Source organism: Elaeis guineensis, chromosome 2 (assembly GCF_000442705.2).
Source record: "Elaeis guineensis isolate ETL-2024a chromosome 2, EG11, whole genome shotgun sequence".
In the NCBI taxonomy this organism is placed as follows: domain Eukaryota; kingdom Viridiplantae; phylum Streptophyta; class Magnoliopsida; order Arecales; family Arecaceae; genus Elaeis; species Elaeis guineensis.
Genome location: NC_025994.2, coordinates 124,199,950 through 124,272,038, shown reverse-complemented (window position 1 = coordinate 124,272,038; position 72,089 = coordinate 124,199,950). Strand labels below are relative to the sequence as shown.

At 38.0% G+C, this 72,089-nt stretch overlaps 5 protein-coding genes across 9 annotated transcripts; 2 read left to right on the top strand and 3 right to left on the bottom strand.

Annotated features, from left to right (window-relative positions):
- Positions 1 to 26,495: 26,495 nt before the first annotated feature.
- On the bottom strand, positions 26,496 to 27,844 carry LOC140855399 (uncharacterized). Its single transcript, XM_073251284.1, has 2 exons — positions 26,758 to 27,844; positions 26,496 to 26,674 (listed from the first exon to the last, which is right to left on the bottom strand). The coding sequence occupies exons 1-2, from the start codon at positions 27,842 to 27,844 to the stop codon at positions 26,496 to 26,498; spliced, it is 1,266 nt and encodes a 421-aa protein (XP_073107385.1).
- Positions 27,845 to 44,822: 16,978 nt separating this feature from the next.
- LOC105057553 (uncharacterized) lies at positions 44,823 to 48,824 on the top strand. The gene is made up of 2 exons (XM_010940231.4): positions 44,823 to 45,020; positions 45,122 to 48,824. The coding sequence occupies exon 2, from the start codon at positions 45,173 to 45,175 to the stop codon at positions 48,452 to 48,454; it is 3,282 nt and encodes a 1,093-aa protein (XP_010938533.1). The 5' UTR covers positions 44,823 to 45,020; positions 45,122 to 45,172; the 3' UTR covers positions 48,455 to 48,824.
- LOC140855178 (class I heat shock protein-like) lies at positions 48,529 to 57,615 on the top strand. 2 transcript variants are annotated; one of them, XR_012138200.1, is made up of 3 exons: positions 48,529 to 48,660; positions 54,878 to 56,042; positions 56,237 to 57,615. XR_012138200.1 is itself a non-coding variant. In XM_073250942.1 (2 exons), exon 2 carries the CDS (start codon positions 55,665 to 55,667, stop codon positions 55,944 to 55,946), a length of 282 nt encoding a protein of 93 aa, XP_073107043.1. In that variant the 5' UTR covers positions 48,529 to 48,660; positions 54,878 to 55,664; the 3' UTR covers positions 55,947 to 56,185. The 2 variants fall into 2 exon arrangements, 1 of the variants encoding a protein (XP_073107043.1); XM_073250942.1 differs by lacking the exon at positions 56,237 to 57,615 and having other exon boundaries at positions 54,878 to 56,185.
- A 336-nt stretch (positions 57,616 to 57,951) lies between these two features.
- Positions 57,952 to 71,848, bottom strand: LOC105057721 (lycopene epsilon cyclase, chloroplastic). 3 transcript variants are annotated; one of them, XM_010940441.4, is made up of 11 exons: positions 71,243 to 71,848; positions 69,216 to 69,387; positions 68,556 to 68,691; positions 68,369 to 68,479; positions 68,181 to 68,283; positions 67,199 to 67,342; positions 66,990 to 67,097; positions 66,303 to 66,399; positions 66,076 to 66,204; positions 58,732 to 58,864; positions 57,952 to 58,185 (listed from the first exon to the last, which is right to left on the bottom strand). In XM_010940441.4, exons 1-11 carry the CDS (start codon positions 71,831 to 71,833, stop codon positions 58,020 to 58,022), a joined length of 1,890 nt encoding a protein of 629 aa, XP_010938743.2. In that variant the 5' UTR covers positions 71,834 to 71,848; the 3' UTR covers positions 57,952 to 58,019. The 3 variants fall into 3 exon arrangements, 2 of the variants coding, with proteins under 2 accessions (XP_010938743.2, XP_010938814.2); XR_012138199.1 differs by lacking the exon at positions 57,952 to 58,185 and adding an exon at positions 59,114 to 59,286 and having other exon boundaries at positions 58,783 to 58,864; XM_010940512.4 differs by lacking the exon at positions 57,952 to 58,185 and adding an exon at positions 59,228 to 59,286 and having other exon boundaries at positions 58,783 to 58,864.
- LOC140855177 (uncharacterized) lies at positions 59,741 to 64,330 on the bottom strand. 2 transcript variants are annotated; one of them, XM_073250941.1, is made up of 3 exons: positions 62,491 to 64,330; positions 62,270 to 62,402; positions 59,741 to 62,187 (listed from the first exon to the last, which is right to left on the bottom strand). In XM_073250941.1, exon 1 carries the CDS (start codon positions 63,551 to 63,553, stop codon positions 62,708 to 62,710), a length of 846 nt encoding a protein of 281 aa, XP_073107042.1. In that variant the 5' UTR covers positions 63,554 to 64,330; the 3' UTR covers positions 59,741 to 62,187; positions 62,270 to 62,402; positions 62,491 to 62,707. The 2 variants fall into 2 exon arrangements, with proteins under 2 accessions (XP_073107042.1, XP_073107041.1); XM_073250940.1 differs by having other exon boundaries at positions 62,270 to 64,330.
- Positions 71,849 to 72,089: the final 241 nt, after the last annotated feature.

Sequence of the window (72,089 nt, the reverse complement as noted above, 5' to 3'; positions counted from 1 at the left end):
CCAAAAATCATAATCCAAATCCAATTAGGCATGGAGAAATTGTCATGGATCCAGATGTGGCGCAAAAGATAAGGATAGAATCCTAGTCTGACTTAGACTCTTTATTTCTAATTCAATTTTTAATTCAAATTAAATTTGGATTGAAACCACTGATAGAAATGAACTTAATCCAATTATGAATCCAAATATCTCAACAAATTCCTAACCTAATTAGAAATTAGCTGAGTCCAAATCCTGATTGAATCAGAATTAAATTTTTCTTATAATCAGATTTGATCATATCAATCCTAATCTGAGTCGAACTGAATCTAATTCAGTTAGACTTATTTCAAAGCTCTTTATTCAATCAAGTTGAGTCAATTAGTAATCTAATTACTAATTAATTCTTCATAAATAATGAAGTTTCAGTCCCAATGAGACTCTCCCACAAAGTCCTAGTCCAAGTAGGACTCTTCACCGGAGTCACAATCCAATTGGACTCTTCAGCCATCAGATCTGATCAAATCTTCTAATGCGTATGACTCCATATGTTCGAACCTAAATCGGTAGCATAGGAACAACTTCCTATACCAATCAATATAACCATCTAGCAATGATGATCCGATGACCAGATAAGTCGAAGTTTTGCAAAGTAACCTTTTAGAACCTACTGACGTATGGTTATTGTAAAATTCATCCCTTTGACTCAAATACTTAAGGTGACCTAGGATTTAACTGTCAATCTTAATTAAGTCGACCGCATTGTATTTCAACCTTTCAAATCTATCTCATGGACTATCCTGAATAAGATTTTGATAAATTAAAATACACTGATGCATATCTCCTACCAATTCAGAGAGATCAATTCTATCTTGACTCACACACCGACTTGATAAGTATTTGATTGCACCCAGTATCCTTCCGTCACTAGGTTAAAAATTCAGATGGTCTGATATTAAAGTACAGTAAGTTACCATGATGGTCTTAGATCTGAGAGACACTTATACACATATCCTTTACGAGCTACTCTTGACAGCAGAGTGCTCGACACATGGTCACATTTAATGTGAATGTATTCCTACATTCCATCTGCATACCATAACAGTGTCTCCATACTCCTTGGTTAAGAAGATAACCAACTCATATGACACACAATGATCTACACTTGATATTGCACTACAAGAAATTTGATTTTTTGCGATGAAATTTTAGCGACGAAATATTTTTCGTCGCAAAAAAGTAGGCTTTTGCAACGAAATTTAAATTTCATCCCCAAAAATTAGGTATTTGCGACGAAAAAAATTGCGTTGCAAAAAGTTATATCTTTTGCAACAAATTTTTTTTTTTGTTGCTAGAAGTTCATTTTTAGCGACGAAATTTTTTTTCGTTGTAAAAAATATTTTTTTTGGCAACGAAATATTTTTTTTCGTAGTTAAAAATTTATTTTTTGCGACAAAAAAAATTTGGTCGCCAAAAAATTATATTTTTTACGACGAAATTGATTTTTCGTTGCTAAAAAAAAAGACTTTTGCGATCAATTTTATTTATATTTAGCGACGAAACTATTGCGTCGCTAAATTTTATTTTATTAAAAAATTTTTGAATATTTTGCGACGAAAATTTAAATTTCGTTGCTAGAATTGATTTTTAGCGACGAAAGTTTTTTCATCGCAAAAAAATTTTTTTTTGGCGACGGAAAAATTTTTCGTTGCTAAATTTTTTTTTACGATGAAAATAGTTATGTCACCAAAAATTGAATTTTTAGCGACGAAATATTTGTTTCGTTGCGAGAAACTTGATTTCCCGATCATTTGCGACGAAATTTAATTTTCGTTGCCAAAAATTAATCATTTGCGACGAAAATATTTTTGTTGCAAAAAATAAATTTTTTCGTGACAGAATATTTATTTTTAGCAACGAATTTATTTCGTCGCTAAATATTTTTTAATTAAAAATAAAACCTTTGATATTCTGCCCTAATTGAAAAAACCAGCTTGATCTCCCTCCCGGCCCGATCTCCGTCGCGGTCATCCAAATATTCTCCCTCCCCGATCTCCGGCGACAGTCGTCGTTCCCCGGTCGCCGGTCGTCCTTCCCGATAAGTCCTCTCCCTCCCCGCCACCATCCTCTCTCTCTCTCTCCCTCCCCACCGCCGTCGAGCCCTCCCTCCCCGCCACCGTCGCCGCTCGAGCCCGCCCCCCGTTGCTGATCGAGCCCACCTCCCAGCTTGCCGGCCATCTCCCTCCCGCCTCGCCACCCTCTCCTCCGCGCACCGAATCCTCCCTCTTCTCTGCCTCCTTCCCTCCGGTTCCCTCCAATCCGTCGAAACCCTAACCCTCCAATCCATAAAACGAAGGTGGCGGCCACCTCTCCTCCCTCCCTTTCCTCCTCCTTCCATACTTTCCTCCTATTCTTCCTCGCCGGCCGCCGCCGAAATGACTACCTCCTCCTCCTATTCTTCCTCGCCGGCCAAGGATAAGGCCCTCGTCGCCTCCAAATCCCTCCTCCACATCACCACCCCCGACAAGCCTGACGCCGTCCTCGCCTTCCTCCGTCGCCACGCCGGCCTCTCCCCCCGCCAGCTCCACGCCTTCGTCCGCCGTCGCCACGCTGGCCTCTCCCTCCCTTTCTCAGTCTGTCTGGTTTTTTTGTTTTCGTAGGGCCGCCGCAGCCGCCGCCGCGTCGCCGCCGGGCCGCCACCGCCGCGTCGCCGTCGGGCCGCCACCGCCGCGCCACCGTTGGGCCGCCACCGCCGGTTGCCGCGGATTGTCACCATCACTGCTCACGATTGAAGGTGAAACCAATTTTTTTAATTTATATATTTTTTTAATTTTTTTAATTAATTTTAGTCATTAAAAATAATTATTTATTATTTTAGTAATTAGATATAATGTTAGATATAATTATTTGTTTGATATAATTAATTTTAATCATGATTTAAAAATATTTTTAAAATATTTTTTTTTAATAATAATATATTAATTGTAGCATAAAAAATTTATAAGCCTTAGAATTTTCGTTCGAGGATAGCGTGCAAAAACCAATATTTTTTTTTTTATGAAAAAAATATTGGTGCTTTACACACTATTCTCGAATTGTCCTCGTGGACAGTTTGGGCACGTGAATGAATTTAATATTGCAACACATGTGCTTCTATATCGCAGAGTTTTATCGATATTTTCGATCATGTTCTCTGGATACATAGCACAATTTTAATGCTTGTGTATCTGGAGAACTGCGTCGAAATGCTGCCGAAATTTTTTTGGTATACAAGACATGTATTGCAATATTAAATTCTTACGTTCCTGAATGGAAAAGGACCATCACCCTATAGGTAGGAGATATAAGGCGTTAGTCAACTATTATTACATAAAATTGATTGTATAGTTTGCATCATAAATATGTAGGTATGGATCGTGGTTGGATGTCTTTGCGTGATAAGTTCTGTCCCGAGTATATTACGGGTGTGACGACTTTTATGAATGTGGCGTCCAATCATACTAGAGAAGATGGGAAAGCTCGTTGTCCATGTCGTCGATGTAGGAATTTATTTTGGTGTACCTTATCGGACATTCAGAATCATTTATACGAACACGGTATAGATGTGACTTACAAGAGATGGACTTGTCATGGTGAAGATTTGCCGACTAGCTCGAACATGTTGTCCAGGAGTCCCATAAATCCGTCGTCAGTCGGTGGATCATGCAGTCGTGAAAGACAAACACTTGGTGAAGAAGGATCTTCATCCAGAATTATTTGAAGTAAATGTAGAAGCGAGAGCAGAACATCAGCATTCCATTCCGAGACAAGAAGCTGAAGAGGACATTAATATATCTATAAATGATAGATTCGAGCGTCTATTAAGAGATGCACAAAGTGATGTTTATCCTGGTTGTAAGAAGTACTCTCTGTTGTCCGCCGTAATAAAGTTATTACACATGAAGACACTTGGTAAGTGGTCAAACAACTCGTTTAATTGGTTACTCAAATTTTTGAAGGACTTACTGCCAGAGGGAGAGTTACTTCCGTCAAGTCATTATGAAGCAAAAAAATTATTGAAAGGACTCGGTTTGGGAGTCGATGACTTGGGCCTACGCTGTGAAAAGATACATGCATGTCCGAATGATTGTGTTCTATTTCGGAAGGATAAACAAGATCTACAAGCATGTCCAATTTTTCATTCAAGCAGATGGAAAGAAAGTCGTGGTAAGGATAAGAAGAAAAAGAAAATACCATGCAAGATTCTGCGGTACTTTCCGATTACACCACGATTGCATCGATTGTTCATGTCGAGGCATACTGCTTGTGACATGCGGTGGCATAAGGAGGTAAATAATATGGATGATGATGTCATGAGACATCCATCAGATGGAGATGCATGGAAATATTTTGATCGTGAACATCCATGGTTTGCAGCTGATTCACGAAATGTCAGGCTAGGGTTGGCAACAGACGGATTTAATCCATATGGTAATCTTAGTACTGCTTATAGTATGTGGCCTATTATGGTATTTTCTTATAATTTACCACCATAGAAGTGCATGAAATCACCTTTTAATCTATTGGCCTTGTTGATCCCGGGTCCCCGTGCCCCTGGAAGAGACATAGATATATTTTTAGAGCCATTGATCGAAGAGTTACAATATTTGTAGGAAGAAGGATGCGAAACATATGATCATGTTGTAGGAGGCATCTTTCGTATGCATGCAGCATTGCTTTGGACAGTTAACGATTTTCCTGCATATGGCGATATTTCTGGATGGTGTACAAAAGGGTATAAAGCATGCCCAACTTGTAACGATGATATTACATCGGACCGTATTCGCGGAAAGATTTGTTTTACCGGCCATCGACGTTTCTTGCCCGATGATCATAGATGGAGGAGAAGTCTTAAGTTCAATGGCAAGCATGAACGACGTGCGCAGCCAAGATTCTGGTCTACAGACAATATTTTAAATCAGTTACCAAACCCACAGGATGTCATATTTGGTAAGGGTCTGGCCAGCCAAGTAGGGGTGCGAACAAGTATCGGAAATTGGAGAAAAAAGAGCAAGTTGTTTGATCTTCCATATTGGAAAACGCTTCTTGTTTGACATAATCTTGACGTCATGCATATTGGAAAGAATATATTTGATAATGTATTTTATACCATTCTCAATATCGAAGGAAGAACAAAGGATACCGTGAAGGCTCGTCTTGACTTAGAGGATATGCGGATTAGAAAGGAATTACATTTGATTCGACGAGGGGATAGGCTGGTGAAGCCATTGGCATGTTATACACTGAATCGAAGAGAGAGAAATCAATTTCTTTCATATTTGATATCAGTGAGATTTTTTGATGGATACGTCTCAAACTTGAAACGGTGCATCAAGTCGAAAGATGGGAAGATCGTCGGGATGAAAAGTCATGATTGTCATGTACTTCTACAACATGTGCTTCCAGTTGGTTTGCGCGAATTGTTGCCGGATAATGTGTGTGATGCGTTACTTGATCTGGGAACTTATTTTCGAGACTTATGTGCGAAGACATTGAGACGAAGTCAGATCGACATATTGGAGAAGAAGATTATCATTACTCTCTGTAAGCTCGAGATGATATTCCCTCCCGCCTTCTTTGATATCATGGTGTATCTTTCTGTTCATCTTCCACATGAGGCTAGATTGGGTGGGCCAGTACATACAAGATGGATGTACCCAATTGAAAGGTAATTGCATGATATTGTAATATTTATTATTCATTATTGTATTCTTATTATATGTGATATCAATTGATAATTTATTGAATAGGGAGATGCGTGAATACAAGAGTGCCGTCACTAACAAAGCACGGCCTGAAGGTTCAATAGCAGAGGCACATGTTATGAATGAATGTCTGACGTTCTGCTCTATGTACCTTCGACGAGTGGAGACCAAATTTACAAGGCCACAGCGGAATATTGATGTTGACGAGATTCTGACCGATGGATTGTCCGTGTTCTCCAATGTTGCCCGACCATATGGTAAAAAAGATTTTCGAATGTTGACACCACAAGAAATGGATGACATGCATTGGTATGTGCTAAACAATTGCGAGGAGGTAGAAGCCTACATGATGTGAGTATATACATTTAATTTTTATTTGTTGATATATCAATGAATGCACGTGGACTCTAAATTAAAATATACATGGTATTACTGTATCACTTCAGAGAACACGAAAGTGAGCTCAGAAGAAGTAATCCTACATTAGTAGCGGCACGACATAGGAATCAATTCGCATCATGGTTTGACGAACGGGTAAGTTATGTTCATGTTCATCCATGATTAAAAGTTTGTTTATATAGTATTTATTTTGTCAAATTTAACCTGCTTATTGTTCTTTTAATTGTAGATAGCTCAGCTACGTATAGACAATCCTAACTGTATCAGTAATGACTTAGCTGCACTTGCACGAAAATCTGACAGACGTGTATCAGTATATTCAGCATGCATAGTCAATGGTGTACGATTCTTAACGGAAGATCGCGATCATGATCGAACCACACAGAATTGTGGAATAAGCGTGGAGGGCGAGCACAATTGTTATAGAGTTGAGATATAGTGGTCTTCGACGGATTGTGTTATTCAAGTGTCGATGGTATGACTTAGGACGACACAGGCCAATTGTTATAGATCCTCAACTCGTCAGTGTCCACACTGGTCATGTATGGTATGAAAGTGATCCTTATATTTTTGCAAAGCAAGCAAGACTAGTGTGGTATATTGATGATAACAAAATGAAAGAGCCTTGGTGAGTTGCAATAAGGGCTCAGCATAGGCATTTGTTTGATCCTGCACTTTTCACATGCCCGAACGATGAACATCTTGAGAATGAAGTCTGTGCAATTATTGAAAATGAAGCATATCAAATGCAAGCACCAGATAACATATTAGTGCCAGATGATACGATTGACATAGGACAATTACAAAGAGACGACTATGAACCTGAGGATGTTTCTGTTGTTGGATCGTCGATAAGGGCACGGACACGAGCACGATCCAATAATGACTTCGTTAACGACAATGATGATAGTACTTTAGGGTCGAAGTCTTCTATGACTCCCGTCGAAGATGACTATATGGACACGAGTTCAGAATCTGAGAACAATAATTAATATGAATAAGTAATTCAATTTATTTTTTTTTTATTATATCATGTAATACTTGAGTTTTTTTGATTACTTACTGATTTAAATTATTTTAATCATTGCAGCATCATGACTGGTCCTGGACGTAGACATTCACGGGGTAGGCAGCAGGCTCCGCTTGATGATACACATCCTCACTTTAGCATTTTGCATGATGAGTCAGAGGATTTAGATGAGACTCAGTTGCCCGAGTCCACAGAGCCGCCTAGTGCTCAGCCAGAGCTTGCCCAGCCGGAGGCCATGGTACCGCAGCATCATCCCCTTACAGGTACATCTCTATCAATTTATAAACCATATATATTTTTTTGTTATATGCATTTAGTGATACATGATATATGTTCATTTCATCAATTTTTACATGTAGGAACACAGCATCGACGTGCAGTGCGTGGTCCTAGTAGGGGTCTTGTTTTGGAAAAATATGTGCATACACACAATGAAAAACCGAAGGTACATATATTTTGGGATCATCCGGTTGGCACAGAGGCTAGTATCGTCGCAAATGAGATCAGTTTGTATATGTGGAATCATTTTCCGTGGGCTGCTGAAAGTTTCAAGCATGTAGCTCCTCGATACCGTGATGCTCTAGTCTCTCACATCAGGGTAAGAATTAAATTTGGATGTCTTACATATCATTACATGATTCATATTATTTTTGGTTATATAAATAAATTTTTTATTATATGAATAATTTCATGTATTTACTTTTTGGTATGATTACTGTGTAGGATAATATTGACTTCGAGGATTGCACTGACGAAGAAGTGACGGTATGTATTCTCAAAATGGCTGCAAATAGATACAGAGATCGGCGATGTAGGCTTCATAAATACTGCAATGAGCTGCAGGCGAAGGGGATTGATCCTGTGACCCAGCCATACAGAAATTGGGCTGGGTCTAGTGACGATTGGCGGTGGTTATGTGAGTATTTTGGAAGTGAGGAATTTCAGGTATGTCTAGTGTTCCAAGTTTTTTTAATTATGTTATGTCCTTTATTGGTTATAATTGTATGTATTTTGTAGCGACGATCGGAGGCGAATAAGGTGAATAGGAGCAAGATTGATTCTATTCACACGCAAGGAAGTGCCTCTTTTGCACAAGGAATGAAGAGGATGGTACGTAACTACATTTGCAATCATACTTTGTAACTTTTTATTAAATATTTACATTATTTTGATATCTTTTTTTTCTTTTTTTTTTGTTTGAACAGGGACTATCCGGAGTCGACGCCTATGCTAAATTCTATCAAAACAAGAGTGGCGAGTTCGTGATCAAGGAGGCGAGGCAGCGTCATGTAAGTATCATTACTCTACATTTTGAATACTTTTAAAGAGTTTGAAAAAAATTTATGATTTTATTTGGTTTATTGTGAAGGAAAAAATGTTAGAATTGAGAGAGCAGGCGACGAGGGAGGTGGGATCTGATGGTGATACTGGATCGCAGCAGGTTTGTTTGATGACAGATGATACGATTTTGGATACCGTCCTCGGACGGCAGCTAGGATCTGGTCATAGCATGCGGTCCAAAAAATCACGCAGTTCATCATCTGGCCGGTCTGATGATGCATCAGTGTCAGAGGCAGTTAGGACATCCATGAGCATGATGCAAGATCAGATTAGTTACTGGATGAATCGTAGTCAGACGCTCGAGAGGATCGTAGCTGCGATGGCGGGACGGCTCGGTATTGATGCCTCTGAGTTAGCACCTCTACAGTCACATGATGTCGCCTCTGCACCACCATCGCGACACGTATCGAGTCAGGGATCGACGCCTGGAGGAGGGAACGAGGCCAATGAGTCAGATCATACTTAGTTTGTACTTATTTTAAATTTAAAATGATGTATGGACTTATATTTTTGTATATGACAAAGATGGTTATGAAACTTTTTGTTATTTGAAATTGGTCTTTTGACTTAGAATATTTTTATTGTGTTAACATACTGTTTATTTAAAATATGTTTGATCAGCTAATTTGTATTTGAGCAGGTTTTTTTGGAAAATTAATAAAAATTTTATTTTTTATCCAAAATTTATTTTAGCGACAAAATATTAATTTCGTCGCAAAAAAATTTGTGAACCCAAAAAAGTAAAATATTTATTATTCATTGCGACGAAATTTTTTATTTCGTTGCTATTTTTGCGACGAAAGTCTTAGTTTCGTCGCTAAAAATTATAACTTTTTGCGACGAAATTTTTATTTCGTCGTAATTATGGCGACGAATATTTTTATTTCGTCGTCCTTATAGCGACGAAATTATTATTTCGTCGCCATTATAGCGACGAAATTTTTTTTTCGTCATAATTTTTGCGATGAAATTATTTCGTTGCTATTTTTGCGACGAAAAAAAAGTTTCGTCGCTAAAAATTTAAACTTTTTGCGACGAAATTTTTATTTCGTTGCAATTATAGCGACGAAATTATTATTTTATCGTCATTATAGCGACGAAATTTTTTATTTCGTCGCCCTTTTAGCGACGAAATTTTTATTTCGTTGCTATAATAGCGACGAAATTTTTTTTCGTCGCAATTATAGCGACGAACATTTTTTTTCGTCGTAATTTTTGCGACGATTATTTTGCGACGAAATCCGTCGCTAAATTTTGCGACGAAATTCATTTTCGTCGTAAAAAATAAGAAAAATTTTTTTTAAATCAAAATATTTAGCGACGAAATTTTTTTTCGTTGCAATTTTAGCGATGAAAATTTAAGCTCTTGCGACAAAATATTTTCGTCGCTAATACAGTACATAACTTCATCGTCTGGGTTTACTATTTTTTGCGACGAAATAAAATATTTTCGTCGCTAAGGTCTTTTGCTACGAGGCTTTCTCTACAAATTTTTAGCGACGATATATTTCGTCGCAAATACTTTTAGCGACGAAAATAAGATTTTTAGCGACGAAAAAATTTCGTCACAAAAAATTAAATTTCTTGTAGTGTTGTCATCGTCCTAGTAATAGCGTATCGTTTGATCGTGAATATTTTTAAGAACTTAACGATAAATTCTCCTTTGTCGATTAATAATAATCCTAAGGACTTAATTACAATACAGGAGTTCAAAGATGATCAATTTATAGTGAAAATATCAAATAATTTTTATTAATAAAAATTCATATATAATTTACAAGATGAGCACAATCGTCTAACGATTGACTTTGGGACACATTTTCCAACAACCTCCTTTCTTCGGTAGCCATATTCTTACAACTAGAAGAGTAGCAATCAAGCCAATCTAGAGCTTACTCCAACTAGTTGGGGATGATATGTGACAAAAAATGTTCGTTACACAACTTTTAGAAAGTATTCCTCTAATATCATTTTGTTATTTTATTTTGGCTACCCGATACATATGGAAGCAAATCTTCAAAGCTAAATGGTATGTAATGAATCTAAGATTACTTTAGAACCCAAGTTCATAATAATTTTATGGTCGCTAATAGTGATGCCTCAAATCAATGTGGCAAAAATAAATATACCTCTTTAAGGAGCTAGTGAAAGAGTTATTCCCTAGCACTGGATCCCTTGTTAGAGCATCCTAGTGAGGAAAGGTTTAGTTTACCTCCATTCTGTGATACTTATTTGGAGATGGAGGAGACATTTCCCCATGTGCTTTTCCAATTCCCCAAAGCAGGAAGGATATAGTGGTTGTCGGATATACCTTCCTCTATCATTACATTCCCCTCCCCAATGGATGACGTTCTAGAGCTTCCAAAGGGTGGCATTAATAGGAATTACTTTGGAGGAAAAGTGATCAAATTAAGCACTAATATTACTTACCACATTTGGCTGAATCAGAATGATTATGCTTTTGAAGTTAAAAATTTCATTATTTAGACTTATTTTCATCATGATAGCACTGATGCAAGCTTCAGAGATCATATGCAATACGGCCAACAGAAGATCTATGGCTATTAAAATAGCCGGGACTCTTCTTTAGCAAGTTCTATGCTTTCTCAAATATTTTTCCTCACTTAAGAGCACCTACCCCTCAATTATCTAAAGATCAACTGTGATGATGGTGTTCGAGATGAAGGCAGATGGGAGGAGATAGATTTATGATTAGAGCTCCAAGCTCTTCATTTGTGGTGGCAAGAGTTTTCCATCTTTACGATTACTAAATCAAGAGTAGGGATGGCAAAATTGACATAGTAGGGATGGCTTAGGGGGCTGGCTATTTGACATGCTACCGCAGTCCTCTAAGCCAACCACATACTTCTAGAGAGAGATTCTAGTATGGTTGTAGGTTGGGTGAGAAGGCATCATTGTTCAACTAGTACCCACCCACTTCTAATAGATTTTTGGAGGATTGTCGAAGACTTACTGAGTTCGTAGTGACTGATATTTTTAGAAAGGTAAATGATGTTACAGGCTGGGCGATCTCTTATGTGGGTGCAAGTCACATCATGCACATATTATGAAGAAGAAGAAAGAGAAGACTAACCAATTTAGCTTGAAAAAGAAAATTAGAAGTTGATCAAAGAAAAAGACCCCACCATGTCTTCTTCTCCTCCCCCATCAGACAATAGCTGCTGCTCACCCTATCGCTACAAAAGAAGGGAGAAGGGGCATGCAAAGAATAAGAGAAGAAGAACAATCCTTTCGCAAGCCATCTATAATCATCACCTCAACATACAAAAAGAAAAGAAGAGGAGGAGGAGAAGCTAGAGAAGAAGAAGAAGAAAAGAGAAAGAGAGAGAGGAGGAGTTCGATTGCTCACCTCCTCTCTCAAGGAGAAAGCATAGGGAGAGAGAGAGGAGGTAGAGGCTTCTTTGTCGATGTCCAAGAAGTTTGGTTTATGCATAGGGGATGGACCTTTATTTATATTTATATGCTTGCCGAATGGAGCCGTTATAAGCTTGCTTACGTGTCAAGCCACGCGAACATTAGGTAGGTGTATTCACTACTAAATTTCTTGTGACTCAAAATTAATTATGACTTCTAAAGAATTTGTATTGCCAACTCAGAACCCACGGAGAAATCAAATCGTTGAGAGTCAGCTCTAGAGGGTCTAACATTGGTTGGATGAAGTTGCTCACGATGCACCTATCTTTCCTATCCATGAATATGTGTGTTGCTTCATAGGTGGATAGGTCCACTGCTAAGATGGTGGACCTATCTTTTTAGTGCTAGTTCTTTGCTATAAATATATAGAGGCGATTTTATGATATTTGGTAACTATTTTTTGGCTAGGCCTATATTATTGTTAGGCCCTAACATCCTTGTTTTGGTAGCCCTATTCCTACAACTAGAGGAATAGCAATCAAGCCAATCTAAAGCTTACTCCAACTAGTTGGGGATAATATACGACAAAAAATGTTTGTTACGCAATTTTTAGAAAGTATTCCTTTAATATCATTTTGTTATTTAATTCTTAGCTATCCGATACATATAGAAGTAAATCTTCAAATGTAAATAACATATAACGAATCTAAGATTACTTTAGAACTCAAGTTCATAATGATTCTATGGTTGCTAATACTATTGCCTCAAATTAATGTGGCAAAAATAAATATGCCATTTTAAGAAGCTAGTGAAAGAGTGATTCCCCGGCACCGGATCCCTTGTCAAAGCATCCTAGCAAGGAGAGGTTGAGTTTACCTCCATTCCATGATACCTGTTTGGAGATCGAGGAGACTTACAATTTCCCATATGCTTTTCCAATTCTCCAAAGCAACAAGGGTATAGTGGTTGTCGGATATACCTTCCTCTATCATTACATCCCCCTCCCCAATGGGCAACGTTCTAGAGCTTCCGAAGGGTGGCATTAACAGAAATTACTTTGGAAGAAAATTGATCAATAGTGCTTATATTACTTATCATGTTTGGCTGAATCAGAATGATTGTGCTTTCGAAGTTAAAAATATGTTATCTAGACTTATTTTCATCATGATAGCACTGATGCAAGCTTCAGAGATCATATGCAATGTGGTCAATGGAAGATTTATGGCTATTGAAATAGCTGGGACTCTTTTTTAGCAAGTTCTATACTTTCTCAAATGTTTTACCTCACTTGAGAGCACCTACCCCTTAATTACTTGAAGATCAACTTAATTTGATGGTGGTGTTCGAGATGAAGGCAGATGGGAGGAGCTAGATTTGTAATTAGAGCTCCAAGCTCTTCACTTGTGGTGGCAACAGTTTTCCATTTTTTTACAATTACTAAATTAAGAGGGCGTAGGAGGCCGGGTATTTGATATGCTACCATAGTCCTCTAAGCCAACCACATAGTTTTGGAGGGAGAGTCTAGTATATATGGTTGTAGGTTGGGTGAGAAGGTATTATTGTTCAACTAGTATCCACCCATTTCTGATAGATATTTGGAGGATTGTCGAAGATTTATTGAGTTCACGATGACTTATATTTTTAGAAAGGCAAATGGTGTTATAGACTGGGCGGTCTCTTATGTAGCTAGTCGCAGCATGCATGGACATATTATAGAAGAATTTGTCTATAGCACCTATCCAACTTTAGGACATTTTGTACTTAGACATCTTGGGTTGATTTATGGCAAGGTGAGATGAGACATTCGCTGTATCAAAAGAAAAAAAAAAAGTGATCCATAAACAAGTTACATAAGAGAATATGGGATGTGTAGATGAAACAACTACCAATACCCAATGTGTGCATGCCATGTAGTTAAGTTGCTTTTCTACTGTCAGTGGACCTTCGCTAGACAAGTTATTCAACACTACAAAAATAGGTTACATATTTTGGAATCCCGAGGTTAATTGCTTTGTGTGGTCAAAATGGAGAAAAAGAAGGGTTAAAGTAAATTTATAATTGGCTGGCATTTGTTTGTCATCGCAGCATGGTGGTTAGTCCACAAAAAGAGCAATAGGAGGACCTTTAGGCAAAAGATTGGTTCTGTTCAAGAAATTACCAAGAATCAGTATTGGGAGAATACATTCGATTACTTCCTACAAAGACTTTCTTGGCTGCATGCTAGGAACTTATTAGATCCGTGATCCTTTATTGTACTTGTGTCTTTTTTTTTTCTAATAAACAGAAAGGTGCGCAGACATGAGCTATACAACAAGCCGGGGTAGCTTTCCCATAAATTACGATGCCTAAACCCACGTAGAGATGGCATCCATTTTGAGAAAATCACTTGGTCTAACAATCAAAGATATATATATATATATATATATATATATATATTTGATAGAAACAATCAAAGACTTTACTAGCTCAATAAATTACACTCCTTCGTTACCTCATAAAATAAATTGATGGATTGCAGTCATTTTTTCTCAAAATACAGAAAAAAGAGGAAACTAAATAAAGCACATTTGAAGCATTTGCACGATATTATTAATTATGCAATAAGAAATAGCTTTTCCTATAAACTCCTATCCCTAAACCAAGTGAAGGTGGAATCCATTCTGAGATCACTTGGTCTAACTATCAAAGATTTTGCTAGCTCAATAAATTTCACTCGTTCATTATCTCATAAATTTAATTTATGGATTATGGTCAGTTTGTTTTTCAAAATTTAAGAAAAAAGAGGAAACTAAATAAAATACATTCGAAGTATTTGTACGATGATTAATTTGCTCAATTTTTTTTGTTTTATTTTTATTTTTTTTTAGCAACCACTCTTCACTTTATGGATTCTAAACATAAATAACAAATAAAAAAATATCACAACATGCCAACTAATGTCTGCATGTCCACATGCAAATTAAAGTTGTTATTCACAGACCACAACAGGATGAAAAATTTGTAATTACTTTGTAATATGTGGAATATCTCTACATTATCCGAATAAATCACAGATTTCTAGAATCAACCTTATTTTGAAAATTGGCAAGCCCACTGTATTTAACTGAAATCAACCACACCTATACTGAGAAATTTCATGGTAACACAGAATTGCCAAATCCCAATTGCCGGAACTCATGATAACTATGAATGTAATTTAAGAGGTCATTCCGATCCTATCTTGTTGTCTCGAACAATCTAAACCATATCTCTCATTAATATTTGTTGCTCTCGCTATTTATCTAACATTAACATACTATATAGCTGTTGAAGTAAATGCATTATCAATGCTCCCTCGATCAATTCTATAAAAAGGCCCCGAGGGTGATAGCCCTCCACGAACCAACCTCCTTCATCTTCCATCTCACATCAATCGAAGCTTCCTCTCCCCCTTTCCTCGTTCCTCGTTATCAGCAATGGCTCCATTTGAGTAACTTTTTTTTTTTTTTTTTTTTTGATGTTTTTAACATGCGGTTCCTTCCCGAACCCATATGTGACGAAGAAAGGTGGCGGACCACCAGTTTTTTTTAATATCTGATCCTTCCTTTATCCATCACCATACCGAGCGAGCATGTATTTTTGTAGGGTGATCAGAAATTAAAAAAGAAAAGAAAAGAAAAGCAAAAATTGTTCTTGGTGGATCAACAGGGACTTCTTGCTAGAGTCCGATCTATATAGGGACTGATCATTAAATATTTAAGTTTCTTTTTCTTTATCGTTTTTGCTCGCGTCATTTGATCATTTTCCTGATCTCTATATTGCCATGGATGCTCCATCACTCCCAAGATCTTACTACTCTTCATGGGGTGAGGGCAGCGGCAACCTGGACATCATCATGCAGTCCGCTCCAAGCTCTGCCGATCCCCGACGCATCGACCATGCGGGTATCACGTTCCAGCAGAACAATAAGTGCATCCTGATCGGCGCCCCTGCGGCCATGGAGAACGTCGTGGACCTCACCCCGCCGATCCACGAGACATGGATTGAGAGCCTCCAACGTCTCGCATCCTTCGAGCAAACGGAGGCCGCCCAGGCCATCTCAGCTCACATCCGCTCCACCCCCTACCTTCCCGTATCCCTTCAAGACTACTTCATCAACGTCATCTTCGCTGAAGCCCAACATGCTGCCCGGATAGCAGCTTCCAGGGAGCATCGGACGGTAAGGATGGTCTTCCAACTGAACATCTCCGTCGACATGTTGTTCGACGATGATTACGTCGACTCCGACGAGGAGGAGGCCGATGGGGAGGCGGCTGGAAATGTCGAAATGGATATTGCTGCGATGGGCTTGGGGGATGATGCCGGGGTGGATGCGGCCGCGGAAAATGTCGAGGAGGAGGATGCGGCGTTTGGGGTGATCGAGATCGAGATAGTGGCGGGGAATGAGGCTGCCGAGCCGGTGGATTTGGAGGCGGTGGAGACTGTGGGGGGATTATCCCCTGAAGCTATTGCAAACCATCTGACTGTCGATGATTTCATGGGTGGAGATCCGGTGACGTGTGTGATATGCCTCGAGAACATGGTGGAAGGAAGCCCGGCAGGGCGGCTGCCTTGCGACCATGTCTTCCATCCAGGGTGCATTACTGATTGGCTCGAGAGAAGTGGGACGTGCCCTATTTGCCGTCACCAGTTGCCAGGCAGTGATGATTAGAATGCCTTCCAGACTGTTTGGAAAAATTCGGTGGCAAGAAGACATGATGTTAGCATCATCATCAAATTAAAAAAGAAAAAGAAAAAAAAGAGATGATGCTAGGGAAATTGTGTTATCTATCTTATCCACCTTTTTATGTTATCCATCTCAATTGAAAAATAAAAAAGTTGGAAGGCAATTCTTCCAAATATCCATTTGTTTGTTTTCATGTGTAAGAATATTTCCTTCCATTAATTTAAATTTTTTTCTTTCATATGATCTGTTGATTTTTAGGAGGATTAGTCTTGGCATTATAGTAAGATTGCTCCATCATGAACTGAGGTTTGTGGATCCGAGATATAAAAATAGCCTCTCTACATGTAGGGATAAGGATGCATATATTTGACTCTTTCCAAGCATATCCTACAACTGCAAAAGGCTCGAGCACTAGACCAACCTTTTATTTATTAATTAATTTTTAAATATAATATTTATATAACTGATTTCTCCTAATTTTGGCAACTTCAGTATCAACTTATTATTTGCTTAAAAGAATAAAAAGGAAAATGATGTCATGTGTTGGAACAACCAAGGAATTTCGCTATATCGGCATTGTCTTGTGTTTATATTAACATATTCATGGTATGAAGCAAACTATTTCTTTGGAATTTACACTATTGTTGAAGGCTTAAAGGGTGTAACATGAAAGTTGAAAGGGTGTGATGTGAACATAATTAACCAAAACTCTCTAATAATAGAAGTAGAAGCTATCAGCCTATTTGCAAAATAAGGGTTTGCTCCTCGAAAACAAGTGTAACAAGGGTCTACCACATGCAGCTATAAAGGCCTTTAGGAGCTTGAGTTTATATATCCAATAAGCCTTATGTTATGAAATATAAGAGTTTTGTAAATTTAAAGATGGATTTTTTTAAAAAAAATATTTCTATAAAATTAATGAGAAATAAATCGATCGTTTATCAAATCAATTTATTATATTGTTCTTTATTACATCACTCAATCCATAGTTACTGTACAACAAGTCTCATTGCACCAAAGAATAGATAATGAATGCCTTGAGTTGAGAACGATATTTGCAAATCTCGCCCACAAGTTTATTGAAGATAAGTGGTGAACCCATCAAGTCCTTTTTTTAAAAAGTTAACTATTTTTGTTATTTAATCTGTCGTCGTCCGACGTTTACATTAGGAAGCCTTACTTGACTGAATATAGTGAATGATCAATTTCACATAAGAACTATAACTATATTAGGATTATGTTTAAAAAAGGAAATTAAAACTTGGCTCAAGTAGGAATGCATTTTGGGACATCAGCATTGGATCTTATACCTGTAATATATGAAAAAGTAATGTGAAATCAAAGGATTAAATTAGATGGAGTTTGTGTTAACCTTTTTCTTTTCTTTTTTTATGCTTTGTACTCCACAGTTTTTAAAATCAAAAAAGAAATGTAAACAACAAAGAATGATAACCTGAAATCTTCATATATGAACCCGCATGTCAAGGAACAAATAAAATAAATTTGCTATCCATGGCTCATAAGTAGATGAAAAATTTGTCATTAAAGCATATAACCTAATAAAATCTATTATCTACATTTATCCATGGTATATTTGAAAATCATTTAGTACCTACAATTCTTTGATAGCAACTAATTTGCGAAGTCTCCATCAAAGATCACATTATTTTATGACATATGACACTTACCACTAGCTTCGAAGTTACAATCTAATGATGAAATCAAATCTTTATTAATTTTTATGTTTATCAACCCATGTTTTATACTTTTATATATTAAAATCTAAAAAATATCTGCAGATTCCTTCCTTGTATATCGACAGCTATCACACCGATCGAAATTCTTCTTATCTCCAATGCAATGTATTAGATATGCTGTTAATGACCTAAACAATATGTGTAGATTCTCACCTTCTAGACAGCTATGATGACCTAAATTTTCTTTAATTATCTCCAATTAATGAAGTAAATTAACTATGCTATTAATTCATTTCTAAAATGAAAACAATGCTATCAATTAATGCTTATCCTCTCTGGAGAAATTATATTCTACATCATATACACCGCATTAGACTAATCATCACGGTTCCTTCCCATGGGTTTCGCCCACAGAAAAGAAGAAGGATGATTGGTATGATATAAGGTCATTGATGCACATCATTTTTTTTTTTTTTTGATAGAAAATGGGAGGGAGGTCCACGAAATTCATTAAAAGAAGGGTGTTATGTACAGTGTTATAGTGCATAGAATTACAAGACACTTATTGCAGATGCTTGGGATCATAACTATAGGTCCCACCATCAAGTTAAAATATCCCATGCAGATGTCCGAATAGGTGACACGAAATAGAAGAAGTGATCAATGAATGAAGGCTCAAGAGTACAGGAAATATTGATAGTGTTTTTCTGTTCCTCTCTTAACTTCTGCGGTGACTTCCAACCTGTTCATTCGATCGTGCCCTATTTGAGAGCTCTAAGAGCTTTGTCGAATTCAATCTTTATTTAGCGATCACAGCATGAGGTCAGTTCGGCAAACATGATGGGCAGAAAAGAGTAGGTGGCATTGGGGAAGAAAGCTCCAAAGGTGAATACTCTTCTGTTTCTTTCCTTCCATATACTCTTCTGTTTCTTTCCTTCCATAGAATCCAACATAAGCAGATGCGACTACCATATCCCAAGTTTGAGGGCTGATGCTGTTGGAGATTATCTGTTTATGATCATATCCCATAACTAGAGGATGGAGGTGAAAGTTATATGTACCTGAAGATTGTTTACTATATGCTGCCAAATTATGTTGGAGTAATCACATAAAACCATTAGATGATCAGCTGATTGCTCATGATTCATGAATAACGGATAGCTAGAGGGAGCTTGTATGTGGCATTTTCTCAGATTCTCTGCAGTGAGGACTCTATTTTGAATAAGAAGCCAGTTAAAGACTTTAACTTGATTGGGGAAGGTATTACTATAACTTTCTAGTAGGTTCAGATATCACTCCTCCGAGAAACTTTCTTTTGAGTCCTATTTCCAAATTATTGAATCTTGTCCATCTTGAGGTGCAGTAGTTTGAAAAAGATACTTAAGCTGCTCATATTTGAGTTGACTAAAATCGGGGCGTAGATCTTTTGCAGTACTCAAAAAGCACTTCATGGTGCTATGCATGGTTGGGCATCATCCATTTTAAACCCCAGAAATATTTAGATAGTTTAGACCGCCGTCCATTTTATGATAGACGGCAACAAACTATTTCTACTAAAACCATCTTACAGTGCACACTGTCTGGGATATAATTATTTTCCCTCGAGCTCTCTCGCTCTCTCTCTTCCTCTCTCCCCTCAAGCCCTCTCATCTAATTATTACTCGATCCCTCCTCTCTCTCTCTCTCATATGAATGCTCTACCATCTTGCTCACCATTTCGATGCATCTCTATCTTTTTCTTACTATTCTGTGGTCGAAATGACCAAAGCCTGATACTATGGATCCTTGCTGTAACAACCGTTATCTACAATAGCGTAGCCTGACATCAAATATTAGGAGGGCAAAACAATAATTTTTTAATATTTTTTAAATAAAATATTTTATAATAAATAATAAAATAAAGATATATATAACTAAAATATTATAAAAATATCAATAAATATTTAATTTTATATATAAACAAAGATAAGTAAAAAATATTACCTTATGTCATCTGTAAAATAATTTTAATTGTGTAAGAATCTCAATAATTTTTTTCACATCAAAAGTTAAAGGATAAATAAAGAGTTTAAGAATAAATAAATAATTATTTTTAAAAAATTATTATTTTTAATAAAAAAATTAATATATAAATTAACTATATGTTCTTTTCTCAAATTAGTAGGCGCATAATGTGTGTAAGGTTAAAATGTTGAAGGAGCCATTATATATATAAATATATAGATAATAAATATTTTAAAATTTTTTGAGAGGCAGTGGCCCTCTTTGATCCCTCCTACGCTCCGCCGCTAGTTATCCGATCGTGTTCTACTGGTGCAAATAGATCCGCCAGCCTGCCACCCTTCCTAAACGTCGGGAAGGAGGAGGGCCCCCTGTCCTCAGGCTCGAAGCCCTCAGGATTTCGCGATGGCCAGGCAGGCCGTCTCCTGCACTCCTTCTAGATTTCGCTCAGAACAACTTATAACTCGACGTGCGTCATCACTGCAGAAGCCCTGCACGCTGTCAGCGTGTCTCTGTCTTTTATTTTGATCTGCTGGAGGATGACGATTGACGACGGATGATGATGATGCATTCCACCATGACAAGATGATCAAGAGTGGAGGTAGCGTTGGCCGGGTTGGAGATTGCTTCTGTGGATGGTGGTGGTGGAGACATATAGCTCGCAACCAGAGGTCCAGCTGAGACAGCATCTCAACTATCTGAAGATTTCTGGCGAGTCTATTCAATATATTTTTGAATTTAATGTCAGAAACATATATATTTGATGAATTGAGAACTATTTCTTTAAGAAAGGATGTTTTTATAGATCAGTATTTTGGGAACTAGCATGATGATACGTCTGATTGTGTATTGTTTCATGGCCGCTTAGGATTTGTTTTCCGCCTTTTAAGGCAACGATGATGCGTAATTCTGTTTGAAAATTTAGAGTTCTGATCATTCTGCTTCATGATATGGTTTGCATTCCAAAATATAGATGTACATGACGCCAAGAGAGGGTGTAAGGCTTCCTACATCATAATCGGATAAAGAAGCTTTAAAGAAAGAGCATATGCACCATGCACGTACTCATCAATTAGATTCTTTCACAACAAGATGTTTGAAGTGAAATGATGTGTCCGAACCATCCATATACTGGCAGCCCCAACAGGGATAACTGATTAACAACTCTTTCTATGTGTAGGTCCTTTGTGTTTTCGGGCTTCATTTCAAGAAAAAAAAAGTCACAAGGTGACGGCGATGTAAAAAATTTACTTTCTTTCATTCACGATGATAACCATGCATCAACTCTTTTGGTTTAAATGTTTGGAATTTTACTTTCTGTTATCCAAATACGACCAAAAGTATGAGGACTATTAAAGTTCTTGCAATTCACAGGAAGGGTAGTTCACAGTTGCCATTATATGAGTTGTGTTAATGTATATAATCATACGGTTCTATATTCCATGCATCCGGTCAAGATAGGCAAGAGGTGAAATCATAAGACTGGGCTAATGATGCGGAGAACAGTCAGTAAGGGGTGGGATGGAGGGACTGACAGCAATAGAAAAGGGCTCGTTCTTGAGTTTTTATCTGTTCGGCAGACTTGTTTCAGTTTCAGAAAAGGGACATAATTCTAGTTTGGTCTTTCATATATTTCCTTAACATTATTTTTTTCTTATTTTTAGGTTTTAGAAATTCTCCATTGAACACTTATTTAAACTTCATCATGACAACATTGATTAGATATCCAATTATGCATGCATTGCTGCAAATGAGACTATATGCAATGTACTTCTTATCTTTTATGCCTCAGTTATTCAAAAATGACCTTTTTAAAGATCATTGTTAGTGTTGAAGAGAGAATCAATATTATCCATGTTTAAGGTAAAGGAATGTAGAAATATGTACGTTTGCATGTTAATGTGTGCGCATAATTAACAAAATCATACCATCAACAAATAACTAGAACCCACACCAACGGCTTATTAGGCACTTTTGCAAGTCATGCTTGAGAGCAGCTAGTGTGATTCATGAGAAATGCTTCACACTACAATCCATTTTTGTTATACCCAACTATGTTATAAGGTGATTATTATTCTGGCGCAAGTAAATTTCATGTTTCCCAGTACTAGACGGGTAAATACCAAAAAAGTCATCAAAGATGCCTATATAGGTTCCACAAATTAATGGCGACAATTCTAACGCTTCTTTATTCATGCAGGGCTTGTCATGTAGGACCCGGTTACGCCGCTCTTCCGTCATTGGCAAGAGGATCAATCGTCACTAGACTAGCAGTGAGCCAGTTCCATCATAGGATCCTACTGTTGCAATGGAGCCATGTGATCGTAATGACCCAACATTATGCTTGCTGTTGGCCACCAAGAAATTGCCTGTAAGGGATATGTGTTGGGGTTTTGCACCCTGCAGGAATGGGGTATCCCCTACGCATGGTCTAAACGCGCCATCTATAAAAAAGAGAGTAGGAATTACGACTATTTGGATGCAGATTCTAAATCTTGGACGAAGAAGAGTTCGAAAACTCATCTTAGCTATATCTTAAGCTACACTAACCAGGAAGGATGACAGGGAATCAGAAAGAGGGGGTGGCTACGTTTTCTTCCCTGTAAAAATCCTAGCGAAAAAGCCTAGGAAAGCTATGTATCCCTAAATCTAATACCAGAATTTAAATATGCAGAAATAAAAAAGCTAAATAACTAGGAAAGAATGATTAGACAGAAAAAAAAGGGGAAGAGAAAGAGAGACTTAATTCCCTCACATTAATGCTGACATCTTGGCCGACGCCCTTAAACTATATTTGATTGAAGCTCATCACGCTTAACGCAGGTTCTGATTGATAGAATTGAAGAATCTCAAATATAAAAATAATAAACACTCTTTTTTTATGGTGGAAATATGACAAGAAGAATACTTGCTTCACACACCACAATGAACCAATCACCTTCCTATTTATAGATGCCTAGATGTCTTTTGATATTCCATAGCATTTAATTCATGCATGGAATACTAAGAAGCATTTACAGAATTCTATGTATTTAACTTTTCATCTATCAAGAAGCCTATTCCTTTTTACAAGGAGGCCTTTCAGATTTCCAAGAGACCCTTTAGTTTTCCAAGAGGTATTTTAGTTTTCCAAAGTCATTTAATGATAAGTTTAAAATAATCCAACAATTCCCCCTTAAACTTATTCATCTTGGTGCTATGACTTCAAGCATTTTCCTCAGCCTTTGATAGTCTTCACTTTTGAGTGATTTTGTGAATATATCAGCAACTTGTTCCTTTGATTTGCAATACACAACCTCCACAATTCCTTTTTTGACTTGATCACGAAGAAAATGGAATCTAGTGTCGATATGTTTGCTTCTTCCATGTTGGACTGGATTCTTGGCTAGCTCAATAGCAGATTTGTTATCAACATTGATCTTTATAGGCTCTTTTTGTGGATAACCCAATTCTTCTAGCAAATTGCGCAACCATATAGCCTCACATATACATGATGCCGCTGCAACATACTCCGCCTCACATGTAGATAGTGCTACAATAGATTACTTCTTTGAGCTCCAAGAGAAAGCATTAGCACCAAAATAAAAAACATAACCGGAAGTGCTCTTCCGTTCATCAAGATCTCCACCCCAATCACTATCAGAAAAACCAATTAAACTTGCATCATTGGAATGAGCATAAAACATACCATGATCAAGAGTTCCTTTAAGATATCTAAGAATCCTCTTTGCCGCCATCCAATGTGACTCCTTTGGATGCTCCATATATCTACTAATCAAACCAACTCCATAAACAATATCGGGCCGACTTATAGTGAGATAGCGAAGACTTCCAACAAGACTTTTGAAGAGAGTCGAGTTCACCTCCTTGCCTTTTCCTTCTTTATTAAGTTTTTCTCCATAAGCCACCGGGGTGTTTACTTCCTTACAACTCTCCATTTTGAATTTTTTTAGAATATTTCTTGCATATCTCCCTTGAGAAATGAAGATGCCATCTTCTCTGTGCTTTACCTCGATGCCAAGAAAATAGGACATCAAGTCTCCACCCGTCATTTCGAACTCCTTGCCCATAGCTGCTTTGAATTCATAAATCATTTCCTTGCTACTACCTGTCACAAGAAGGTCATCTACATATAAACATATTATCAAAATATCATCTCCTTTTTTCTTCACATAGGTGGCATATTCATAGGGGCACTTGACAAAGCCGTATCCTTGGAGATAATGATCGATCCATGTATTCCATGCTCGGGGTGCTTGCTTCAACCCATACAAAGCTTTTCGTAACTTATACACTTTATCTTCCATGCCTTTAAGGATATAACCCTCCGGTTGCTCAATATAAACTTCTTCTTCAAGGTAGCCATTGAGAAATGCTGACTTCACATCCATATGGTACATCTTCCACTTGTGATGAGATGCAAGTGAGAAGATAAGCTTCACGGTGTCAAGTCGAGCAACTGGTGCAAAGACTTCATCATAGTCCACGGCCGGCCCTGGGGCGGGTCAAAGCGGGCGACCGCCCCAGGCCCCTATTTTTTTTTTTTATCTGGGTAAACCAAACGCCTTCTTTCTCTCCCGAGTCCCAGCACCCCAACGGCTTTTTTGGATAAATCAAACGTCTTCTCCCTATCACAATCTGTAGCTCCTCTCCCCCGCCTCCTCCTCCGTCTCCGATCTTTTCATCTTATTCTGCTGTCCATCGGTGATTCTTCCTTATTTTGGACGTCAAAAATCAAATCAAAATCCGTCAAAAAGTCAAGTAAATCTCTTCAATCCTCCTCTTTCAATCTGCTATGAATAATTAATATTTAAAATATATCAATTTTTAATATTTTTTTTTTTATTTGGCCCCAGGCCTAAAAAATATCAGGACCGGCCCTGTCATAGTCGAATCCCTTCTTTTGCTTGTAGCCTTTGGCAACAAGACGAGCTTTGTATTTTTCTACTTCTCCATTAGCAGTGTGCTTCACTTTGTACACCCACTTAACGTCTATCGCCTTTTGTCCTTTTGGAAGTGTAGTTAACTCCCACGTATTATTTTTCTCTAGGGCATGGATCTCCTCCTTCATTGCCTTTCTCCATTCAGCTTTCTGCACTGCTTCATCAAATGTTAGAGATTCAACATCAGCAAATAAACAATATAAATCAACTTGTTCAACTGCTTCTGTTTCATCATAAAGATCATTAAGACTTCTAAATTTTCTTCCATGACTTCTTGTTGATATAGAATGACTTGAAGAAGCCGGTGTAGCTTGTGGTGGTGGAGATGATCTTGCTGGTGATAATATTGGTTGGGCAGCCTCCACTTCTATGTTCTCCTCAGCTTCATTATGAAGTGGTACATATTTGGTATGAGAATCTGTGCCACTCCAATCTCATACATCATCTTCTTTAAAGACCACATCTCGATTGATGATTACCTTATTTGTCGTTGGATCATACAACTTGTAGGCTTTGGATTGCTCACTGTATCCTATGAAGATGCACTTTTGGCTTCGATTATCAAGCTTTTTTCTCTTCTCTTGTGGCACTTGGGCATAAGCAATGCTCTCAAAAATCTTCAAGTGGCTCACTCCTGGCTTGTAGCCACTCCAAGCTTCCTTTGGTGTCATTCCTTTGATGAACTTTGTCAGACTTCGGTTGATGAGATAGGCTGCACATGCCACCACTTCAGCCCAAAATTGCTCGGGAAGGTTCTTCTCTTTCAACATACTTCTTGTCATGTCAAGGATGGTCCGATTCTTCCTTTCGGCTACTCCATTTTGTTGTGGAGAGTACGGAGCAGTGAATTAATGTCGAACTCCTTCTTCATCACAATAGTTCCCGAAAGTATTTGACATGTATTCTCCGCCTCTATCGGATCTCAAAATTTGTACTTTATAGTTACATTCTTTTTCAACTAAAAATTTAAAATTTTTAAATGTAGAGAGTGCAGCCGACTTTTCTTTAAGAATATAAACCCACAACATTCTACTAAAATCATCAACAAATGTTATAAAATATTTGTTACCACCATGAGATTCTGGAAGAGGGCCGCATATATCAGTATGCACCAACTGCAATGGTCTCATTGCTTTCCAAGACTTTCCACCTTTGAAGGGAGCTCTTGTATGCTTTGCTAGTGTGCACTTTTCACAAACTTCATTTGGATAATATATATGCGGAAGACCTTTCACCATACCATCTTTAGATAGCAATTTCAAACTTCCAAAATTTAAATGTTCAAGCCTGAGATGCCAAAGCCAAGAAGGATTCTTGATATCCACTTGCAAGCAATTTTGAGAATCTGTCTTCAAGAGAAGAGGAAACATCCTGTTCTTCGCCATCTGGACACAAGCAATCAGCTTCCCATTCCAATCTCTTAAGGTTAGTGATGACCCTTTCATATGAATTATATAACCCTTTTCCAAAAGTTGGCCAATACTTAGAATATTACTCTTCAAGTCTGGCACATAATATACATTGAAAATAAAATCAGACGTACCATTCTTTTGTTGAATCATGATCTTGCCTCTTCCTTTAACGGGAACTTTGGAGAAATCTCCAAACTTCACATCACCATGCACCCCTTCTTGCAATTCCACGAATAGGTCTTTTCTTCCACACATGTGGTTTGTGGCTCCTGAGTCAAGAAACCACACATTCTTCAAGTCTCCATTTTGTTGGCATGCCAAAAGAAGAGTTGGCTCTCCTTCTTGATTTTTGGATTCGGAGTAGTTGCTTTGCTCATTGTTCCAACACTCATAGCTATAATGCCCATATTTGTGGCAATTATAGCATTGAACATTGGATCTTGCTTGGTCACGACCTCCATTTAATCTTCTACCTCGACCATGTTCACCTCTTCTACCACCTCTTCCATTGTTGAAATTTGGAGTTCGGCCTCTTCCACCATTGTAGCCTCCTCGACCATGACTACGGCCTCGACCACGACCACGGTAGTTGTTGCCACCACCTCTTATGTTGCTACTAGCATCTCGAAATGCTTGAGATTGCCCTTGATCCTTTCCTTTTTGATCTTTGGCCTCCACCTTTGATTGAAGTATTTGCTCTGTATTAGCTGCTTCAATTTTATTTTGCTTCTTTTGTTCATGGACTTGAAGTTTACCCATCAACGTATTGATGGATAGAGTATCCACATCATTAGCTTCTTCAATAGCGACAACAATATGCTCAAACCTCGGTGTCAAAGACCGAAGTATCTTCTCCACCACTCGAACATCATCTATCTTCTCTCCATTCCTCTTCGATTGGTTTACGATAACCAATATCCGAGAAAAGTAGTTAAAGATATTCTCCGTCTCCTTCATGGTGGCGACTTCAAATTCTCCCCGTAGTTGTTGTAGTCGGATTCGCTTCACTTTTTCTTCTCCTTTAAATATGATGGAGAGAGTATCCCATGCTTGCTTTGCAGAAGTTGCCTCAGCAATTCTTTCAAATGTCACCTCATCCAAGGCTTGATACAATTGAAACAAAGCTTTCTTGTCTCTCCTCCTTGTAACCCTCAAAGCCTCCTTTTTGATTTTGATTGTACCCTCTCTCTTGATCTGGTGTAGGCTCGGTGTAGCCATCATTAACGATCTCCCATAGATCTTGTGAGCCAAACAATGATTTCATCTGGATACACCAATTCCCAAAGTTCTCCTTAGTAAGCTTTGGGATTTGCATTTGCACACCATCACTAGCCATTTCTCTTAGGATCAGTCTTCTCAACAAGACAAGGCTCTGATACCAAATGATAGAATTGAAGAATCTCAAATATAAAAATAATAAACACTCTTTTCTTATGGTGGAAAGATGACAAGAAGAATACTTGCTTCACACACCACAATGAACAAATCACCTTCCTATTTATAGATGCCTGATGCCTTTTTATATTCTATAGCATTTAATTCATGTATGGAATACTAAGAAGCATTTACAGAATTCTATGTATTTAACTTTTCATCTATCAAGAAGCCTATTCCTTTTTACAAGGAGGTCTTTCAGATTTTCAAGAGATCCTTTAATTTTTCAAGAGATCTTTTAATTTTTTAAAGTCATTTAATGATAAATTTAAAATAATCCAATACTGATAAGACAAAAGAGAGGGCTGACACTTTTCAAGGGCGTCCGTCCGTTAGAGGGGATAAAGGAGGAGACCTTCATCTCAGGAAACCAAGTACGCGTCGGTGAGCGAGCAGGGAGCAGGTTCCTGGTATAGAAGGTGGTGGTTGTCTCAGGTTTTTAAAGTTTTATTTATATAAATATATAATTATATATATATATATATATATATATATATATATATATATTATATTTTATATATCCTGCGCCTCCAAAGCCACAAAAGTTTAATTATTCCACCACCTCACCCAAGCAAGCCTTCAATATCTTTGCGAGATAAGCCTAAGCGAAACCTGCTACAGGGTTTCGGTAAAGATTGCTTAATGGCGCTGAGTCGTGCGGACTGAGGGGTTTGTACGGACCGGGCCTCTCAAAAGAACCAACTCTTTGCGTGAGAACCCATGAAAAATTAAGAGAAATCAAGGGAAACTTGGCTACTAAAGTCTGACAGCAGTCTACACGTCGTCAAAAGTTTTTGCAATCTGACGACGCCGTCTGATACATGGTCTCTGGTAGCACATGCACCAACCATCAAACCGTTGCATTCATCCTTGATTTGCCCTACATGACTACATGACAGGATGTCGGATGGCAAATTAACCACCTTTCGATGAGAAGGAGCCTTGCCGTGCGAGCGTCTCCTCTCCCATGCTTTATTAAGATTTACAAAGGTACAGAAAAGAAAAAAAGTCAAAAAAAAAATTTCCCATACTTCCACCCAATATAAATTATGAAATACGAAATTCAAAATTTAAAACACTCTTGAACAACATTTAAATTTTAAAATTCAAATTTTATATTTCAGAACTGGGAGAGAGGAGAGAGAGAGATAGGACGGGAGGGCTTGATCCCAAGAGCCGGTAGAGAGGAAGGAGATGCTCATCAAGCAAGAGCACTCACGTGGAGAGAGAAAGAGAGAGGGAAAGCAAGAAAAGGAGGAGCTAGCAAATATGAATTTAGAAGGTGTTTGATTGAGATAATTAAAGTTTGGAATGGGAATTGAAATGAATGACTCCCATTCCAACTATTTAGTTGGGAGGAATTTCATTCCGATGCCTATTCCAGAGAGGAATGGAAATGATCCAATCTCTTCCCAGTTCAATCCGAATACTTCCATTGGATTGAGATCCCATTCCATCGGAATGATAATTAAAAAAAAAAATCGATATAGAGCTCTTTCTCCTCCTCCATCGCGTCGAATGCCTTCCTTATCACCTCCGCCGAGATCCCCCTTGCTCTGACGTGAACTCTGCCAAAAAACCCATCAATTTAGGGCAATAGATCGAGTAAAAATCTCTTCTACGAGGGGCGAGTGGTAGAGGAGTACTGTGGAGGTGGGAGAAGAGATGGTTGTTGATGAAGCGGGAGGCCTCGGGGCCGCCGTGCCCATCGAAGATGCTAACGAAGGTGGTGGTGGGGGAGGTAAGGACCTGGCCCTGGTCCTCTAGGGAGGAGTTAGCCTGGACGACTATGATGGAGAAATCGTCAGAGGCATGAGGCTTCAGATTCAAGTGCCAGAGGAGCCCGTCTCTGCCGTCGGCGATGCCAGGCCACCGGAAGCACTGCTCCAGTGACCGGCAGCACACTCGCAGCATCGCATCCTCGCCGGCTTTCTAGCGAGGATGCCTTCACCCTCTCCGCCCTCCTTAAGTCCCTCTCCTCCCTCCCCACCTCCTCCCTCCCCCACCTCATCGGAACAGAGGTCCATGCCTTCGCCCTCCATACTGGCCTCGACGTCGACCTCTTCGTCTCCAATGGATTGGCAACGCTCTACGCTCGGATAGACGATTTGACCTCCGTAAGGAAATTGTTCGATGCGATGCCCCAAAGAGATATCATCTCCTGGAACTCCATGATGTCCGGGTACTCTTAGGGCGGCAACTATGGAACATACTTGGGACTATATGAAAGATGGAATGAGGGCAAGATGGCATGGTCCCTAACAGGGTTATGGTGGTCAGCATGTTGCACGCTTGTTCTGAGCTCAAGGACCTTACTTTTGGAATCAGAGTTCACCAGATGGCAGTAGAAAATGGAATTGAAATGGATACTGTGTTGTGGAATTCGATCATCGGATTATATGCCAAGTGTGGGATCTTTTAGATTATGCTAGAATTTTTAATAATATTTTTTTAAAAAAATTAAAAATATTATTATTATATTTAATTTTTATTTAATATTAATTTTTAAAATAATTAATTTTTAAAAATTTTAGTTAAAAATAAAAATAAAAATTTGAATTGATTTCGATTTTTTATATAAACCAAACAACAATAATAAAAATGATCCATTCCGATTCCGATTCTGATTCTGATTATAAACCAAACATTTTAGATGATTTAGTCATTCCGATTCCGATTCCAATTCCAATCTATTCTCATTTTGATTTCAATTTTGATTTCAATTGTGAATCAAACACCCTCTGAATGCTTGAAAAAGGGCTAATAATCATGCCATAAGAGCAGCAACAGGGAGAGAAAAGGCTCAAATCAATAAGGACAACCATGCCACTGCTCAAAGGAGTAGGGAGGGAGATGGCCTTTAATAGGAACAGAGAGAAGAAGAGAGGAGGAAAAAGCTATCTCAAATAAATTGGGGAGGGGACATAACAGAGAAGGGCCAAAGAGGGCAACCTTCACAAGGAAAGAGGGAAAAGAGAAGGTGGAGTGGGGGCGGCGCGTGTGGTGAGAGACGGGAGGGAAGAGAAGTGGGACCTAGCAGCTGGACAATGACTAGATTTAGTCAGCCATAGAGTTGGGAGTTGAGGGAGAGGGAGGACGAGAGGGAAAAAGAAGGGAGGAAGTGGGAGTGGGGGAGGCGGCGGGCTCCAAAGGCTCTAGTTCCCCAACGATGCATGTTTCGCATCACAAAGCGCTGTGCATGCTCCATGTTTTTATCTCGAAAAAGGAAGGCTGTCACATATTCTGGGTTAAAAAGGCTAAAATGAAAGCATTGCATTCAGTGCAAAATATACGGATTTGAGAGATTGTGTGGGAGCTTTTCATTTTCGAAATAAACGACATGGCAGCTAAAGCATGCACAAGTCTCTGTCATGCAAAACATGTACCATAAAGAATTCAAACTTTAGAGTGGGTTGGATGGGGTGGTGGTGATGGGGGAAGTCAGGGATGATATTACTAATACTGAGGACAAAGATCCCTACCTGCCAACGGCATGCAAAGACGGCTCAGTTGTCTAGCATGTCATAATGCAAAGGCGGCTCATCGATGTATCACACAGTCTTATTCTACCTTACCATCGCCACCACTATAAAAAAAAATTTTCATGATAAACTTATTTGTGATAAAAAAATATCTATCATAAATAAAAATATCAATGATAAATTTAAATTTTTATCAATAATTAAAAATTATTTACGATGATTCTATATTTTTATCATAAATAAAAAATATTAGTGACGAAAATAACAATTTCGTCGTAACAAAGAACTTATTTCTGATATATATTTTCATCATAAATAATAAAATATTATTTAAATTATAAATATTTAAATATTAATGACTATAGAGTTTTCGTCATTAATAGTTAATTTTTTGCGATGAAAAACTAATTTTCGTCTCCAATTAACTTATTTACGATTAAATTTTTTTTTCACTAATATTGAAAGAAAAATAAAAAATTGAATATGGTTACTTATTTACGACGTAAGACTCCATCGTAAATAATTTAATTATTTTCGATGAAATAACACATTGTGTCGCAAATAAGCATTATTAAGGATGAAAATTTTCGTCATTAATACTTAAAAAAGTTAGAAAATTTAAAAATTTAAAACATAAAAATTATTTGTGATGAAATCATTAATATCATAGATAATTAAAATATTTATGATGGAAAAAATATTATCCATCGTAAAAAATCATAATTTACGATGAAAATTTTCATCGTTAATACTTTAAAAAGTTAGAGAATTTAAAATTTTAAAACATAAAGATTATTTGCGATGAACCCATAAACGTCGTAGATAATTAAAATATTTGTAATTGAAAAAAAAAATTTATCACAAAAAATCATAATTTACGATGAAAATTTTCACCGTTAATATTTTAAAAAGTTAAAAAATTTAAAAATTTAAAAATTAAAGATTATTTGTGATGAAACTATAAACATCGTAGATAATTAAAATATTTATGATGGAAAAAAGCTTTTTTGTCATAAAAATTTGTAATTTACGATGAAATCTTTTTTATCGCAAATAGTTAAAAAATAAAAAAAAAATTAAAAAATCAAAATGTAAGATATTTACGACTTATTACGATAAATTATTTTCATCATAAATAAATAGAAAAAATAAAAATTATAAAATTATAAAATATTTTCAATAAAAATAATTTTTGTTGCTAATATTTACATATTAACGATGGAAAGACATATTCTATCGTAAATAAGCATGTTTTAAAAATTTAAAAATAAAAAATAATTGGTGACGGAATATATTCATCGTAAATAATCAACTATTTGCGATGATAAATCAAATTATGATCATAAAATCATTGATTATTTACGACGTATACATTTCATCGTTAATATTTAAAAAATAAAAAAAATAAAATTTTAAAAACTAGATTATTAGTGACGGAAAACTTTTGATCGTTAATAGTTTAAAAATTTTAAAAATATAATAGCTTACTCTTCTAATCAATGCCATGACATTGTCAGATTGCATATACATATAAAAAGCAAAAATATTAGATATTGTCCTTCTTTGTTAGACTTAAATTAGTAAATTATTGTTATACTAATATCAACATCATAAAAGACTCATATAATTTATTAGAGTAGAGAAGATTATATCAGGCTCCATATTAGTTTGGAATGACAATCATAATTTCTGAGGTACTACTAATAAAGTCAATAGTGATAAGTATATATAAACTTTTATTGTTAATCAATTTTAGTACATTTGCTTAGCATCTCCTCACCCAAGGAAGACCCATAATTTAAACCTTGAAGGTGACATCGTTATTGTACTATTTGTACCAACAACTTAAATTTATAATAATTATAATAATCAATTAAAAATAAAATATTATTAATCATCTAAAAATCTAATGGCTATTGAAAATTAAGATTATAAAGCTTCGAATAAAAATAATGAGCAATAAATCATATTTTCGATCCTAAAAATTAATATTATATCTATTTCTTTATTTATTTGAGATAGAGTGGTCATACTCCATGATCAAACTTAGAACTTCAGCACCAAGAGGAGGTGCCTCCTGGAGAGCACCATTTATGTATCATAATTTATGATTAGTCGGTCTTAGTTATCGAAAAATAAATTTTTTAGGAGTATACTTTTGAGCTACTGAGATTGAGAAGAGGACAAAGCAAGCTAGGTAGCTTGCTTCCATCAACTAAGCATGTAATTAAGAGGTACATTATTTGTTGCACTCCTAGTCCATTTCAAGTCGGCCTCACCATTCTCCTTTCAAAAAGATTTTTAAATTAAAATTTTATTTCTCTATTTTTAAATTTTTAAAATTTTAAAAATTTTGAAACCAAATTAGAACTTTATTTCTTTGATCTAGATGGATATTAATAATTTACGTTAATTTTTTTAAAAATAAAAAAATTTAACATAATTTTTTTAAAAAAATAAAAAATAATTTTTTAGTAATTATTAGCGATAAAAAATAATTTTCATCGCTAATAAGTATTTAACGATGAAAATTATCATCGTAAATAACTTTTTTTATCAAAAAATTTTTGGCGGAAACTATTAGCGACGGTAATTTTCGTCATTAAAAATTTTTTCATCATAAATAATATTTTTGAGAAAAATAATATTTTTTCAGTAGAATTTTTTTTTGGCAGGAACTATTAGCGACGAAAATATTCTTCATCGCTAATAATTTTATTAGCGACGAAAAAGTATTCTTTTGTCATAATTTTTTTTGTTTAAATTATTAGCGATGAATATTTTTTATTAGCAATGATAAATTTCATCGCTAATACCATGTGTCCCTTCACATCCCATTTGAAACCCATTTTCTTGTGAGTTGCCCCCCTCACTTCGACCCGACAGCTTCTCTCGCGCTCCCCCACATCCGTGTCTCTCCCTCTCATGCAGCTGCCGTCGCTGTTCGTTCTCGAGCTGCCGTCGAGGTGAGTTTGGTTATTTTTGGGGGGGGGGCGGTTCGGGCCGAGGATAGGGATGGGGATGGGGATGGTGGGCCGGGGTCGCAGGGCCTGAGGGCTGGGTTCGACGGGCTGGGGCCTAGGACGGGGATGGCAGGCTGGGGATAAGGATGGGGACGGGGACGGTGGGCTGGGGCCGTGGGGCCTGTGGGCCAGGGCTGCGGGGCATGTGGGTCGGGTCTGACGGGTCGGGTCCGACGGGCCGACGGGCCAAGGACTGGGGCCTGTCGGGCCGGGCCGAATCGGGGCCTGCGGTGCGGCCTGCTGTGCCAGGCCGGGTCCGGGTCCAGGCCGGACCTGGTCGTTTTCAGGTCGGGCCGGGCGGGGTCGAGTCGAGTTGGTGCAGGTCGGGTCGGGCTGGGTCGGGTCGGGTGGGGTCGAGTCGGGTCGGGTCGGGTCTAGATCGGGCAGAGGCAAGTTGGGTCGGGATGGGGCAAGTCGGGTAGGGTCTGGGCTGGGTCAGTTCCAGGTCGGGTCGGGGCCGGGTCAGTTCCAGGTCGGGTCGGGGCCTTCGAGGATGGGGCCGAGGCAGTTCGACAGGTTGGGTGGGGACGGGCCAGGTCGGGTCGGGGACGAGGCCAGGGCGGTCCGGCAGGTTGGGTGGGGACGGGCCGGGGCAAGCCGGGTCAGGTCAGGTTCGGGCCGGGTCGGGGTGGAGCGGGTCGGGTGGGGTCGAGCCGGGATGGGGCATATCGGGTCGGATAGGATTCGGACTGGGCTGAAATTATTTGATTGATTATTTGATTAATTATAATTGTTGCATATTATTTTTTAGTGTTACTGTTGAAATTATTTAATTATTTGACTAATTATTTTTTCACTAACACAATGCACATTGCTGTTATTTGTTATAATTTAATTATTTTATTTACTATTTTGTATGCTGCTGAAATTATAAATATAAAAAGTATTTTTATTTTAGAAAAAAATTTATTAAAATTTTTGATGAAGAAATTTTTCTAGGAAGTTATTTTTTTTTTGATAAATTATAAATCTATCTTCAAATGCATGTTCAAAGATGGTACCAAAATTATATTGAGCCGTAGATTCTTTTTCAAGTTTCGATCTTCATCGAGATCGAAACTTGAATGTCTCGTATTTGAGTTTTTTGAAAAAGTAATAATATTATTATTGTTAATAGTTGATATTTCATTTTATTATGTGGTATTCAGAAGTTATCTATCTATTATTCTCTGGATATATGGTGGATAGAGTGCATAGGCACCATATCCACATCGTATCCTTGGAGAATCATGAGGAGATACTATCAAAATTTTCATAAAAATGAGATGAAATATCCACTAATAACAATAATGAGATTATTACTTTTCTGAAAGGGATAGAGTCACATATATTAGTAATGATTTGAAATGAATAGGATCATGTATTTTTACTTCATTAAATTGATGTAACACATTTTCTGTGTTAATATTCAGTCTGCATGTATTCTTTAATATGTGTTATTTTGTATGAAGTGATTCGGATCTAGATTCGGATCGAGATTTTGGCTGAAATTCGAAATGCGATTCAGTCCGAAATTTGGATCGGGATCCAGAATACCACTGAACTTTTTTTTGGTTGTTAATGATTTTGTGTTTATTGTCAAATGAATATCAGCAAAAGTTGGATGAATACTAGAGGTATTTTTTTATCTGAATATCGAAAAGGAGTTCGAGATTTTATTAATTTTGCACGGCATAAGACTGACAGTATTAGTCGGATAAAATATCCATGTAAGAGATGTGTCAATATGGTATATCGTCACATAACACTTGTTTAGGAGCATTTGCTACAATATGATATGGATAAGAAGTATACTTGTTGGACATGGCATAGGGAGAGTGATCCGAATGAAGTGGTGCACGATGATGATGATACTGAAAATGATAGTGATGCTGATGGACCTGTCAAACATAGTGGTACAGAAGAATTGTTAGATGATTTACATCAAGATGCTTGTTCAAATGTATGCATGAATACTGCTACATCTAAAAGCAATTCTGATCATGAACATAATATCCGACTTGAGATAGAAGAGACTTCTGAACAGTTTGCAAAGCTTGTAAGGGATGCACGAGAGCCACTCTATCCAAATTGTACAAAGTTTTCTAAGTTAGAGTTTTTGATAAAATTACTTCATATTAAAATCGTGAACCGATGAAGTCAGAAATCATTTGACCAAATTTTAACATTGATTAAAGCAGCTCTGTCCGATGGATAGAGACTTCCGAAATCATATTCTGAAGCAAAAATATATATACAAAAAGTGAGACTTGGCTATACTCCTATACATGCTTGCAAAAATGACTACATATTATTTTATAAGAATAACGAACAAGTAACTGAATGTCCAAATTATGGTAAGTCGAGATACAAAATCGATAACAGGAAAGCAAAGAAGATCCCTCAAAAGATTTTGAGATATTTTTCATTGATTTCAAGACTTCAAAAGTTGTATATGTCCACAAAGACAGCTGAAGAAATGAAATGGTATTATGAGCAGCAGATTTCGAAGGAGAATATACTTAGCCATCTGACTGACTCTTTAGTGTGGAAAGACTTCGATGCAAAGCATCCGTACTTTACGAGTGACCCGCGCAATATCCGGCTTGATCTAGCGATAGATGGATTTAATCATTTTGGCAATCTGAGTATCTCTTACAGCATGTGGCTTGTAATGCTAATTGTATATAATGTGTCACCTTGAAAGTGCATGAAAGAATCATTTATTTTTATGTCACTATTGATTTCGGATCCGAAAACACCAGATAATGAAATTGATGTATATCTACGATCTTTAATTGATGATCTAAAAGAGTTATGAAAAAATATGGTACAGATATATGATTCTGTGAGTCGAAGTAATTTTAAGTTGCATGCTTCGATTTTATAGACCATAAATGATTTTCCGACATATGAAAATTTATCTGGATGGAGCATCAAAGGATATCTTGCATGTCCAATATGCAATAGAGATGCATCCTCCTTACATTTGAAGTACGGACGAAAAATATATTTCATGGGTCATCGACAGTTTTTTCCTACTAATCATTCTTGGAGGACCCGTTATAACCAATATTTTGATGGTAAGTTCGATCGACGTCCGCCACCTAAGAAGTTAAGTGGAGCAAAAATTTTAGAATAATTTGAAATAATTGAAAATATCCGATTTAAAAAAAATATCGGGTACTCACAAGCGGAAGCGTACTGAAGCTGAGCTGAATTGAACGAAGTGAAGTAGCTTTTTCGAACTATCGTATTGGAAGCAGCTACTACTTCGTAATAATCTGGATGTAATACACATTAAAAAGAATATTTATGATAATATCATCGGTACTGTATTGAATATTTCAGAAAAAATAAAAGATGGTACAAAAGTTTATCTTGATTTATAAGAAATGGGAATCCGATCGAAGTTGTATTTGGTTCGTCGAGGTGAGAGATTTTTTATGCCATCCGTATATTATTCGCTGTTTGGAAAGAAAAAGAAGAATTTCTATGGATGGTTCAAAATCATAAAGTTTTCTGATGCATACGCTTCAAACGTATCATGGTGTGTTAGGAACAACGACGGCAATATCTCCGGTATAAAAAATCATGACTCTGATGTGATGATGCAACGTTTGCTTCCTGTGATCATGCATGGCTATTTGGGTGGTGATGATCAAAGTGTATTGATTGAGTTGGGAATGTTCTTTCGAGAACTGTGTTGTCAAAAATTGAAGATTAACTTACTTGAGAGATCAGAAAAGGATATCGTACTCATTCTTTGTAAGTTAGAAAAAAAATTTTATCATTATTTTTTAATATTATGGTACATCTGACTATTCATCTTCTAAAGAAAGCTCTTTTGGTCGGATCGATATGTTATCGATGGATGTATTCTATTGAAAGATAAAAAAAATTATACGTACTTTATCAAATCAATTATAAGATATAAATATATTTTTAAAATTTAAATTTATTTTTGTTTGTAAATTCTTGTGCATCTTAAAAAAATATGTGCGCAATAAAGCAAGGCCTGAAGGATCTATAGCAGAAGCATATGTAGCTACCGAGTGTGTCACATTCTACTTGATGTATCTTGACGATATTGAAATAAGATTCAATCGTGCAGATCATAATGCAGATTGTGAATAGGATGATAATGAACCGACGTTGTCTATATTTAAACAAACAGTTCGACTTATTGGTGCAAGGAGATATGAATTTATGGACATGAATGAGCTATCCAAAGCACACTTTTACGTTCTAAATAATTATGAAGAAATTGAAGATTTTATTAAGTAAGTATCATCTTACCATACTATTTAATGATTAAAAAAAAATTATATATTGATATAAAATTAAAAATTATAATTTTTTGCAGTGAGCACAAGAGTATACTATGTAGAGACAATAATACGGATGTCGATGATCAACATAGGAAGAAATTTGCAAGATGATTTGGTGATCTTGTAAGTTACATTAGTGATACGTTATTTATTTACTTATAAATAATATTATTTAAATCAACATAATTTTTTATCTTATGATGTAGATGAAACATAAGTATTTCAATAAAGAAGTGGGTGCGATGGATGAGTTGCATGATTTAGCATGTGGTCCCAATCGAAGGTTTAATCACTATGCATTCTGTATCATTGGAGGAATGAGATTTCGCACAAGGGAGCTTAAGATGCAATGATGGATCCAGAATAGTGAAATTACTATGACAGGATATGAAAGAGAAGAAAAAATTAATTATTATGGTATACTGGTAGATATCATAGAATTGAAGTATGTGTTCAGTAATTCTGTATTTTTATTTCAGTGTGAACGGTGGGATATTAGTAATAAAAAGATCGATATTCATATCGATTCACAATTTATCATTGTAAATCTTGCACGAACATGGTACCAAAATGAGCCGTATATATTAGCAACTCAAGCGAAACAAGTAATATATTTGAAAGACCTAAAGTATCAAGATAATTGGCATGCTGTATAAAAAATAATATTTAAAGGCGTATATGACATACCAACTCGATTAGAGATGGATAAAAATTCAGATTTACATAAAGAGGAAGTATTTCAGGAAGAAGAACAAATATTAGCCGAGCTTTTGGTTGATGAAAAACTTATAACGGTACCTTTGAATAGGACTGATCTCCCGTCCAACGAAGTTGAAGCTAATTTTATGTTTAATCTTGATGAGTTGGAGGGTGACGATCAGTTCATAAATGATGATGAGATAGAAGATGACACATATATCAATTACTGTGATTCGGACGAAGATCTACACATCGAGGAAGATACAAATATTGATGAGTAGATCTATATTCTTCGTTTAATTTTTTCTTCCAATAATGGTATACGATATAATTGTATTTATTAAAATATTATTTAATTTTTATTATTATTATTTAATATTATATTTATTTATATCTCAATTCCTGCAGATATGGCACCAGGAGACAAATGACGATGTTTGTGTTTACAGTTACCTGCAGATACCTCGGAGGTTAAGGTGCTTTCACCGATCTTCGTTGCCGCACCGGCTCCACTATCAGAGAGTCCTGCACTGGCAGATCCTAATGAGCCGGATCTCAGTGAGACGGGTCCCAGTGAGTCGGATCCCAGTGGTATTAATTATTACACTTTATATATAATAAAATTTGATTCTTTTATTTGGATCGTATTAATGATTTATTTAATATTGTTTCAGGTCAGTCTTCATTGATGGTGAGGTGAGGACGAGGTCCATCGAAGAACCTTGCTCTGGAGCGTTGGAGACACGAGCACCTGGGATAGCATCTCCAGATTGAGATATTGATCGGCAACACCAGATCCATTAGGGGATGGTGTGAGTCATGACAGACTGAGCTAGATATTATATACCGCAGTTATGCCCCCGTGATGCTTTTCGATTGGTGTCAAATTCTACCGGCTCAGAGAGAAGTTTTTTATACCCACTTATAGATAAAATAAATTATATTATGAATATTTAATTTGTATAGTATTCTTCTAATATTTATTATTGACAGGGTGTATTTGATATCGCTGATTTTGAGGAGGATCGTGTGAGGCGAGCCATCGACACTCAGTTATCGTTGCATTTCAAGGATTATCATCATCACATGCATCAGCATTGATACCAGATGGTGTAGGATCATGGGGAGGAGGCAGTGCGGCAGCAGCCCTATGACAACATCACCATGGATGATTAGACTACCATATACTGGCAGTACGAGGATCCGGCATATCAGGTTACATATCTAAATTTTTTTATAGTTTAATAATTGAATAATTTATTCTTAAATTAAATTTGTTATCTACTAATTTGACTAATAATTTTATAGAGACGATGTGCCCAGAATGCGGCGAACTGGGCGAGACAGACCGTACCGCATTGTAGGGATTCGAGATTATTTGCTCGTCACATGGAGCATGTGGTAGGTAATTTTTAATTTCTAATTAACATATAATTTTCTAATTATTTAAATTTTTTTAATTAATTTTTAAATTATAGAGAGATGCTGAGAGTGGCGAGCTTCCTGGTAGGATCGATGTCTACTAGCGAATCACCAGCGATGGTCGGGGGAGTGGACGACGGAGAGCCAGGAGCTCTTTGTAAATTTTTTTAATTATTTTTTCATTCACAATCTGATTTTTATTAAAAATTAAAATAACTCTAATTTTAATTTTCAAGATTGTATGACACATATGAGATCCCAGCTTATCCCTGAGGGCTCGACCGCACCCACAGATGATGAGATCTGTGATCAGGTGCTCCGTATGAAATCCTGTTATGTTAGGAGTCTAAAATATGGGATCACTGCTCCTTCATCCTCACGTTTATCTAGGACTGACATGCATTCTGCATGCGAGGCTCGACTGACGGAGGTGCAGAGACAGACTGCCGTGGATCGACAGCAGGCTGAGCAGCGAGCTCAGGAGTTGGCTGCACGCATCGATGACTATCAGCGATTTCAGATCCAGATGATGGAGCAGATGGAGCAGACGATACAGCTGATGAGGCAGCAGCAGGCTGATCCGAGCTCCATCGTCGGTTCGAGCTCCGTCGAGCACTCCCGATCCCCAGCTCGTTCTCCAGATGCTGATATTTGACGGTATATTGATGCATTTTTTTTTAAATTTCAAACCTCTTGTAAATAAAATTTAATATAATAAAATAATAAAATTTATTTGTCAGTTTATTGTGTAAATTTTTTATTTTTATTTTTTTAATTTATAAAAAATATTATACATATAAATTTAAAATATATATTCATAAATTTTTTTAAAAAAATATGACTGAATTATTAGTGACGTAATTATTTTCGATAAAATTTTCATCATCAAAAATATTTTACTAATATAATTTAATTTTTTAATAAATATATAATTAACAGCGATAAAATTTTTTTTATCATAAATAATTATTAGCGACGTAAATGTTCATCGCAAATTGAATTATTTACGATGTAAAGTTTTCATCGATAATATTATTCAATTTTGTTTACTAAAAAAAATTTTATTAAATTAATAGCGACAAATTTTTTTCGTTGCAAAAAATATTTTTTGCGACGTAAATTTTTCATCGTTAAAAGTTTTGAAAATAATAGCGACGAAAAATTTTTCATCGTTATTAATTTTTTAATTTATCACCGACAATATTTTTCATCATAAATATTTTTTTATTACAATTAAATTTTTTTATTCTTTTTAACGATAAAAACTATTCATCGTAAATATCTTTTATTAGCGATAATTTTTTTTTTATTATAAAATATTATCAAAGATGAAATTATTTATGATAAAATATTAGTAATTAAATTTTAATCATTAATATTATTAACGATGAAAATTAATTATTAATGATAAAAAAAATTTATTATTAATAATTTATTTTATTGTAGTGCACTTACAGTTTATGCTTGTTCTCAACTTCGATAGCCTCCCATGAGGCTCTCCTCTTAGCCAACCCGCTCTGCTTCGCTAGCAATGATGTTGGGGATGGTGGCGTGGCCTCTGGAACCAATGATGCGATAAGCGTCATCATCATCATCTTTGAAGGAGGTCTATTGCCAGGCTACGAGAGGGCAAAATGGCATTATTGGTCACTTCCACTTACCATACAGTTGCTTAAGAAAAAGATGAAATCATAAATAATAAATTATTATTATTATTATTATTGGAGACACAGGGAGGGGGATGGAGTTTTATGTTGAATGGAAATAGAGGATTTGCCCTCAGGGCTTGCTAGTCTCACGAAGTCTCAGTATTTAATTTGCTCGGTGTCATCTTAGCTATTTTCTTTTATTACCTTCTTAATATGGGATGACTATTGAGATGATTAATATCAATAAGACAATAACGGGAGTGTTAACATGATAGAGAAGAAGATGAAAAGAGCAGTTGAAAGGAAGGTAATTTTAACGATATTTAGTGAATATGTATCATGATAATAGAGAAAGAAGAGGACCTAAAGTTATACTAAAATTATCCAGAACCCAATCCTCAATAGTCTTCTGCAGTTCCAAAGAAAGCCATACATCTCCTTACTAAAAAAAGAAAGCCATACATCTAACGCTCCCTCTCATCAATGCTCATATTTTTTTCATCTCTATATGCATGCTTGGTGATGGCATGAAGTGTAAAATGGTTCAAAAATATGTATGAAGTACGTGTACTTTGAAGAAAATTTTAGATAGACTAATATTTTGTGTACTTGGCATATAAGGCTTGCAATAGGCCGGGATGGGTCGAGCCACATTTTTATTCGAGCCTGACTCAAAATATTTTTTAGACTTTGGGTTTAGGTTCAAAAATTTTTAAAAATTCAGGCCTGAGCCCTGCCCGCACTTAAGCTTAAGTCCAATGTAAATCCAATCCGATCAAGTCAAATTACTTATTTGGGTCAAATATTGGGCTGGCCTAAATTTAAAAAAATGAATGGATAATATATAAACAAGGAGAGCAAATAACAATCTAAAAGTTCATAAATATTTTAATATTTTATTATCATAATTAGCTAATTGATTAGAAATAGGGCTAACTAATGATTCATCCTAAACAGCCAAAATCACTTGGCTAGGGATGGGGTTCGAACTAGATATTTGGGCTATTAATCAAGTTTGAATTTAGGCTTGAGTTTGAATCAGATCAAAAGTATATTCGAGTCCAATCCGAAAGACCAACATACCCTATAATTAGACTCAACCCAATTTAAATTATTTCGACCCTAGCTTGAAGCTCAACTTGAAGTTGGATCGATCCGAGTCGACCTATTGGTATGTACCCAATACATGCTATGATTGGTTTTTTTTGTTTGGACCATCTGATTTTTCTATCAAAAAAAAGTGCCACCTATTTGATGGGTATGGCCGTATGGGTATCAAACTCAGTTTGCACTTAATATATAGCAAATCTGTTTAATAGTATTTGGTTGCCGAGAATAAGATGGAATAAGGGCTTATTCCATTTTATTCCTCTAAATATACTATGAAATGGCGGTGGGGCCCATGGATTTAGCGATTTCAGTCAAAAGGTGCATTAATTACTCTTTATTCCCTTCTATCTGGTTTAAGCTATTTCATGTTGGACCATGGAATAGCTTATTCTAAATCCATCATGAGAAAAAATTTTATTTTATTCTAGATTAGAGAATAACACTACTTTATTCTTGATGGGCTCTATAGATTTTCAACCAAACACAAAATTGAAATAGAGACGATAAATAAGTATTCTAGAGAATTGGTATTCCTATTCCAGGAATGCCATTTTAGCTATCAAACACTACCTTCGAGAATAATCATATATGTCACATATTTTTTTTTTAAATTTTTATCATATTTTATATATAAATATTATTTTTTAAAAATTATGTTTTAATCTGTATTTTGGCTTGTATCTTTGGTGCGAAAGAATGGTTTCTTTCTTTTGCAATGTAAAATTTTTAGATTACATACATCTGCTTTCAGATGTGTGCAAGTGGAAGAAAATTGGATTGTTTTAAATCTGTATAAGATGTAATCCAACGGTTGATGCCGTACCATAAAAAATAAAAATCTTTTTGGAGAAAGATACAGCCCCAGCGCTACCGCTGGATATAGATCAAGGGTCAAATCTTGCTGAAGTCCTGACCGCTTAACCAAAACTGTCCAGATTATTGCTGATTCCACTTATCGGTTCGCAGCCCATGTAAGAATCCGATGTACCCCTCAGCAAAACCCTAGTTCAGCCATTCATCTCCATCCCCCGCGCAAGGTCCCCCCGCCCCCTCCCCTTCCCCCTCCCCTTCCAACAATCTGCCCCTCCCCCTACCCCTCCCCTTCCAACAATCTCTACTTCCCTGCGTCCCACCCAATCCCCTTCCATCCCACCCTTCCTGTGCCGATCACCGACGGAAGATAGAGGAGCTGTCCCACCGCCAATACCTCCCCACCGGCAACTTCCTCTGCCTCCATCGGCCCCGAAGCTGCCTCCAATCAATAGGTCAGCCTCTCCCTTCCTCTTCGTTCCAATTGATTTAGGGTTTTTGGTCCCTGCCCAAGCTAGGGCTTCCATGTTCTTCTTTGATTTTTCTTTTGATTTAGGATTCTTGGGTAACTTCGTGGCCATGAACTGAAGAAAGGACGGGCGGCGACATGTTGGAGGTGTCGGCCCCCACCGTTCCCGTGAAATATAAGCAGCGGAAGGTGTCTGCCATCCGGCAATGGCCCAAAGGATGTGGCCCCCTTGCTGCTGTGGCGAATGTGAAACCCATCAATGAGCATCCGGCTTCTGTTGAATTGGACCCCAATGGGGTGTCAAATTTCAATAAGAGGCCTCGGCCTGATGACGCCGTCGAGTTTCCGGCAGTTGGGGAGGAGGCAGCTTCTTTGGAGCGGGTGGATGAAGTGGGATCATCGATGATTTCAAAGCAAGAGGTGTCGGAATTGACCGGCTTGGCAGAAATTTTGAGCCATAACGATGTGGATTCATTGAAATGTTTGGAACATCTTGGAGCTGAAACCAAGAAGGAAGAGATGGGGGCAAAAATTTTTCCTGAACCAGTTGGAATTGTACATACAAGAACATATCCTCCTCCAAAAAGGAGAATGATCTCTGCAGTCCGGGATTTTCCTGTTGGTTGTGGTAGAAATGCTTCTCTGATGAGCAAGGAGTCCTTAGACATTGTGGCCACAGGTCCTTGCAAAAACAAGAGTGTGGATGAAAAGAGGAAATGTTTGGTGAATCAGCAACTGGTGACGGAAGGTCCAGCCAAGGTTGTGTCTGCTGATGAAGTCATTGATAGTTTGGAGAAAAGAAATGGTAAGAAGAAGATTCAAGAGGGTGATCAAGAAGCTCAAGCTGCACCTGCTAAAGGTAATATTTTGGACGGGGAGAAGCAGCATGTGGTGAAGCAGCCATTAGCAGTCAAAGTTCCAAACATGGATGCATACACTGATGAGGCTGTTGATGGCACTGTGAAAGGGAATGATACAAAGAAGATTCAACAAAGCAATCAAGAAACTAGAAGTGAAGCCCATGCTAAGCCTGCTTCTGCTTCATCTAAGGGAAAGAGCTTGGATTGGGTGAAGATGCCTGTGGTGAATCGCTCATTGTCTGTCAAAGGCTTAGATAAGGTTGTACCTACTAAAAAAGTTGATAATGAGCTAAGAAACCGTGATTATAAGCTAACCCAGGAGACATTTAAAGAAACAAGTGACAAGTTTCAAGCTAAAACTGCCTTGAAGAGTTGCATGAAAGAGGATATCCTGAAAGAACATCATGAGAGGAAAAAATTATCCGAATCAGCATATGAGAGAAAGTCAGAAGGCTGCAGCCTGAAACTAGTCAACGATAACCTTCAGATTGCAGAAGCGCAAAAGAGAAAGCCATCTAGTCTTGTTGAAAGGTCGCAGTTTGGAGGAGATAGGAAATCGGTGGGAAGAGCAATAAATAAGTTGTCTGCGAAGCTTCAGAAGGATAATAAGAATATTATGAGAAAGTTTTCAGAGAAACAAGAGAATGAAGACCGTGGTACAAGTGCTCAAAGTCAACAATTTGAGGCATTGGAAGCTCATGGGGATAGGTTAATTGTGCAGTGTCTGTTGGCAGCTCAGAACTGTCCGTGGAGGCATGGCAGAAAGTCTCATGCATCCCTTTCTGTTACACCTAGAGGCAAAGTGAAGAAAGAAGAAAAAATGTTGAGTAAGAAATCAACTTTGAATGGACGAAAGGATAAGGAAGATTTAGTGCCTCGAAGCGAGGAAAATGAGAAAGCCCTAATCGTGTATAGAAAACCTAATGAATTCAGTGTCACCGTTACTCCTGTAATTCCTTCTAACTGGAATAACAACAATGCTGGTAGTGAGGACATTACTGCTCGGAATAAAGTTAAGAAAGCTCTGCGTTTGTTTCAACTGATCTGCAGGAAGCTATTGCAAAATGAGGAATCCAAGTCAAAGCAGATAGGCAAGATTAAACGGGTTGACCTGACGGCTGCCGGTATTCTCAAGGAGAACAAAGAATGGGTGAACACTGGCGAGCCAATCTTAGGAAATGTTCCTGGAGTTGAAGTTGGGGATGAATTCCACTATAGGGTCGAGCTGTCAATTGTTGGCATCCACCGTCCATTTCAAGGTGGCATTGATTCCATGAAGTTAAATGGTAAACCTGTGGCAACCAGTATTGTGGCATCTGGAGGTTACCCTGATGACACAGACAGTTCAGATGCAGATATCCTGATATATTCTGGTGCAGGAGGAAACCCTGGAGGAGGAGACAAGCAAGCTGGAGATCAGAAACTTGAACGCGGAAATTTGGCATTAAAAAACAGTATAGACTCGATGACTCCTGTGAGGGTCATTTATGGTTACAAAGAGTCAAAGGGAAGTGATTCCTATGATGCAAAGTCAAAGATAATCTCAACCTTTACATATGATGGGTTGTATTTTGTGGAGAGATATTGGCAGGAGAGAGCGCCTCATGGCTTTTTGGTTTTCAAGTTTCAATTAAGAAGGATGCCAAATCAGCCAGTAGTTGGCCTGCAAGAAGTCAAAAGGTCAATGAAGTCCAAAGTACGGGAAGGCCTATGCTTACGTGATGTATCTGATGCAAAGGAAAAGATACCCATTTGCGCAATCAATATGATTGATGATGAGAAACCACCACCTTTTAAGTATATAACCAAGACCATATACCCTTCATGGTATGTCAAGACTCCTCCCAAGGGTTGCGACTGCACAGGTGGCTGCTCAGATTCTAACAAGTGTGCTTGTGCAGTTAAAAATGGAGGTGAAATTCCTTTTAACTTCAATGGTGCTATTGTGCAAGCAAAGCCCCTTGTTTATGAGTGCGGTCCCTCATGCAGATGCCCTCCATCATGCCATAACAGGGTCAGCCAGCATGGCATCAATATACAACTAGAGATCTTCAAAACCGTATCAAGGGGTTGGGGGGTGAGATCGCTGAACTCCATACCATCAGGAAGCTTTATATGTGAGTATGTAGGAGAGCTGCTTCAGGATACAGAAGCTGAACAGAGAAACAATGATGAGTACCTGTTTGACATAGGTCATAACTATGATGATCAGTCTCTGTGGGAAGGCCTCCCTACCCTTATACCAGGCTTGCAGTCTAGTTCAAATTGTGAGACAGTTGAGGATGTAGGTTTCACCATTGATGCAGCTGAATATGGAAATGTGGGAAGATTTATTAATCACAGCTGTTCACCCAACCTTTATGCACAAAATGTTCTTTATGACCATGATGACAAGAGAATGCCACACATAATGTTCTTTGCTGCTGATAATATTCCTCCATTACAAGAGCTAACATATCACTATAATTATATGATAGATCAGGTTCGTGATTCGGACGGCAACATAAAGCAGAAAGATTGTTACTGTGGTTCGGCTGAGTGCAGTGGCAGGCTCTATTAAGATTGACTTTCTTGTTCAATATTCCACTTGTTTCATGGTGGAATCAAGTTTCGTACATTCTCTTATGCATTGCAAATGGATGTAATCATTCTGTGATGGTTACTGGACTCCCATCTTCAGCAATGAATGTGCTGGAACTGCTTTTGTTGTTGATCTGGTCATTTTGCAGGTGTTGCAGATCTCAGCCTCTGAGATGCCTACAGAAGGTACTGCATTGATGAGACTGATGTCTAGTCATGCTTTCTATATTGTTAGTCAGTTGTTCTTTCTACTTGTTGTACTGAGATTAAAAATGCTGATTGTAAATGATACATATATGTTGTCTTCTTGGCATTAATGCACCTCTGTGGACCTATGGTATTTTTATCCACATTTGACTGGATTTCCCTGGGATATGCAATTTCATTTGCTCCTTGATGGTGTTCATCTGCACCAAATAACCATTGTCTGTATTTCCTATTTGTTAATGATGAGTCGTCTAGGTTTTACATTAGTTTGATTTTTCTACATTTTACTTTCTTTCTAAGAGTAGGAGGGGACAGAGACCCTATGCATTTTATTGGATGATGATGGGAAGCGGGAATCAAACTCTAGATACTTTACAACCTGACATGCTACTCCTTTTTTATTTTGTCTTCATGTTTGTAATCTATTTTATATGCTAGTGTGTGCATACCTAAGCCTGTCATCAGCGTGTCTTTGTTTGTTCATCTGCTTAGCCTACTTTAGGCTAGTTGTCAAAAGCAATAGCTGCCTTTAAGGCAATAGGGTCCCATATGATCTGAGGTTCTATGCACCAGAAAGTTGCTTGCCTATATAAAGCAAGGCACTTAGTTACAAAAAAATTCAATAAATGCACTATAGGTAAATAATGTATCTATAAACAACAAACATCTTAAAATTAATCACTCAAGTTTTAACATCTTAAATCGTAATCATTGAGAACATGAAATATCATATTCTACACTTTAAAACATCAGTTCATTGAGAACATGAAATATCATATTCTACACTTTAAAACATCAGATCAAAATAGGACATTGCATAACGTGCTTTTAAACAACAAATGGAAAAAGTTATACAACTTACATCCTAAAGTAGCTACAAAGTTATGGCATCAAGATACCACTTTTAAAACATGTTTCTAAACAAACCATGGCAAGATAAAAGACATGCTAGAGTGTCTTCAAGCCATTGAGCATTATCGCAATACTCATCACATGAACTCTCATCACTTCCATCCTACTAGATTTATAATCACCATTCTCTCATCTATCTCCTTTGAATCAGCCTCCTCCATGAGCCTTTCATTTATATTGGGTGGACGAAAGCGCATCCCATGAACTCTCATCACTTCCATCTCTACTGGATTTATAATCACCATTCTCCTCATCTGTCTCCTTTGAATCTGCCTCTTCCATTAGCCTTTCATTTATATTGGGTATTCGAAAGTGCTCTCAAAACAAAAGTTAACGCGACTCTTAAAAGAAGGGCATAAAGGGGATATGAAGAATAGTACTGGAATTGCAGAACCAGTTGTCCAGATGCCTCTCGCTTTTACCCAAGTGCTCGCCTATGTGTCTCCTTTCTAAACCCGTCTCACTTGGGGACTGTTGGGTGCTTCGAAGTTGTTGTGCTTTGCCCGAGCACCTAAGTGAGTGTCTGGTCTGCCTTCGACAGTGCTACTTATAGAGTCTTTCACATAGCCTAAATTCTTCATTTGCCATTATGGGAAGCTAATTGGGCAATGTTGTTGCTAATAGGTTTTACAACATGAATGTGTTTTTTTTCTTTTATTCCCATAACTTATGGAATTTATGATGTGGTCATGTAAATTATAAGCCTTGATGTTTGTCCATACTACTAGATTTTTTATGCATTGCATGTAGCAGTCTCATTAATTGATAAAACCCTTCAATGCTAGAACTTCTATTTTTATATTAGTCTTATTTTTGATATTTATGCATATTAGTCTAGGGTTGTCGCACTTTACTAGGAATTTGCAATTATGCTTTAATGTCAATTATCCAATCTGCATGAAGGGATGGGTATTACTTTCATAATTGTTTTCCTGTATACCAAGGCACTGTACCAGTTTTTTTCCTTTCCTAGCTTACCTTAATATCATGGTGATGATGAGCACAGTTGCTGAGTACCTGCTTTATTGTATTCTTGAAGTTGCTTATCCTGTTCTTTTTGCCATTCTTCCAATCCGATTTAGGGTATGGTAGATTTAATTGTGAGAAATCCAAGTAATCATTCAGCTAATATAATGTTTACAGGTATCTTTGCTGATTTATTACTAGGAATTGTTTTATTTGCTTTAAGTCCACTTGCCTGGAAAAATTAAAATCACTTGTTCTGATCTTTATAAAGTTATCTTTGGATAGACTTATTTCTGAATTTCGTGATTTAAGCTTCTTTAAGCACCTAAGTCAGTCCCTTCTCTACAAGCTCCATCTTTGGTTCTTCTAATCGTTCATCCGCTTTTGTCCTTTTTACTTTCCTATGCCTCCTATTGCTCAGGTTAGCACAAAGCCAGGAAGTCCCTGCCATTGGTTCAGTTCCCATCTTTACCGCAACATGAAAGGACAAGTTTACAGTGATTAAATTACATGATGCTTAGGTTTTGCACCAAAATAGGACAAGTTAATGAAACAATTTGGATGGCATATTTTCATGCGAGAATGACATGGAGGAAGCTTGTCTAAAGAGATGGAATTGAACTATGTTAAGGTTGAAATAAGATTAAACACAGACCAAGAAAAGTATAATGGGAGTCATGGAAAAGATTTATTGCTTAAAAAAGAGAACCTTGCAATAGTCAGAGAAAGTAGATGGAGCAGGAAATGGCTGGGGCGTAAGTTTGGCCATCCTATCCCCAAGCTTGGTTCCAATGTTTTAGTTGGGGCTGAACTAGCTTGAAACTTTTATAAACACTAAGCCCAACAATTGGTTGAGCTCTGTCCAAATATCTTGGTTCAAGCGTCAAGCTAGGTCTAAGCTCAAAACTTTTCTAGGCACTAGACCCAAGCCTAGCTTGGGCCCTAGATCAAGCTGGAACCGATATCCATCCAAGCCCAACGTTGTCCAACTGCATGAGGCAGCATAGGTGTAGAAGATGAAGGCACATCTTTGATCAAGAGGTTTTGGCCAAATCTGCATTTCCAATAAGGTGCTTGAACTGCATGTGAGGGAGTGGTAGTTTCCACCAAGGGTGCAAGCAATCTGATCCTTCTCTCTTACAGTGTGCTAAGGTATCATCTAACAATGTGTAGTTGGAGGGAGTGTCAATTTCAAGGACAAAACCAAGGATTGAGCCAATGGTAGGGTCAGGGACAAAGTCAAGGGCTGGACCAAGGATAGAGATGAAGGGCTTTGGGTAGAACCAAGGTTCAAGGTGGAGAGAAAGAGTTTAGCTGCTAAGGACAGAGCTAAGGAGTTGAGGGTGGAGAGGAAGGCTGAAAGTGGAGCCAAGGGGCCGAGGGTAGAGCAAAGCCAAGGGTTGGGCTGCAATAGGATAAAGGGAGGAGCTGATGATCGAGGATAGGTGATGCTTGGAGGATGTTCTGTACAGAAGATGATGGGTGACCATCAGTGAGGGAGGGCTTGGCCAAATCTAGGGTATTCTAACAAAGCCTTGGGGAGACTTGAAGCAAATCTAGATTATCCATCAAAATAGAATGGATGGCTGCACTATATTTCATTACATTTATATAAATATATTACATTTATATAAATATATACTATTTCATACCATTTGGATTCCTTGCCAAGCTTGAGCTAGGGGTTGCCCAAGCCAACTTGAATTTCATTCGGGCCTTAATTTGTCAGCTCTTATATAACCTGAAGTTTGAAAAATTAGAGACCGGGCCTATCTTGAAAATTGCCTGCCAGGATAGGCTTTGGTCCAGCCTAGGTCCATCCATTCCCTGGGATGGATAAAATCAACCATGCACATCAAATGGAAATTTTAACATTTTAATATTTTCTAACCATGAATCTCAGCTGAGCAAAAAAATTGAATCGAGTGTTGTCATTGCTTGGTCTTGATGAATTTCTCTATTGAATTACCTGATAATAACATTATGCTTTGGAAAAGTAAAGGATGAGAAGGGGGAATGTAGTATGCATGGAAGTCACACATCCTTTTGAGGAAAGATCCTTGACGCTTCTCTAAGAGCGAGCCTTAGCTTAATGGTAAAGTTGCTCAATTATGGCCTAGGTGTTATGGGTTTTAAACACAAAATAATTCTCTGCACGTGGGGATAAGGCTACATATGTCTGACCTTCTCCAGAACCTGCATGGTGGGAGCCTCGTGCACTGGACATCATTTTTATCCTTGATGCTTCTCCCTCTCTTGTTTTTTCCCTTCCAAGATGAAAGATGGTAATATGGTGGATTGAGGATTTGTAACTAAGTGCATACTCTTTTTAAACTGCTCTACTTCATTTTGGGATAAGCTTAGGCTTGATATGGTAGATTTAGTCGGTGCATGGATAGGTTGCAAGGTTGAGACCAAGAACCTACCCGAAATGGACCGTTCAGCTATATACCAAATTGAACCAACGCCGACCCAAGATAGATCAGCCATGCAGGTCGGTTCGAGTGGAAAAGGATCCTATGCCATGCAGGTAGCCATCAGGTTGACAGCTGGTCATAAGACCCCAAGGTAAAGCTCTGCATGGAGCCTTCTCGACTTGAAGTTCTGCTCTATGACCAACCCATGTACGTTGGTGACTTGGTCACTAACTCAAAAGCAAAGCTTAGTGATAGACATACACAATGTCTGACGTTCATCTTGGAAATAGTTTGATTTGCTATGTTTTTGCCAGAAAAAAAAAATCAATTATTTATTGATTATTTGCTAGTTACATCTAAATAATTCTTCAATGGTACCAGTCCTAAGTGGGTTCACTTGACATATGGCTGCTTCCTCTCGTCTTCTGTGGAATTAAAATTCTTTTGACTGACCTTTCAGCAACCGTATGGCCTTTGGCAACAGAATTGATTATATTTGGTGCAAGGACTTCTGTGTGGCGCTCTCTTTTACGATATCAATGGGGAAAAATGTGGCAGATCTGCACTTGTAGGACATGGGATACTCTTTTAACTATTTCATTTAGAAATGGAAAGAACATCAATATAGATGGTCATTTTGGCTGCATGTTTTTCCCCCTTTTCTTGCAAGTGCTGATTGTTGCTTTTGCTTCTTTTGGAAACTGGCTTTTCTGTGTATAGTGTATATAACTTGTTGGTTTTAAGGACCTCGTCCGCTGTCTTCTTATCTCCCTGTTCGATTGTCATGTTTTTCTTTTATTGCAGTGGATTGTTTGCTGGATGTGCTTGCTTGTAAGAGTTAGAGAGTTTCTTGGACTTTGGTTCGTGGTGCTAGTTCTTTGATGCTGTGTGATTTTCTGGTTTCTGGGGCCACACTTTCTTCCTGTTCATCTAAGCTCTAATTGCCATGTTTTGCTCGTCTTGTTGTTTCTCTTTATTATACGTCTTTTAGTTGAAGTTTGATGCTGTATATAAAAGTTAATTTGAAGTCTTGATGCCTCCCCACCTTGTTCACCATGCTTCCTTTCTTTTGCATAACATAACAATTGCAGAAAACTCTTTCTGAGAGGTCTTTCAATTAGTTTCTATTTCATCTGCAGAATTTAGACCTTTTCTCGTGTGCCTGTGTGTGTGTGTGTGTGTGTGTGTGTGTGTGAGAGAGAGAGAGAGAGAGAGAGAGGCCCACCTGCACCATGTTGATGTACTCACACCTGAACATGTCTATCTGTTCAATTAAACCACAAAAGAAGTTTGGCAGAGCACGTTTGATGGTGAGCTGAGGCGACAACCTGGTATGGATTCAACATTAAAGATATTTTCTGTTTCCTGGCGGAGCGTTTTCATAAGTACTTATTGTGAGTTCATCCTGCAGTGATGTATAAATTTTTCTTTAAAAAAAAAATTGTTCTTTATCATTTTCTGTGATGTATTGATTTCCTGCGTCCATTTCTGGATGAGGGAATTTGGCGTTAGTATTTTTCAGTCCAATCCTATAAAGATATCCAAATAGGCACTTGGTCGTGCCAATTGCCTGTTTTAAAAGTCAGAAGCTGATGCTAGTAGATGAATATATGCAGCAGCATATTGTCTCCAGAGAAACTTGTGTTGGACTGGTTTAGAGTAAATCCTCTGAAGCTTGCTGGCAGTCGAATGAGTTCCTGCGAGTGATGGCATTTTTGGCGATTGGCATTATTGCTAGCATGTATGCGGTTAATTTATTTTTGTTGCCCATTTTAGGGGTTCAAGCAACACATCCATATTTGTCTTGCAGACGCGTATGTGGTATTTGTAAATTTATCTGTTGTTCAGTAAATCTAGTGGCCCGTAATAAATGCTAATATGATGAAATGTTTCCTCGATAGGCTTTTCCTACTTTGATAAACCATGGCGGACGGCTGCAGGAGTGATGAGAAGTCTCAAAAACTTTGGTGTTATATTTTGAGATATGATGCGTTCTCCCATCCTGCCGACAGCATGGAGGGTTTGTTGTGACACGGTCATGTACACGAAATTTTGGTCATGTACTCTCAAATTGCAGTCGCACGTATTTACTCCTTTTTCGCATTATGGTAGTTATTTGATATTGTTGAAAGACCTTACCTCTCTTACTCATCGCAGTTATTCTGCGATCTTCCACATTCTTGTAGAAATTTAGCTGTTTGTGGCTTCCTTGGACCACTTGATGAGAACTCAAAGCGTTCCATTTGTTGATGGCATGAGCAAGCACCTGCGGCAAAGTTCTATTTGTTGTCTATTTGCTGGCTGTCACTCACGTCTGCAGATTTGGTTTCAACCGTTCATTGTAAAAATTAGATTTTATCGTGAAAAACTGAAGTTATTTTACGGGCATGAACGAATTGCATGCAACTTAGGATGGTAGTGTTAGATGCAACCATCCGGTGCAATTGGTGCCAAACAGAGTAGTTTAAATATTGGCAATCTACTACATGAGAAACGCGATTCAATCATCTAGGCTTCTAACCACTAATCATATGCAATTCATGGTGCATGGCAGCACGATGCTCCTACTCCAAGTGAAGTCTTGCTGATCCACTCGACAGGCATTACACCGTGTACTATTTTCACTCGGTCAATGAGGCAGCATCTATTGTGGCATCAGAAAAAGGAAGAGTTTGGTTGATCCAAACCATGGAGTGGGCTAGCTGTCCACCGCGGATGATGATGATGGGGATGGCGGGGCCGCAGATCCAGATCAGCGGCGAGCGCACCCGCGAGCAGGAGGACAAGTCCGACACCTGGCACCGCATCGAGCGCTCCACGGGCAAGTTCTGCCACCGCTTCCGCCTCCCGGACAATGCCCGCCTCGACGATGTCAGGGCCGCCATGGAACACGGCGTGCTCACCGTCATCGTGCCCAAGGTGCTTGACAGAAACAAGCCCCGCAATATCAAATCCATCACCGTCAATTAAATATTATTCCTTATCTATAATTACAAGAGGAGAAGATCGATCTACGCTATTCGCTTTGTTTTCCCTGGGGTGGTTTTGCTCTTGTTCTTAAGCACGGTAGGTGTGTATCCATCTATCTATCTATCCCTGTTTTTATCCAGGAGTCGCCTTCTCCAAATAAATGTAAATCCGTGTGGGTAGTATCAGTTTAAACTTTGATATTCCCTCTATTAATCTTCTCAATTTTCCCTTCTTTTAAATAGCTTTGAAATATTTGTTAACAAGCCAGCATTTTCTCATACAACTTGCAGAATCCATCGCCATCTTGTTTCCGCACTAGCATAGGATTCAAGAAGTTAATCCAAGCAATGCATGATTATATATAAAAACCCTTCTTCCTCGCCCTCTCAATCACCAAGTATCCAGTATAGGTGCATCGTATACATAAACAAATGGAAGAATGCCTATTCCGCTACTTTTGCTGCCGTTGTTGCTGCTCTACTACCCAATTGAAGAAATCAAAGGCTAATGGCGGCGAGCCTCGGGAGCAAAGGATAACATGGCGAACTAATGGTTCAGTTAGAACAGGCAAGGGAATGGTGGAGGGCAAGTTTACAGGCTTGCCAACAGACTTGCTGGACCGGCCTCTTGTCTACTGAAGATACGGGACGAGCTAATAAGCTATACGGTATAGTTTTGAAACACCTGAAGAAGGGAAGTGGCATGGTGGTGGGAAAGGAGAAAGGAAGGGGATGCCCCAAGGGAACATCCTGGTCGCCGGGGGGACAATGTGCGTGGTGTATTGGATGAGGATGGGTGGGTAGGGACGGCGGCGATCTGGTCCAGCACCATCGCTCCAAGCACACCTTAGCACCACTCGGCAACGCCAACCGAAGCACCGACGAGAAAGAATACCATGATGTGGAGGTTCGTCGCCGCCACGGCCAGTGCCACCCTGAGGACCCCAGAGGCAAAGGCTAGGAAGGTGCTCCAGCATTTGGAGCGCCAGTATGAGGGCAGAGAGCGGAGGCGACACGGAGCGGCTGCAGATAAGGCATTCGTCAAAACACACGCTAAAGAATAGAGACAGTACGACATGGTGGTAGTGGTGACGGTCGGGTCCTGGCTCAAAGCAAGTAGGATCGGGCTGTGATTATTCCAAAGAAGGGAGATAAGGACAACAGCGAGGAGGAGGAGGATGGTGCGCTGGAGGGAAAGGGAGATGAGGTCCCAATTACAGGAGCCATAAATTTTGAGAGCAGAGGGAGCCGATGCTGGAGGCGAGGCCAATGGGGACGGAGCAGGCGGTGATGTTGGTGAAGCCAATGGAGAGGGCACTGCCAGCAATCTCGAGGCGGCTGAGGCCGACCATTAAGACCACAGCCTGAAGGTACGCGATGCAGTTCATGACGGTGATTGGTAGTGCCATCCCCCACAACTCCCGTAGCTCCTCCGCCACCTTCCTCCCCATCATCGTCCGCCCGCCCGCCCGCCCCACACTATCACCATATCGTTTTGCCGGTATGTGCTGGCACATGACCAACTCCGCCAATGCAATCCAACGAAATTAAGTTTAATTATCTGGTTGCACCAAATAGAAGTTCATAAAAATGCAAAACCCCATAACGTCCCGAGATCTGGATATGATTAATCCATAAAATAATTTCTACAGGCTAATTTCTACATTTTAAAGTTTTGATGGCTAAGTCTTTACCACTGAAACCTAAGGAGGTCAAAATCCCTTTTTTTTTTTTTAACAAAAAAAAAAAAAAATCTAGCCAATTTCTTGATCTTATTATAATTGCCTATTAAAACTTTAAGACCATTTTCCCCAGCAACTGATTAAACGGCTGTGGGTTACCAAGAATTAGATAAGCCATTTTCATTGCATATGGTATGGTACATATACTGCAACATGAAATCGAAATTGGACACACTTGCACAAGATTGGAAGCATTATATCAATATTTGCTAGGAGCATATCCACTATCAGAAGAAGGAAGAATGTTTCAGAACTTGGATGATATGTACAAGATCAGAACTTTATTATATGAAAATTCCCCCGGAGACAAGAGCAGAGAGTATGGAGTGAATTTACAGGGCAAGATATGTCTTTATCATGGTTGCACCGGTAGGGTCGGAAAGGAGATGTCTGAGAAGGCACATTCTCAGGCTGTTAGGTGCTATTGCAAACATGTAGAAGGCAAACCATATAAGTTCCACTGATGAAAGTGTGGACCCAAGAAACCCCTGCCACATCCTGCACAACAAAGAGACTCCAGGTGAAAACCAACAAAATCAAGTACTGGAATGGACTCATGTAAATTTAAATATTTCTTAGAGTGAAAAAATTTTCCGATGGCCTGTTGCTAAATTTCTTCCTTGGCATTTATTTTCAACTATTTAACTCTGCTATCAGAAACTACTGAATGTACTTCTCATCAAAGACCATGGCATGCACTATATGGTATCACTTGGATATCCAACTTCCCCCAGACTGTTTTTGTAATAGATGGATTTTCTAGAAGTAGCACTATGCAGCCATATTCGCCATGCACCTCCCTTCAGTAGGCCGAGGTTGACAGAATGCCTACTTTATACTGGGCATCTATCAAGGTACCACAAAATACTCCATCACTAGGCTAATTGCTCACAGTACCATAGTTTCAGCGTTAAGACTATGATGACACAAATCATTAAGAGGAGGTTAGAGATCTTTAAAGCTACAACCACCACAAAATGTCGGAACCTTTTATATTTAAATTGAATGCATGCCAAAAGCCCGAAAGTAAAAAGGAAGATGTACCAATTAGGTAAGCGGAAAAATGTCTGGAAGAAGGTTCTGATGCCTTCAATATCCAACTGCAATATTAGTGCTAACCCGAAGAGAAAGAATGACCTTTGACGTTTTCTTTCTTGTGGCCAAAGAGTTCTCCATGCTGAAATGGGAGGATTGCATAAAATAGGAGGAAAGTCAGTCACAAACTAAGCTCCCAAGTAACAGTACGAGTGGGGGATTAAATTGTTCGACTGTTTCAAAAGCAATGCTGCATATTTTTGAATAGTCATGAAAAACTAAACATCCATTTAAAGCATGAGAATTTCAATGAATATTCCACGGGGAAAAAAAAAACGATGCAAGAAAATTTGGAATCTAATTATGGACGTAACATATTGTATATACTTACTACTTTAACTGAATGTTGTTCATAGAGATATGGCTTCTATTTTTCATCAAGTTAATAAAATATCTCATGGACAACCTATTTAAAGATGATTTTTGTGTGTTGCTGGTATCGCACCATTCCACTTCCATCAGCACAGCCAGATAGTCAAGTAGCTTAAATATTTTTCGGTGATCCTATGTCAAATAGCAAAGAAAGTCCAGTAAATTATTCCATGAAAATTCCTTAATGCTTGTCAGGGAATACAAAGTAATGAGATTATTCATTCCTATCATTTGCAGCCTGAGATAATATTTTAAGATATTCATGGACATCAATATCAATGCTATGAGCAGACAGAAGCTGCAGATGGCACAATGATTGACTTGCATTCTGCAAGCTTTAATATAAAACTCTGCAAGCTTTAATATAAAACACTGAACATTTCTGCTAGGCTCTGTCTTAATATTTTATAGAGAATCAATGACATTAGGCTACTTGACTATGAATTGTAGGGGATTTAAGAACCCAGAATACAGAAAACTATTATTCTACGTAGCACAGAAGCTATTTCTAACTAATATTAAGTAGTTCAAAACATTAACAAATGTGAATCATTCATCTTTTAAAAATTTTCAGTTCTTCAGGCTACATCAATTCAATTACCCCAAGACTTTATTTGTCGCAAAAAAATACTTTTGAATGTCCAGTAGAAACCGATTTCACTAAAGAAAAAGCTTTTACTGCAGTTAATATCCTTTTCTCTTCCAAATATTCTGTGCTCAGATGAAAGTTGGATTGCATTATATCTTACCAAATATTTGCTGCAACTTCTGGCATGATTGTGATTTAAACTAGTCTATTGACAAAAATAGCTCCATTCGGTAGGCTGCTAGAAGGGACCATAACTAGTTATGTAAGTGGTGGACCATATAGTTTCAGTGAGTTCCCAGCTAGTCTTTTGAGAACCACTTGAGTGTATTTCTTCATTTTGATATTGTTAACTGAGACAATTTCTTGACCTTGTCCCCATGAATGCATTAGTTGACAGTTTAGAAGTAAGAATGGAAAAACACCATGCTTCCTCCAACTTCCTCCAAACCCATCTCATCTATACCCTAGATTTGTCCATTGTTAACAAAGGCCTGATGCTCCAAAGGAAGGATGCCAAGGTTTCGAATACTGCTGACCAAGGTTTGCTGTACCGATACCGGACGGCATGCCGTGCCGGATCGGTACGATACAGTACCGTACCGTACCGATATATGGTACGTCCGGGCGTACCGGTCCGGTACCGGTACACAATTTTTTTCGATTTTTAATTTTTTTTTATTTTTTTATTTTTAAAGTTAATAATTGATAAATACAACCTCAATATGGCATTATATTGCATATTATTGACATATTTGGATTCAATTTGGAGTTAGGTTGCGGTACAAAGACTCTTGATCCAAAATTTCAAACATATATTTATTTACATTATATTTCAACTATGTCATCTTAAAACTAAAAAAAAATATATAAAATACGCATTAAAATGTACCTAAATATTTAAGTATAAAGCACAATAACTGATATACGAATCTTAAGATGTACTCTGCATTTAATTTTTTGTCGAGTGTCTGTGACGCTCGTAGATATCTGGATCATCAACAGTCTGAAGAGACATCAATCCAACCCTCTAGCCAAGCTGCACCGTACTCTCGAATATTCATCATCCCATAAGGCATCCTCTCTGGATTGTAAGACATCTCAGCCCTCTCGCTAAAATTCTGACTCTGAGAAGTATCCTCGAGATGATGGTATGGTTGTGGAGGAGCCCATCCAAATATGCCAGTAGCAAAATCTGATCCTGGAGCTGCTCCAGGCTGCATAGGGTAGTAACCACTAGAAGATGATGCCTCGAATGCACCATATGCATATGGATCATAAGGTGGCTGTGGATAATAGGATCCATAATGCGAGGATGATCCAGATACATCCATGAACCCTACTCCACGTGCAAGATCGTCCGCAGCTGCATCATGTGCTAGATGACCTCTAAGAGCCCGTCGTCTATATGAAATCGGCTCCCCACGATCTCTACCGACTCGTCCACCATAATCCCTATCCTGTGTAACATGCGTAAACTGAGACTCACCGGTGAATCGAATATCACCTTGTGGCTGTGTCTCATAAACGGTGGTCTCCTATCCTCCAGTTCCTCCCTGATCATCAGATCCATGGCTACTACTACCAGTATCATCATCACTCTTTCTGATGTCCGTATCTGAACCAGACCGCTCCTGTACTCTCGAGAGTGGTGCACGTGCAACTGTCTTTTCCTTCCCCCCTTGTGCCCCTCTATGACTGAGTTTCCTGTGATTGGGAGGATGGATGCCTTCTTACTGGCTGTCGGGAGGAACGTCTATACATCTCTCGCTTGAATCTCTGGAAAAATGTATCGGATAGCGAGTCATGTGATGAATGAGTCCTTTGTGTCCCCTCAGACTGTGGCTGATCAGCTGAAATCCTATGTGGAATATTTTTTTCTGCCCATTGCCCTGGATCCACCCTGATCTCCCTTGCCACCACACTGGCTGGTCGTGGAGGGGATCCTGGCTCATCAAGCTCTGGCTCCTGCTGCTGACCTGCAAGCCATCCGATGATCGGATCGTCATCCTCGTCGGTATAATCATCCAGCGTCAGATCAGTGTACTTCAACTGAACTTCCTCCTGAATACATTTTAGCCTCAACCTCAGATTGTAGTGAACATATACAAGATCGTCAAGGCATTTTTGTGTCAGACAATTTCTCTGTTTGCTGTGGATAAAGGCGAAAGTGGACCAATTACGCTCACAGCCACTAGCAGAGACCGTCTGAGAAAGAATACGAACAGCCATATGTCTCAAATTTTCTGCTGACGTTCCAAAATGAATCCACCATTCAGCTACAAAAATAAAATTATATATCAAATTTGATGATATTATTAAGCAAAATTACATATCAATCTACATTGCTCATTATTGATATGTAATTTACCTGGATTCATCTGCTTTTTGCTTACGACAGCTGATGGGACTCCAAAACTGTCTGATTCCTTTCTAAACTGTTTCATCTGAAATAAAATATATTTATTATTTATAAATATATTAGATCGAATTCAATTGAATAATTACATCTGTTTTAAACTAGCATACCTCTTGCAGACACAACGACGCGATTTCTGAATCGGACACCACTTATATATGACATTGCAAAGAGCAGCAAGAAGCTCGCTATCCATATCTATCTCCGGAATAGTATACTGAAATCTCGGATTCAAGTAATAAGCTGCAGATAAATTTCAAGACTGATTAAGCATAATTTTATTTTCATGCTTCGAAAAAATATTTTAAAACATTCTTGAATCCAAACTTACCAGCTAGATGTAAATCTCTGCCCATCTGATAGTCCCAACGGTGCTCAATAATGTTAATGAATTCTTGAGCATGCTTGGGATCATTCTCACTGATCTGTTTCTTTGTCCTCTCCATCATATAATATAGGAAGCCCATCTGGGGGTATCTCTCGCTGTCCACGACGCGAAGCACCTCATATAAAGGCTTGATAGCCTTCACTATCTTCTCAGCCCACTGTCAAAATGACTGACTCGTCACCAAGTTCTCCACATGACTTCCATCAGTACCGGCCCTCGCATATCTGCTCTCCTGCCACTCGGCACTGACAAACATCTGACGTAGGGCTGTTTTCTTCTGAAGAAGACTATCAAGTGCTATGTAGTTGGTAGCAAACCGTGTGATATCCGGTCGTAAGATCTCCCCCCCAGTATACGTCCGCATCAATGAAAGAACCCATGTGTGGTTGTAGATGAATCTAGTAATGGTCTGGGCAATCTTCACTACCTGCTGCACCCTGTGAATCTTTCCGATATCCATCAATATAAGATCAATGCAATGTGCAGCACATGGGGTCCAGTATATCTGTGGTCGCTGCTCCATCAGCAACTCTCCGGCAGTCTTATATTGTGATCCGTTATCTGTGATGACCTGCACGACATGCTGCTCACCCACTGAATCAATCACCTCCTCCATCAGACCAAGGATATATGTGGCATCGTGCATCTTATTTGAAACATCGATTGATTTGTAAAAAAATATTTTTTCATCACAGTATGTCAAAAAATTAATGATGCTCCACCTAGTAAGACCTGTCCAACCATCACACATCACTGTCAGACCGTATGTAGACCATTTATTTTTGTAAGAAGCAATCCATCTCTGCAGATCCTCCTTATTGCTGTCAAGAAGCTGACCATAGATGTCCTTAGATCCTGGAAGATCTACACCCTGGCCAGCAGCCTCTATGGCTGAAATAGTAGATCGATAGTAAGAATTGGCTGCTGCATTTACTAGAATATGGCTGAAATGAAACCATGATCCAATAGCTCGCCACATATCCTTCTTCTTATCTTTTTTTAGCATACTGTCAATTCTCTGTTGCTTTGAATCCTTGCTGGGCAAAGCATGTAGATCCAAATCCTGAATGCTGGCTCCTGCTGGAATATCTCTGGAGGACCTCCTCCTACTGCAAAAGCTCTCAACAAAGAAGACATGCTGCGTCTGCTCCCTCTACTACCAGGCTCTCTGACTGAGGTAGTCCTCCTGAACTCGAATTCTCCCCTACAAATCGCTGATCCAGATCCTGATTCTTAGCATGATGGTCCGAATCGATCTCTGTACCGGGCTATCTCCTCTTACTAGTACTGATCCGCCAAGCTTGCATGAATGGCAGCCTCAATCTGTGCCTCCTCATCATCTGGAGCAAAAGCCTCCTCTGACTCTCTAGAGTGATAAGAAGGTGGCTCTGTAGCTCGACGGTCTACTTCGATCTTTTTCTGCTTTGTCCTTTCCTTCGCTGCTTTCGAATCAGCAAAGTACTTTTTCATCAATTGTCGGACCTCTTGCAGACATTTCCAACACATCGACACATCAGGATAACCACCAGCTAGATGCTGCTTCAACCTAGTCACTCCTCCTTCCTTGAACTCTGTGTTGCACCATTTGCATCTCCAATGATGCTGAGTCGAGAGCATCTCGCCATGATCCCAACCGATGTCACGTTCTTGATCTTTCTTCTTACTCATTTCTGTAGATATAACAAAATACTAATTATTTTGAATTACCTGTAATATAACACTAATTACATATATTTTTTATTTGATAATATTTTTTACTATTTAAATATTTACAAAAAAAATTTCAAAAAAATCTCAAGTTAGATTCAAATATTTCAATTATTTTGAATCATTCTAAACATTATTCTCAATTTCAAAACTAACACTGATTTTTTATTTTTTTATTTTTTTAATAATTTTTATATAAATAAATATATACTATAAAATAGCTGATTAATTAAAGTGAACGAACGTCATGCTCTAATTTTTTTTCTTATAAATATATGCAAGTATAACAAAATATGATAGTTTAACGATAATTAAAATAATTATATATAATTTTAAAATAATTTTAATAATTATTTTAAAATTTATAAATTCAAAATAAATATGTTATATGCTTCAAATAATATTTTTAAATTAACTAAAATATAGCACTATTTTTATATTTTTTTTATTTTATAATTAAATTTTTAAATTTAAATAATTAAAAAAATATTTTTTTTAATTTCAAATATTTGAAAAAAAATTTGAAATTAGATTTAAGTAGTCTGAATCATTCTAAACATGATTCCCAAACTCTGATTTTTTTTTCTAAAATTTAAATTTTTTTTAATTTTTAAATAAATAAATATTTTAAAATATTTAAAAAATATATAATTAACAAAAATTAACAATTTTGATGTCATCGTGTAGATCTTCCAAAGATCTATCACATATAATTAAATCATCCCAAAATCACAAGATTTTGGCATGATTTTCTCTTATTTTCATTCTTTCTCATTCTTATCCTATTTTTAAAAACAAAAATTAAAAAAAAATATTTACTAAGAAAATAACACATTATCTTACCTCCGGCCAAAGATCAGCCTCTCCTCGAACCACTCCTACAATTTGACGGAGTTTTTTTCTTTTTTTCTAATTTTTCGGAGGTCTCAACGATTTTGTTGAGACCTTCGGACCCTCGGGAGTTCTCTGAGACATCTCAGAGAACTCCAAAGCAGGTAAGGATTTTTTTATGCATGTGATCTCCGACCCCATCCCCCCTCCCTCCCCCCTCGTCACTTTAGGCACATGGGGTGTCAGTACGGTTCGGTTCACGCCGAACCGGACCGAACCGGACCATACCATCCGATTTTGGATGGTATGGAAGCGAACCGGACCGAACCTCTCGGTTCGGTATCGGTTCAGGGTGTTTCTCAAAAAAAAGGTCCGAACCGGACCGTTTGAGCACCGATCCGGCTCGATACGTACCGGACGGTTCGGTCCGGTACGGCGAACCCTGCTGCTGACAAAACCCATGCCTTTTTCATTAGAATTATACCCCTACAGTGCTGGTACCGACCATAGATACTGAAATTGATGGGTTCAAAAAAATTGAAAAACTATCGATACTGACCAGTACAATCGATACAGTACCGCTGGCATGCACCAGTACAGACTGGTACAGCTTCGGTCAGCTCCCTGACACCAATACTAGTGCCAGTTTTGCATCAGAATGGTACAATACTAATCGTACCATCTGTCCCAGCTTTAAACCCTAGAGGATGCACCATATTGTCTCCATTAAACTATATCCATTGTAAAAGCCATTTGAAGTTAGAACAGTACAGATAGTATCTCCTAAAAGTAACTACAAAAGAAATTCTAGCAGAATCCCTAAAAGGGCTGTCATTTTGAACTGATGCTTTGATCAAAGAACGATAATATCAAAAGAGTTAATTTCCAGACAATACCAAAGGAGAGAATTTTTATTCAATGCTTTCGAAGAATAAAATTATGAAAACAGGTGCATAGAGTGTCTCTAGCCAAATGTAAACATTTGCCTACCTAGCATTGAGGGAATCTGTGCACTTCCAACCAGAATATTCTGTCTGGAATACATATCTTTCTTCAAAATATTTGCTATTACAGTCGCATAACTTGGAGCTTCTGACAAGGACCGCACAACTGAATATCCTGTTTATTATAGATAATCTACAATTAGTGTGTATCTATGTCCTTTTAGGGGAAGGAAAACCTGAGAAAAAGAAAAGCAAGAACCATGGTGTTCTTACCTGTAGCTGGATGCACCATGCTAGCTGCAGCACCAAATGCAAGGTTTTTTTGTTGTGTGTTTGGCAAGGATCCACCAACAGGGATATAGGACCATTCCTTTAGAAGAAATCAAAATTTAAAATCGTGAAAAACATATGAAGTCCTAATGTTGTCGACAATAAAAAATGCTGTAAACAAGTCCCATATGAGATTATTTGTTGGCATGTTCTTTGAGTCATGAAGATTTTAGTGCAAGATACTGCTTATGATGGTCAAACAATTTCAAAAAAAATAATTGTTTTCCATGTATCTATATTGATAATTCAATAAAAAAAAAGGTATCAAATAAAATATAAATCAGTTACACCAATGGCTAGAAGTCACAAAAAAAGACATGAGAAGCACAGGAAATATGAATACAAGAAATATATAAGGTTAACTGTCAACCTTTATCGCATTAGATCACTAATATGGTCAATGCAACATTTTTTTTTTGCTTCAATGCCCTCAAAATTTTGAATAGTTTCTAAATGGGCTGTCTTTCAAGCTCTTCTTTAATTCTTTCCTTTCATAATTGTTTAGCAGAAACCTGTAAAGTATTCTAATATTCTTTATTAGAAAGCCTAACAAACGGAACAAGAAAATGACATAAAACTTCAGTTCTAGCTATTTTAAGAGGTTTCACAGAGCCACTCAAAGAAGCTTACCTCTTCATAGACTTTCGATACTCGAACACCCATAGCTTCCAAGCGAGTCATCAGTTTTTTCTTAAGAAGATCAAAGGGCATGGCATCTTTTGAAGCTAGACATGTTTCCTGTAATCAGGTTAGCAATCAGTATCTTCACTATGACCAAAAAAAAAAAAAAAGGCTAAAAGTTACCAAAAAACAAACATTAACTAACATAGCAGACAAACCTCAAAAAAGACTCTTGTCGATGACATGGGCATGACATAAAGAAATGTGGGATATTCTGCTTCAGGGATTTGTTGTTTTTCTTTCTTGTAATCTCTGTAGTCCATGAAAACCATTAAGCTGGGATCATATGGATTGTTTTCCACCTGAAATTTAAGAATCATACCAAAAGAACTTACATCTAAAAGCTAAGATAAAAGGCTTAGAGTTCTGTTCAATAAAGTGGAAAAAAATAATAAACAATGGGAACATATCGTTTTGTGTTCAAGAGGCAAGAGAACCATTGACAAGCTATTGCAGTGCATATATATATCTATTAGCATAGTATATTTTACGGACGATTCCTGCTACATTGCCAAAATAAAGGAGAGTCATAATATGGTTCATTATTAACACCTCAGAAAAGATATGATGAGCACCAATCTATCAAACACTTAAAGATCAAATGTTAGAAGAATAAATGATTAGAAAAGTTGGATCAGTTAGGATAATATCCAGATTTACAAGCGACACCTCAATAAATCGCCCTGATTCAGCAAAGGTAAGGATACCAGCACAACTTTTAATTTATGAGTCTTCCTCATATTCTGCTATTAGCCTCTAGTCTATGGTATATGTCAGAGAAAGGGACTATTTTAAACATCTGGTTCATCAGTATTTTAAAACAAAATATAAAGGACAAGATTGTCCTTTAGTGTAGGGATAACAGCATGATTTTTACTCTCAAGCACAAGTAAACAGAATCTCCTAATTAAAGAAAAAGGAAAACATAGTCTAGACTCTCGAGATCATTTCAATATGGAAGATAAATATAATGGTTATTGAGATAACATCAACCAGCTACTAAATGAATCCTCATCCCATCTATGCCAAGGAACTGAGTTTGAGAAGGGAAAATAAATATGCAAAAGATCTAATTAACTGCCGCATGGGCAGCATAATAACCAATTACATATTAAATAAATTTGCACAAGTATTTCCTACCTCAACTTCCATTCCATATGCTGTCTGCACAGAAATACTAGGACCTCCTACCTCATACTGGAGAAGTTTTCCAGATGCTGCTCCAGAAGCAACGATAACAAGCCTGTACCTCTAGCATTAGACATTTATAACATAAGCTGCTAATGTTTCTTTTTCTTTTCTTTTTTTTTTTTTTAATTCAACTGTACCTGCACGGAATCATTAGATCTCTTTCACATGCAACTAAGCTGCAGCCATCACTTGCTTCGATGATCTTTTCCACTTTTGAATTGAGGTATGTGACACCAGACTCATGGCACCTGAAGATATTATACAGATCTTAGTTTCTTCTAAATGGTTATCTATATAATTAAAGACAAAGGAACACATGCTTACCTTCTCAACAACTCTTCATGCAACAAATGCCGACTAACTCTACCATATGCACGACCAACTAAAATTGGATTATCATTATCAAGATATACAATTGTATCCCGCCAAACATGCTCTATACAGCTTTCTAACCCAAGACCTAAAAGAATAAATTGTTAGCACCTCAACATATGAAGATGAAGTATATAGAAGAACTTCAATTGTGGTTGAAAGATGTAAATAGACATCAATAGTGGATATGTATGATCATAATCCAAACACCTTATCCCATCTGTATCAGGCAGCTTTATGAACTAAGTGTTCATGGGCACAAACTTAAAAAAAGTCAGACAAGAATGCTAAGCAGTCTCTCCTACGACCTTGAGATTGTAGAACAATATATATATATATATAGTATTGATGTGTTTTTATCTATGACCATAGGCATGATTGACTTATCTTAACAAACATTATGTGCTTCACGACCTCAGGTTGCATAGATTATGCAGACAGTAACACAAAATGATGTGAAAGTTAATAATATCAACAAAAGGAAAAACCTTTTGGCATTATTTCTAGGAAAAATTTTGCTAAATCATAAGCTGCAAATCCTCTCAACCAGCGCATGGAAATTCAAATTTAATCAAATAGAATACGTTACTCCACAATGGTTCAAGTAGTTACCTTTAAACTCGTCCTCCCACACACCGTAGTTATTTGTAAAAGGAAGATCGGGTCCTATAAGACCAACTTTCAGTCCTTTCTTAGCTGATTCTGCAGCCAGAGAAAGACCAGCTGGACCACAACCAATCACTATTAAATCTAGCATAGAATCTCCAGCAGATATAGGTGACAACTGCAAGAAGAATGAGTGAAAACCTACCATGAAATTAAACTATGTATTTCGCACTTAAATTAAATGGATAATAAATTTAAAGTACAACGAAACAAAGAACAGCGAAGTACTAATGAAGGGGGGAAAATAACTAAAAGAATAAAAAAGCTTTCCCTTTTTTTAGTGGAAAATCACTGTTGCCGGAGATTGAACCCACCTCACCAGTGTGATGTCCAGGAATGCTCATCAATACAAAAGCATTAAAATATTTTCATACAAATAATTTTGATGAGATATGAACTATGTGACAAATTTATACATGTTAGATTACTCTCCTGGCACATGATTAACTTTCTACATTGTCCTACAGCTTGGTGTGCACTCTGTAGACAATCAGCACTGCACAGGAAACAAGCAGATGAGATGGAAAACCAAAGATATATCTCCAATTGGAAAGTCCACAACTTTGAGTTGATTGATTAGAAGGGTTGCCCACCCATTAGCATTTTTAGGAAGGACTGAGAGACTCAACATCCCTGGACCCACCCAATGGATGGCTAAAATTAATGGAAAGAATCATGGAAATATTTTATGGATTGCTCAACTCCCTACAAAATCAGTCCAAAGTAAAAGACGAAATTTTCTCCCATGCCCAGTCAAAGAATAAAGAACAAGAAGGAAGCAGCTAAATAAAAGATTTAACAGAGAAGGGCCAGTATTTGGTCGGAGTAAGAAATGTACCGAAGGGTTCGACCAAAATTAGGAGCAATTCGCTTGAGAATCTCTAGTATTGTCCATGAAAGGCCATTCTTTTCTTGCTAAGAGGTCCACATAGAAAAGGAAATCCTCCCTTTACAGCAGAACACGGCATCCCATCATTTAGTTTTACATCCCCACAAGCAGACAGTGTTGCAAGTCGTTTTGTGGACATCACTGCTAGGTTCGATGACTCAGATCACAGAATCAAAAACCTTGAGAAGCGTGCAGAATATATTCCAAGCATGCTTCATGCATTGATCACATGATCAGATCATGGATTTCAAGTATATTCTATAAATCCAGGACAACTAAATTCTGATGATCATATTCTTCAAAAGATGTCAACTAGTACGGTCATGGTTGATTTCTTTTCAAGAGACTGTGGCTATAGTTGATTGCAGTATTCAACCATCATAACTCCAAGAAACTTCAACCTAAAGTTGCCAATTTCCACAATTAATTGAATCTTATGACATTATTGACAGGACCATGCCCATGGACTATAATTTTAATTGGAAATGCACGAAGTTATCCCTAGAATGCACCTAAGTGAAAATGTTGAGACAACACCAACTTATCTATTATGTTGTCAATCCAAAATCAAATTCTTGAATTCCCAACATTCATCGCAAGATTTATCATGATTAATAAAATTGTCCATATTAGGAAAACATATATGTATATATCAATCTGCCTCTTACACTGCAACATTTTTTTATCAGCACTATGCATAAGCAGGATTCACGCCCTGCACTTTGCATGCTCTGAGAGAGAACAGAGCAATATAAACTCCAAGATCAATTCTTGTAGAGCGGGAAAAGATCACTGAAACAACTCAATCAAGCGGAAAAAGTTATCACAGAATTTCTTTTATCGGTATGATTCATACAAGTAATCGTTAGCATTTATCCGGTCGTAGTTATCAGAATCAAACAAAAGTTCTCGAGGAGGGTTCAAGAACTCCATCCCCTCTGAGAAAGCAGAGCAATACAAACTCCAAAACCAGTTCTTGAAGAAAAGAAATCACAAAAACTACCAAGAAAAGCTCGAGAAATACAGAATTCAAAACAACAGAGAAATCCTAACGATTATAAAAGATCGGGGAGAAGAAAAAGACCTTGTCGGCGATCTTGCCCTGCTTCTCCATGGGCTTACTTGCCTGCATTTCGACGTAAAACAGCTCGCTGCCTCCGGACTTTATGAAATCCTCCTCGTCGGCGAACTTCTTCTCCTCCTCCACCACCGTCGCCGCCGTCACCGTACAGCTCTCCCTTCCCGCTCCGTCGCCCCTCACCCGGAGACGCCTAACGAGCCCAGAAGGCCTCCGCCTCTGGTGGAGGAGCTGCTTCCCCGCGACCATCCACCTCCACCGGAACCTCCAGTCGTGGAAGGGGATCGAGAGCGCCGCGTAGTTGGTTCCGCCGAGGCACTCCATTCTTGCTCCTCGTCGGATACGCAGCCAAGAGAGCGTCTCTCCGCTTCTAGGATTCGTGTCCAGAGCTTCGCTTACTCTCGGTATGTATATATTAATAGAGTGAGAGAGATGGACGAAGAGATTGATTACTAGGGTTTTGGTGGGGAGGCAAAGAAGGCGTGAAGAGAGTGACGGGAGAGAGCGAAGCGAAGAGTCGAGGGAAGATGGAAGGGTGTCATCCGTCCGAAGGGAAATATCCACACAGAGCCCACATGGCAGGAAGGGATTGGCCATGACGTCTTAAAAGTCCGGATCTTGGATATGGTTTCGACCTTGCGCAGCTTTTCTTGCAATAATTACGTCACGGAAACGGAGCAGCAGCCTCTGGTAACCAAACGGTTATTTGGGAAACGGAATGGGGAACAACCGTTGATTATCTCCCCCAGTTTACTGTGCTAAGGCCCCGAGAACTACTCGGATGATTTTTCCTGCCGAGTATTAGTTTCCCAGAGAACCAGGACTCCAAATTCATCTCTACGTAGCGGAAGCA

Bases quoted from the DNA above. Each gene is read 5' to 3' on its own strand.
- LOC140855399 (XM_073251284.1), bottom strand. From the start codon at position 27,844: ATGGCTACACCGAGCCTACACCAGATCAAGAGAGAGGGTACAATCAAA. The intron at 26,675-26,757 runs GTACGTCTGATT...CTTTTGGAAAAG, and splicing joins CATGATTCAACAAAAGAATG to GGTTATATAATTCATATGAA.
- LOC105057553 (XM_010940231.4), top strand. From the start codon at position 45,173: ATGTTGGAGGTGTCGGCCCCCACCGTTCCCGTGAAATATAAGCAGCGG.
- LOC140855178 (XM_073250942.1), top strand. From the start codon at position 55,665: ATGGAGTGGGCTAGCTGTCCACCGCGGATGATGATGATGGGGATGGCG.
- LOC140855177 (XM_073250940.1), bottom strand. From the start codon at position 63,553: ATGCTAAAAAAAGATAAGAAGAAGGATATGTGGCGAGCTATTGGATCA.
- LOC105057721 (XM_010940441.4), bottom strand. From the start codon at position 71,833: ATGGCCAATCCCTTCCTGCCATGTGGGCTCTGTGTGGATATTTCCCTT. The intron at 66,400-66,989 runs GTAAGCTTCTTT...TTTCTTCTAAAG, and splicing joins TATCGAAAGTCTATGAAGAG to GAATGGTCCTATATCCCTGT. The intron at 58,865-66,075 runs GTAGGCAAATGT...CTCCCATTTCAG, and splicing joins ACAGATTCCCTCAATGCTAG to CATGGAGAACTCTTTGGCCA.